We start from the raw sequence: 72,089 nt of genomic DNA on the forward strand, positions 1-72,089 counted from the left end.
GCTCTTGCTTATATAATATTTTTTTCTAATAGAATTAGGGTTACGCGTTTTATTTGATAAAACATAAACCCTAGCAGCTTGAAGAGAGATAGAGAGAGCAAGAAGGCAGCCTCAAGAACGTGCTAGTACACACCCATCCTTCGGGCGATCATTCGTGTGGATACCTTCAAGGCGTAGATCGTTCCAGCGACAGGCTACGTGGTGATCATTCAAGACCTCCATCTTTCCATTAACGTAAAGCTTCTTAAGGTAAACATACTGAACTATGAATTAAATATTGTTTTTCGCATGGATCCTGCGGAGGGTTTCGATGTTTAAGATTTAAATTTATGTTTTCGTTGCGTTTATGTGCATGAAACCCTTCAATGGAATCAGAGCTACTTGCGAAAAGTTTTTAATTCGTTTATGTGTTTAACCGTTTTCGATATATGAGCATGTACGTGATTCACCATGATTTGATGTTGATATAATATGCTTGTATATGTATAGTTTTGAATATATGATATTCATGTGAGTTGTATAATCATAAGATGATTATGTAATCTGTATATATACTGATATATACATGATTTATGTTTATTTTAATTATGAGAATCGTATTAGATATGGATTCTGAATTTGGCAGCTGCAGATTTGCTAAATCTGCAGATTCTGAATATGCCTACAACATATCCTATTTTGTAGGCATTTTTGTTGCCATAATTATATTGTGTCTTTGTCTTCCAATTGCTGTCATTGTTGAACGTCTGTCCCTTATTTTTGAAGAATTTTGGCTTCTTTACTCTAATGTTAGAGAATTTTCTTGCTAAGTAAGACTGATCTAACTCATCCAGTTTATCCAAGGTATAGAATTCATCCTCTTCATGAAGTTCAAGAATAACTTGCTTATGTGGTTCCTTGTTCTTTTGCTCATTGCTTGAGACAACTAGAGTTTGGATTTCTAATTCATCATCAGATGACTGGCTATCATTAACCACTAGAGCACTTGATCCATCAACAATGTGCCATTGACCAGCTCTTAAAGACTTTTTTGAATCAATTCCAGTTCATAGCTTTTCAAGATACCATATAAAACCTCCAGTGTCATTCTGCTCAAGTCTCTCTCTTCTCTTATAGCTGAAATCTTCTGTTCTAAATGGTCAGGAAGGGTGAGCAAAAACTTCAAGTTAACTTCCTCAGCCTCATAGTATCTGTCATGAAGCTGCTAGTCATTAATCAGCTTGTTGAATCTTTCAAAGACATCAGTTATACTTTCTTTAGGTTTAGCCATGAAACCCTCATACCGAGACACCAAAATTCTCCTTTAGTTTGACCTAACTTCCTCTGTTCCTTCAGAAAGAATTTCTATGTTCTCCTAGATCTGTTTGGCTGTGTCATAGTTGATAATGTTTTTATACATTACATTGTCAAGTGACTATATTAAAATCAGTTGCAAGCCACTATCCAGAGAGACTTTCTCCTTTTCAGGTTTAGTATACTGTGAGGGATCTTTAGGGGCATAATAAGCTGGAATGACCATGTCGTTATATGTAGATTTCTCAATTCTTTCCATTGGGGTGAAAGGGCCATTCTTGAGAATCTGAACATATAATGGGTTGGCCATCTTTATAAACAACAATATTTTCTTTTTCCATAATGTATGGTTAGATCTGTCAAAGGCAGGAATTTTGATACTGCTAATTTTCTGTGTATTCATTTTTCCAAGATCTTTAATCTGTTTGCTTTCAGATTTTTCTCTGATCCCACTTGTTAGGTAATGAATACAACACAAGGGGGTGAATGTGTTTTGGTTATTTTTAAGGCTTTTTCAAAGTTAATTGCTTGGTTAACAAAGCAGATTAAAAATGCAGCTATACTATGTTAACTGATCTAAAACAGTGTACACAATATTTCAAAAGTCACTTAATTTTGTATTAAAATTAAACTAGTGTCTTGCTACAAATCTTGGGTTCTTTGTAAGTAAAGAACTTAGCTTCTTTCTTGAGAGAGTTACAAGAAATTCTAAATCTGTTTGATATAATTTAAAAGCAAAGGACCAGTGTTTACTTTATATATTAGTAAACACAGGTTTACACAGCATGTAATATAATGTATTAAACCCTACTTTAAGTTATCTCTAAAGCTTTCCATTTCTGGTTTAGTGTATCGTTGCAAATCATGTGAATCTGTGACTTTCCTTTGTCAGTTAATTTGGTCTTTGTTCTTGCACTCTTCAAGCTGCTTTTGTAGACTTTTTAATCTAACTGATTAGATCCTTTGATGTTTGATAATCTTGAATATTTAACTTGTCTGCATTCTGTATTTGAGCTTCATATCGAGATCTCCATTTTGTTTTATAGAGAACTGACATCTCGATAAGTATAATGGTTTATCGAGATCTCTTAGTTCTACATAAGTGTTTTGACTTGTCGAGGTCTTTGAGTTCTCTATAAGTGAACTTGGCTTGTCGAGGTCTCCAAACTTCTGCATGTAGAAATGACTTGTCGATATCTCTGAGATCTCTATAGGAATTTTAACTTGTCGATATCTCTGAGATCTCTAATGAGAGAATTGACTTGTCGATATCTCTGAGATCTCTATAGGCATTTTAACTTGTCGATATCTCTGAGATCTCTAATGAGAGAATTGACTTGTCGATATCTCCAATCTTCATATCTTCATTTTGACTTATCGATATCTCTGAGTTCTCTAATGCAGAAATAACTTGTCAATATCTCTGAGATCTCTATAGGAAATTTTGACTTGTCGATATCTCTGAGACTTCTCTATAAGCTGTTTTGGACTTCTCGATAAGTCATTCTGGAGTTCTCGAATGACTTCTCTATATGACTTGATCTGTGACTTCTCGATATCTTGACTTAAAATATTTTTCCTAAAATAGATTTATTCAATTCCAAGCTTCTTCATAATTTCTCTGAGGCATGATCTTCATGATCTTCTTCTAGAGTTTATTCTTAGGCTTGAGACTGTTTACAAAAAAAATACTTCAGTCTAATCTTTGAATTTTTACAGACTTAAGTAATACAATACAAAATATAAATTTAGATTATCATACAACTAATTCTTAGGGCTGTCAATTTGACTTAGTCTTGTTATAGTACAAACATGTCTTGCACAACAACTATTAATAATATATGTGACTATATGGTGTATTGGTATTAACATCTATTTGCAAATGTATAGACTTGAGTTCGATTTCAACCAACTATGGCCCTGTTTGGTATTGTTGTTACAGACAACTATAACAGCTTTTTGCTGAAAAGCTGTTAGAAATGTGTTTGGTAAATCTAAAAGATGCTGTCTGGAAAACCGTTTTTGGTCTAAAAGCTGCTGTTAGCAAAAACATGCCCCCCATGCTTTTGGAAAAAGCTGTTCTCAGCTTTTTCAGAAAGTAACTATCAGTTTCACCATCAAAACTTCTCAAAAACATTATTTTTATATATTATATCTCAAAATATGCATAAATTAAAAAAAATTACCAAACTATCATCTAATTTTCCTGACAACACTTTTTTCACCAGCACTTTTTCTCACAGCACAACAGTTTTCAACAACATTCCCAAACGGAATTTACATCATTTTTAACTAAATTTTAGATATAGAGGAAAATTATTCATTTCAACTGAATAAAATATGCAACTAGAGGGTTCATTGAGACGATTTATTCATTTGAAATTACTTCATTACCCCACATAAATATGTACTAATAAATATCAAATTTAATAACATAAATTAATTACATCTAGCTCATTAATTACTAATAATTATATATTTATTACTACTCCATTAGCGTATAATATATATTAATTGTGAGAAATGAGTATTATATAAGTATTAATAGTCAACTAACAAAAATTAATTATGAGAATAAATGAAAATAAATATTATATAGATATTAAATGGGGGCATAATCGTCATATCAATTAATTTTCTCAACAAAGAAATTATTTCGGTATATATACAGGCCCGTGTCTCGCATGGGCTTCTACGCTAGTTAAATTTTTACATCTTGACACATTAGTCGCAACACGTCATTTTATAATAATATTTTATACATTTTTTTGTACGTATGCTATTACTCTTTACAAAAATTAAATTATTATTATATTTTGATAAGAGGGAACCCCATTTATTATTTTACCTAGGGACCTGGAAAGATGAGAATCGGAAAATATTATGTAAATTATTTATACTAAACTAGCTCTATTGCTCGTGCATTGCAATAATTTATACTAAACTAGTTTTCACCATAATTGTTCACAATATATTTATGTTGTTAACTAATGAATGCATACTTTATTTGTTTATACATATGAGCACAAGTGATTGAGATCTGTTTGAAGTGGTGCATTTGTCAGACTGGTAAATTATGTTGTTATATATTTTTTGCCATTACATAATTAAATGATATTTTTAATATGTTAATGCTACAAAAGTAAAATAAATATAAGTGATTATGTGTCTCCTGATATATATCAATCACTCTAGATATAAAATAATTACAATTTGTTTTTTAATTATTTAATGTGTTTATGTGTTATAAATGTGATTAATAAGTCATACTATATAGGCAATTGACGTCAGTATTGTAAGTTTACTCCCTCAATGACATATGATGTTCCTGTTAGTGTTTGTGCCATAGAGACAACACTATTATGTTTATATTATGAAACATTTGGATTATTAATTATGATTATATGGATTATTCTTTAGTAATTTATTATATCTTTATTTTCTGTGATAAGATGTTAGATTAATAAATGTCCTTGGAATATGATATGTAAATCTATACCTCTAAGTACATGACTTAGAAATGAGATTATGAGAATAGTATTGATATTTCTAAAGGTCCCTAGTCAAGTATTATTGTTAAGGGACGATAATAAATACATTGAGACTAGTGTGTTTGTTGGTTGATGATCACATCTCATTGATCATAGGTATGGTGATACTAAAGTCAAAACACAGGCACATGTATTAAATACATGGTGCTGGATTGACCCGTTGTGAGATACTACATGTTTATAGTGTCATAAGTTAATCTCACAGTGATAATGATGTATTGGTCCTTTGACCTGAAATTATTATATTTCTATACGAAAATTAATATAGTTTGATACTCTTGAAAGTTATCCTTGACCGGGTAATAATAAAAGTAGACATTGGGTACATTATGAATCGTATGAGAAATATGAATGATCTAGATGAGATTTAGCCCTCCTTTATTAAAGGAGTGATATTATTGGCCTCTTGATTGAGTAAGACTATAAAATGCATGGTCGTGCTCAAATACTGATTTGTTTAATAGTTTACTCATTGATCAAGGAAAGAAGGATTGAACGTTAACAGAGGATGACACAATGCATGCCTCAAGTTTGATCTATAATATAAGGCTAAATGGATTATAGTACATTGTACATTATACACAAAAGGTTTAATCGATCACCGATTTAATTATTATTACTTGGGTAACAATGATGTATTACTGGATGCCGCTCATTATTTATGATTTTAAAATAGATTTAAAATTGTTGCCAACATAATAATAACCTAAAGTGTTGCACAAAGAATGATTGGAGGATTATTTAATTTAAAGTCGGATTTAAATTAAATGTAAGTAATTCGAATTATTTGTTATTAATTAAGTGTGACTTAATTAATTAAATAAATAGGAAATTCGAATTTAATATTAAATCCGAAATTAAGTTATTGGATGATTAAGTGAGACTTAATAATACAATAATTAGAATTTTAAATTTAATAATAATAATAACTCTAAAATTAAGTTTAGGGTTGGAGGCCCATTAGCTCTTGCCTATATAATATTTTTTTCTAATAGAATTAGGGTTACGCGTTTTATTTGATAAAACATAAACCCTAGCAGCTTGAAGAGAGATAGAGAGAGCAAGAAGGCAGCCTCAAGAACGTGCTAGTACACACCCATCCTTCGGGCGATCATTCGTGTGGATACCTTCAAGGCGTAGATCGTTCCAGCGACAGGCTACGTGGTGATCATTCAAGACCTCCATCTTTCCATTAACGTAAAGCTTCTTAAGGTAAACATACTGAACTATGAATTAAATATTGTTTTTCGCATGGATCCTGCGGAGGGTTTCGATGTTTAAGATTTAAATTTATGTTTTCGTTGCGTTTATGTGCATGAAACCCTTCAATGGAATCAGAGCTACTTGCGAAAAGTTTTTAATTCGTTTATGTGTTTAACCGTTTTCGATATATGAGCATGTACGTGATTCACCATGATTTGATGTTGATATAATATGCTTGTATATGTATAGTTTTGAATATATGATATTCATGTGAGTTGTATAATCATAAGATGATTATGTAATCTGTATATATACTGATATATACATGATTTATGTTTATTTTAATTATGAGAATCGTATTAGATATGGATTCTGAATTTGGCAGCTGCAAATTTGCTAAAATCTGGGTCTGGTATCCGATTTACGCAAACGAATACCCTATTCGATAGGTAAATGAGCGTCTGAACAAAACAGATAGCAAAAGCTATCATTAATTCGTCTGTAAGGCGTTTGACGTCGTTTACTGCCCGTAAACAGTGATTCTTGTTTTTCTGTTTTGATTCTGATTTTTGTCATATTTCTTTTTATGATTAGATCATGGATAATATGATATGTTAAGATCAGATTATGTGTTTTAACATGCTTTTATGTGTTGTATAAGCATGGTGGATGGTTATGGCCTTTCGACCTTAGTGTAATGGTTTTGGTTTTGGTTTTAAATACGACTTGCATGTCGTCAATCTTTGTAATCATAAATCTCGAATGTAACTCGAGTTATTCTTGTAAGTTCATTAGATTAGTTTTACTTTCAATCGTTTAATGTAATTGAAGACTCAAGAAGGCTATCCAATGGAGGTGATTCAAAGAAGAAGACGAGGCATACAAGAAGTCTAAATAAAGAAGAAGACTTATGTAATAAGGAGTTGTATTTATTTCCATCACCACATTAAATTGACCTTGATCTTTATCATGAGCTTGATAAAGATCACATAGGATAGGGCCATAACCAACCACATTTACTTTATTGCACTTTACATATTGGTGTATGAATGTATGTATAGAATAGTTAATGATGCATGCTTTAATTAGATTAATCATGCATGAATGTATGTATTAGCTACGTCACCCATGCCATACCTACACAAGATAAAATCTGTAACGACTCGAGATTTTAAAATGTACAAATGATTATGAGATTCTCGTGCGGAATGAAATACGAATCTTCTTTATTTTCGACATGGGGCGATTTTGTCAACAACGGGTTCATAGAACTTGTAAGACTGTGGGTTTTAAGCGAGACCGATGTGACTCCCTCACTACCTGGAAATCAAACCATTGACGAGTATTGATTTGAAGTATTTTATTCAAGGAAAAATTGGGAATCTCTTTATGATGGGATCATGATCGTTATAATACTAGCAAAACCCTAATGTTTATAATAAGTTATTTAGATGCCTTCCAATATGTCCAACGCATTAACCCCTAGATCGATAAGGAGTGGGTTCGCCAGAGCGAAGTACTCTCATCTATCGTGGGACGGCGTGTTGAAGTATATTGTAATAACCCCAATTTTTGGAATTTTTGAAGCCCTTATGAATAGTGATTTTGCTGATTATGCTGAATAAGAAAACTTTTCATACCACACTATGTAGGGGCTCTTTTATTGATCTTATGGGATATTATTAGTACTCTATATGATAAATAAGTGTATGTAAAGATCATCAGAATCCAAATTTGAACACTTTGATTTTTCCCGAAAATCTACCAGATACAGAAAGAATTGAGTATAAGGTAACATAATAAAAAGGATTTAAATTCAAGGATTATAAGAGAGGATCATGAAAGGAATATGATGTATTGAGAAAGGTTAAAGAAACCTAAGTAATAAGATCCCGGGTATGATCCCTCAAACGATAAACGAAAACGAAAGTTAAGTGAACCGTATAACAGATCAGCGGTCATTAGGCAAACAATTAGGAGTTAATCAAGGAGGTTAGGGATGATGATGTCATCAAACCAACAAGGTGTGGACAAGTGGAAGCATTATGACATGTGCAAGATGACATAAGCATGACAAGGGATTTTGTTTTGTTGGTTGATTTTGGGCCATGTAAAATTTACCATGGTAAAAAGCTAAAACATTTTCCAAGGCAAAAAGGAGAAGCAACCAAGCAAATATCATAAAACACAAAATTTAGAAGTTGACTTTTGCTTCCAAGAGAAAAAGCTCTCGGCCAAAACAAACCCAGCAACTTTAAACTGCCATATCTCCTTCAATACTCACTCAAATGTTGTGTTCTATAGCTCGTTGGAAAGGTATTGAGATGGCCTACAACTCTTGTTCACAAGTCTCATCCAAATAAGCAAGGTAAGACCCTCATTTTTACAGTTCTTTCAATCGGACTTTTAGAAACTTTAAAGCCTAACTTTGTGTTCTTGATTTCTTTGGAAAGATCAAGCTTGTAGGAGGCTCCATAAGTCTTCCTTGTAAATTTCCACCCTCCAAGAAAGGTATAAATCTTTACACCCTTTAGTAATAAGTTTGAATGTTGAAGTTTGGAGATGGTTTGGATGGATGAGTAGTAATTTGAATGATAAGCATGATTCGAGCTTAATTGTTAAATAGTTTAGTTGAATTTGGAGATGTTATAATATATGATTGGATTGAGATCCTTGAGCTTATTATGACTGAAATCAGTAGCATTGATGTGTATCTTGAGTTGTTATTGATTGGTAGTTGGATTGATATGATTCGGAATGGTAAAAATTTGGGAAATCGCGTAAACATAGCCGTCGTAATGTCCGATTTACTTTAGACTGTTTTTGCTCTTAACATAAGGACCCAAGAACTCCCTGTTAGGTTTTGACCATTGCCATGATTAGATAGTTCATGTTACGAGATTCGTTTTGATATGTGGTTCGTTTGAATCCGATATACGGTTTAGGAGAAGCGACCGTTTTAAGTAACGGCGTTTCGCGACCGAACCATTACCCCTCGCCTTACTTTAAAACCTTGGTTAAGGACTTTAAATGACTATTTGGGGTATGAAACATTTATGTAAAGTGGATTAGGCAGTTGGTAAGGTACTCGCAAAAGAATCGCTTTAAAATTCTTAATGGTTAATTTATTAAAAATGGTGGAGCCGAGGGTACTCGAGCGACTTAAGTAAATCGTTAAGCGCGAAAGCGAACGTTAGGACTTTAAATGGTTAAAGTCTAGTTTCTTAAGCGACCGGGGTTTAATTCCGACTTATTTTGTTGTTCATAGGTTATCGGACCCACTCTAAACTTAAGTCTATCCGGGAGCACTCAGGCAAGTTTTCTACCCGTATAACTGTTGTTGTGATGTATATGTGTATATGCATGATCTTGTGATAAATGCATATTTGTTATTAGCAAATTCTTGCGATATATTGGAGCATGTGATATGGTATATATGCATGCCTGTTTCGTATTCTTGATTTATATATCTGTTGGTTCAAATGCTTATTAGTTGCATAATACCTATGCTAGAGATAAGCAGTAGTTGCGTATATCCTGAGTATAGGGGACCCAAAGGTGAACCCTTTTCTAAAACCGGGAGTAGATGTTCCCGAGTATATGATATATATATTTATATATATATATATTGATATGGTTTTTAAAAACTATTAATCGAATAAGGTTTATTCGATAACTTCATATTATTTAATGAATATTACTTGAATATTCATTCGAGGACTTATGACTCCTTTTATTTTATTTAATGAATATTACTTGAATATTCATTCGAGGATTTATGACTCCTTTATATTATTTAATGAATATTACTTGAATATTCATTCGAGGACTTATGACTCCTTTTATTTTATTTAATGAATATTACTTGAATATTCATTCGAGGATTTATGACTCCTTTATATTATTTAATGAATATTACTTGAATATTCATTCGAGGACTTATGACTCCTTTTATTTTATTTAATGAATATTACTTGAATATTCATTCGAGGATTTATGACTCCTTTATATTATTTAATGAATATTACTTGAATATTCATTCGAGGACTTATGACTCACTTCATATTATTTAATGAATATTACTTGAATATTCATTCGAGGACTTATGACTCCTTTTATTTTATTTAATGAATATTACTTGAATATTCATTCGAGGATTTATGACTCCTTTATATTATTTAATGAATATTACTTGAATATTCATTCGAGGACTTATGACTCCTTTTATTTTATTTAATGAATATTACTTGAATATTCATTCGAGGACTTATGACTCACTTCATATTATTTAATGAATATTACTTGAATATTCATTCGAGGACTTATGACTCCTTTTATTTTATTTAATGAATATTACTTGAATATTCATTCGAGGATTTATGACTCCTTTATATTATTTAATGAATATTACTTGAATATTCATTCGAGGACTTATGACTCACTTTATATTATTTAATGAATATTACTTGAATATTCATTCGAGGACTTATGACTCACTTTATATTATTTATTGAATATTATTTGAATATTCATTTGAGGACCTATGACTCCGATTATTTACTGAAATATATTCTTTATTTTATTAAAGAATAAGGTGTCGATAATCAAACTTATTTTTGATTATTCAAATAAAGATAGTACTTTTGTATAAGTATATCTTTGGTTATTTAATACTCATTTCAAGTATAAGTTTTACAACTTCTACTTCAAGTTATTTGTATAGAGATTATCCTTATGGGAATATTATTTAATAATATTCAGATATTTTCTAATATATCGGGACTGATTTACTTTATTAAATCAGCATTACTCCAAACACTCTTTAAAGTGTTTTCGAGTCTTCAAAATGATTTTTAAAGGTTAGAGCGGATCCCAAAACTCGTTTTCAAATTTAAGATCTTCCTTTTTGAAGGGGACTTGAATACTCGCTCAAAAATCTAAGGGATCCGGCTCTGTGGTGTATTTTATATTCGCAACAAGGTTGCTGTTTTGATAAATGAATTGATTACTTACCCAACGTTCGGGAAGTAAGTCCATCTAATTGAGTCGGTATAAGCGACAGGCCGGGGTACGGTCTATCAAAGTGTAAGTGGCTGGGTGGTAGTCCATCAACGCGTAAGAGGCCGGGTGGCGGTCCAGCACAAGGTCTTAATACGACCAGGGTGATGACCGGTGGGGGATTCATCCATCTACTAGTAGAAAAGGTTACTTATTGGTATCTTTGCCTGATAAGCAAGATATCAGGTTTATGCCAAAATTCTTTTCTTTCCAAAATTCATTGGATATTGCAACTCTGTTCATACTTTACATGACAGGAGGTTTTCAGGAAATGTATGAGAGATATATATATGGATATATATATATATATATATCGGGACTTAATGAAGTATCTCGTAACTTCAGTTCATTCAATAATATTTCAAAGATTGAATCTATTCAAGTCTTATCTTGTATTCTCATCTATGTGATGAACTTTTGAAACTAATTATAACTTGAACGGTGGTAGTTCAAGTAGTATTCGGAAAGATATAAGTATATTGGAGTATCTTGTAACTTCATCTTTTAAACTTATATCTAGTAAATGATTATCTTATGCATGTCAAAGATTTTCAGAAAAACGTTGAGACAAGGTTAGACATATGAGATCACCTTGCAAAGATAGTTTTATACAGTTATTAACTGGAACTCTGTGTATATTATGCATGGAAGAGGACTTCCAAGATTTTGAAAAGTATATGTATATATATACTGAATTATTTTGCGACTTGGTCGCGTTAAGATTTCAGCTTGGTTCATTTCTTCTTGACCAAGACTTTCATGAGTACTATGAGAATGCTCATATATTATTAATTATTATACATATTATTTTGGTGGGCTTGTTGCTCACCCTTGCTTTCTTCTTTCATCACACAACATCAGATAGACAAGATGAACAGGATCAAGCTCCCAATTCACGAGCGGATAGGAAATGTTCCGCAGTTTCCTGTAGGTGTTGATGCCATTGTAGCTGAGGTAGGATCTACCAATAGGCTAGGCTTTCAACTTTTGATGTACCAGACTTATATATATTTATGAATTGTAATAATGGCAAAGAAAATGTAAATTTATTCAGAAACCCTTTTAAGGTGTAATGGCAAATAATTGTGGAATAAAATGATTCGTGTTACTTTTGGATATTCATCTCTGAGACTATAACTTGTGGTGTGTGTGTTTATTGTGGGGTCACAGTACAGAGTAGTTGATTGTTTATTAAGATCGAGTGTTATTAAGGGAAATGGAACTCGTGACAACCCGGATCCCTGACCCCGGATTTGGGGGTGTTACATATATGATATTTTTTAGACCTTTGGGTTTTAACTTAACTAAGTTACCAAAATAGGATTGTGAACTTAGAGGTATAGAGTTTGGTGAGATTTATTGGATAAATAAGAATAAATGTTGTTTCACTAAACTATCCAAGAGTTATATAGTTGATATAATTGACAAATATTGTCTACCTTATTGAATCATGTTTTAGCAGTAAAGCCAAAGCTGAACTAAAACGTTGTGAAAATTTGGATCTAGGCTCACTAGAAAGTATACAGAAGATACTCTTTCCAAATTAATAGTTAGGGCTATTAATTTGATAAAATAGTGGGAGATATATATTTTGAATATATATGAATAATCACATGAATATAATTTAATAATAATCTGTAAACTAATTTATCTTATGCATTTTAAACATTGTAGATATCAAATGGTAATCAATTCAAACAACTTCTCTGTGCGATCAGTCCTTGAGAAGGACAAGCTGACAGGAACAAACTTCCTTGACCGACAGAGGAACTTGAGGATTGTCCTCAAACAAGAGCGCAAGCTCTATGTCATAGATATCCCTCGCCCTGTACCTCTCACTGAAGGAGCATCCGTGCTCAACATAATGTTTATCAGAAACATATCGATGATGACACGGATGTTCAATGTCTCATGTTAGCGACCATGAGTGCTGAACTTCAGAAATAACATGAGAATATGGATTCTTATGATATGATTGAGCACTTTAAACGTATGTTTGAAGGACAGGCTCATCAGGAGAGGTTTGATACTTTCAAATCGTTGCATGCATGTAAGCAGGGAGAACGTGATCCGGTTGGACCGCATGTTCTAAGGATGATTGGGTATATTGAGTACCTTGCCAAGTTGGGTGCCCCAATTGCTGTGGAGCACCAGATTGACCTAATTTTGCAATCTTTAAACATCAGCTATGATGAAATACAATATGAATGAGATAGATAAGAACCCCACCGAACTGTTGGCTATGTTGAAAACTGGTGAGACCAATGTTCAAAAGGCATCCCCTACTCCCATGTTGATGGTGAATAAGGGGAAGGCCAAAGGAAATGGTAAATGGAAAGGCAAGAGGAAGATGGGATCTAAATCGGATGCCAATCCGAAACCTGATCCGACCAAGGCTTTGAAGCCTAAAGGTGGTGTTCCAAAGGTTGGTGATTGTCACTATTGCAAGAAACCAGGTCATTGGAAGAGGAACTGTCATGCTTATTTGGAGGATCTGAAGAAGAAGAAGGTTGTTGTTACTGCTTCTGATGCAGGTATTTATGTTGTAGAAGTCAATTTGTCTACTTCTATATCTTGGGTATTAGATACTAGATGTGGTTCTCACATTTGTATAAATGTGCTAGAACTGCAGGGAAGTAGGACATTGGCGAAGGGAGAAGTCGACCTACGAGTTGGCAATGGAGCAAAGGTTGCTGCTTTAGCTGTAGGGACTTATCGTTTATTGTTGCCCACTGGGCTTGTTTTAGAACTAGATAACTATTTTTACGTGCCTGCAATTTGTGGAAACATTATTTCGGTTTCTTGTTTGGACAAGAAAGGTTTTTAGTTTTTGATTCAGAACAATAGTTGTTCCTTATCATTCAATAATGTTACCTACAGGATTGCACGTTTGTTTAATGGTTTATATGTTTTTGATATAGATACTCCTGTCTATAACATAAATAATGATAATAAATGTATTAAGATGAAAGACTCAAATCAAACATACCTTTGGCATTGTCGTTTAGGTCACATAAATGAGAAACGCATTTCCAAATTACATAAAGATGGTTACTTGGATAAGTTTGATTTTGAATCATACGAAGAATGCAAATCTTATCTCATTGGCAAAATAGCTAAAGCTCCTTTTACCGGACAAGGTGAAAGGGACGCCGAACGATTAGGACTTATACATAGTGATGTATGTGGTCCAATGCGTATGATGGCAAAAGGTGGCTTTTACTACTTCATTACTTTTACTGATGATTTCAGTAGATATGGATATGTGTATCTTTTGAAGAACAAATCCGATTTTTCTGAAAAGTTCAAAGAATACAAGGCTGAAGTGGAAAAGCAAACAGGGGAAAGTATAAAAGTTCTACAATCAGATCGTGGAGGAGAATACTTAAGCCTCGAGTTTAAAGGTTTCTTGAAGGAGTATGGTATCGTATCACAACTTACTCCTCCTGGAATGCCTCAATGAAATGGAGTTTCTGAGAGGAGAAATTGTACCTTGTTGGACATGGTGCGATCGATGATGAGTCTAGCAGATCTTCCAATAAGTTTCTAGGGTTATGCTCTAGAAACGACTGCATATACACTAAACCGAGTTCCAACTAAATCGGTTCAAAAGACTTCATATGAGATGTGGACTGAAAAATGTCACAACATGTCTTTTATGAAAGTATGGGGATGCGAAGCATTTGTGAAATGCTTGGTGTCTGACAAGCTGAGACCAAAATCGGATAAATCTTATTTTGTGGGATATCCTGAAGAAACTAAAGGGTATAGTTTCTATAATCCTACCGAGAATAAAGTGTTTGTTGCTCGAACCGCTGTATTTCTTGAAAGAGAGTTACTTTCAAAGAAAATTAGTGGGAGTACTATAGATCTCGATGAAGATCGAGTTATACAAAATAATATAGAACCAGAGTTAGAAAATGGGTAGGAAGTACATCAAGATGTTCCTGCTCCGGAAACACAGGTTGTTCCTAGATCTAGTAGGGCTCGTCATGAGCCCGAGAGATATTATGGATTTCTCTTGACTCAAGATGATGATGTAATGCTCATAGATAATGATGAGCCTCTTACCTACCAAGATGCTATGAACAGTCCAGACTTCGAGAGATGGCTAGAGGCTATGAAATCCGAAATGGAATCCATGTATCAAAATAAACTATGGACTTAAGTTGATCCACCCGAAGGGGTAAAACGTATAGGATGCAAGTGGGTTTTCAAGAAGAAAACTAACATGGATGGTAAAGTACAGACCTATAAAGCGCGACTGGTGGCAAAAGGTTCAAACAAGTTCATGGTATAGACTATGATGAGACCTTTTCACCAGTTGCTATGGTCAAGTCCATCAGGATTTTTCTAGTAATAGCTGCTTACTACGACTATGAGATTTGGCAAATGGATATCAAAACCGCTTTCTTAAATGGGAGCCTTGAAGAGGATGTATACATGATATAACCTGAGGGTTTTATCGATCCCAAGTTTGCTAAGATGGTCTGTAAGTTGCTTCGATCTATTTATGGATTGAAGCAAGCCTCAAGGAGATGGAATCGTCATTTTGATGAAACAGTCAAAGAATTTGGATTTATTCAAAATGAAGATGAACCATGTGTTTACAAGAAGGTTAGTGGGAGCCATGTGGCATTCCTAGTACTATATGTAGATGACATATTACTAATAGGGAATGACATACCTTCTCTACAGGCTGTTAAGACTTGGTTGGGAAATAGTTTCTCGATGAAGGACTTAGGTGATGCTACCTATATATTAGGGATCAAGATCTATAGAGATAGATCAAGGAAATAAATCGGCCTAAGTCAGAGTACATACATTGACAAAGTATTGCATCATTTCGGGATGCAAGAGGCAAAAAGAGGATATGTCCCAATGTCTCATGGGATATTGATCTCAAAAGACAACTACCCTAAATCATTAGATGATAAGGGCCGTATGAGCAAAGTTCCATATGCTTCGGCAATTGGATCTATAATGTATGCAATGATATGTACTCGACCTGATGTTTCGTATGCCTTGAGCATGACAAGCAGATACCAGTCTAATCCTGGTGAGGGTCACTAGACAGCAGTCAAGAATATTCTTAAGTACTTGAAAAGGACTAAAGATTTATTCTTGGTGTATGGAGGAGATGAGAAGCTGGTTGTAAAGGGTTACACTGACGCCAACTTTCAAACAGACAGAGACGATTTAGTATCTCAGTCAGGTTTTGTGTTTTGCCTTAATGGAGGTGCTGTAAGCTGGAAGAGTTCAAAGCAAGAGACAGTAGCTAATTCTACAATGGAAGCTGAGTATATTGCTGCCAGTGAAGCAGCCAAAGAGGCTGTTTGGATACGGAAATTCATAACGGGACTTGGTGTGGTTCTATCGATCACAGATCCAGTTAATCTTTACTGTGATAATAATGGAGCCATCGCGCAGGCTAAAGAACCAAGGTCCCATTCTTGGGCAAAGCATATACTTAGGAGATATCACCTCCTTCGAGAGATTAATTAAAGAGGAGATATACATATATGTAAAGTGCATACTGATGATAATGTTACAGACCCACTGACTAAGGATTTGTCGCAGCAAAAGCACGAAGGTCATACTAGTTCTATGGGTATTAGATACATGGGTGATTGGCTCTAGTGCAAGTGGGAGATTGTTAGTGTTTGTGCCCTAGAGAAAACATTATTATGTTTATATTATGAAACATTTGGATTATTAATTATGATTATATGTGTTAGATATATTTGTGATGTCATGACTAATCTGGTGTGTTTAGTTTCAGATCTTAATATCAGGACTTACTGGAAATCAGAACTTACTGAAGTCAGAACTTATATCAGAACATAAGGCCGTCAGGATTTATATCAGGACTTAAGTGCGGGTACTTCATATAAGGAATGCAGCTGATTTACAGGAGATAATCTGAACTAAAACACTGGAAGATATGCTTTAGAGTTAGAAGACTAGAAGACTTGTAGAAGATAATATCTGATTGATATATTTTAGGAGACATAATTATATTCCATATCAATTAGAAGATATCTTGTAACTGTGTACTATATAAACACAGCTTAGGGTTTACACTATAAGTGTTATCATTCACGAGAAAATTATTTATTGTAACCCTAGCAGCTCTTAGTGATATTGTTCATCACTGAGAGAGAACAACTGTTCTATGGTAACAGAGTTTATTATATTGAATATACTTGATTACTGTTACATACTTTGTGTTCTAAATCGACTTGATTATATAAACACTATATTCAACCCCCTTCTATAGTGTTGTGTGACCTAACAAGTGGTATCAGAGCTAGATTTTGTCAGCTTATAAATAATTTTTGTTGTTCTGATGCACCTCAAAATTTTAGTGAGACAATTAAACCCTTTAAACTTCACAAAAGGGCTTTCACAGACTTATTATCTACTGATAATAAGAAGGATTTACTAAGACCCCTCCAAATTCTTCAATCTGTTAAACAATTCTTAGTAAATACTAATCCTCACACATACAAATCTATATATCCTGATGTTGCATCTACACAACCTTCCACTACTCAAACATCACAATCCTCTCAACCACAACAATCACAGCCTACTATCAGAACCTACTTTCAACCAGCACAATCCTCTCAACCAGAATCTGGTACATCTCAACAAGTGTCAGTTGTAAAATCTGACAAATCCTCTAGGCCCAAAAGAGATATCTTTGTGCCTAAATCTCCACCAAGGAGAAGAAGAAGGATTATTCTGAGGGATGAATCTGATAAGGATGAACAAGTGCAGGTTCATGCATCAGAACCTATGACTATAACAGCTGAAGAATCAATTCTTCAGAAGGAGATAGAAGCTAAAGAGGTAACTCCTCAGAAACAGGTAGAAACTGAGGGTTCTGGTCTTCAGAAAAAAAAGGTCTTCAAACTCTGATACAGATAATGTCTCTTCTCCATCTAAGAAATCAAGATCAAAGAAGAAGAGAGCAGGTGTGAGAATAACACAAGCTCAATATGAGGAAGCTGAGGAAGGGGATCAGGAATCTCTGATCTCAACAGAACCAATTGTCATTGAAGCCCTTCCAGCACCTAAAGACATGGTTCCAGACACAGTGATCACACCTCCTATCTCTCCAGTAAAAGAAACTGCTACAGTTGAAGATTCAGGATTAAGTCTTGAAATTGACATTCACAAGTTGAACATTCCAACTGTGTTGTTTCTGGAAGCACCACAAGGACAAGTGACAGCTCCACCTGTTTCTCCATTAAATGCTGAAATACCAACTACTCCAATTCTGGATGTGGAAATAGATGAAGTTGTACCAGAATCTCCTATAGCCACACACACTCTTGTGTTGTCAGAAGATGCTGAGATTTTTTCAAGTTCTGGAGACAGTGCTCCAGCAAGTGTTCCAGTTAATGCTCCAATTCTTGGAAATGAGGCACTGCTTAAAAAGTTTGTTGAAGAAGAAGCTCTTGTTCCATGGGAAGAAACTCACAGAGGAGTTGAATAAACCAAGAAGTGGAATGAATCTGACTTCATTCCCAGCTCAAAAGTTCTTTCAGATCATATTGCAAAAGCTGATGAGTTGTTGACAAATTCTGACTTCAAAGCTCAACTTAAAGTCACAGCTCTCAGTACTAAAAGTCTTCAAGGTCAACACTCCATTACTCATGCCAAGGTTGATAAACTACAGGAAAATGCTGATAAGCTGGACCTGATGCTCAAGCTAGACAAGAACATGTTTATCAGACCTATTCATAAAAAAGTAGAGTCTATTGAGAAAGTTCAAGAAAAGCAACAGGCCCAACTGACTGAGGTCCTGCAGAATCAAGCCTCTCAATAGACTCAACTGAATGAAATCCAATCTTCAGCGGAACTTCTTCTCTCTCTACTCCTATCAGATGATGCCAAAAGGGGGAGAAGGTAGTTAAGTCCAAATGCTCTACTATTCAAACACTCAAGAAGAAGGATGATAAAGAAGATGACCAGGGAAACCCTAGCAAGGGTCAAGGTCAAGGGAAAAGCAACAAAGTTTTTTAACAGAAACTAATTTCTAATTCTAGGAAATCTTCTACACAGAAGATTTCAAGTTCTGAAGCTGTAAATGCTCAAAATCTGATAGCAAGTTCTGATAATCAAAATCTGATATCAAGTTCTGATATTCTGATTCAAGCTGAAAGTCAAGACTCTCAGAAGTTTTTATAAACTTTGAAGCTTAAGGGAAGGGAAACTACTTTCTACTATAAGGATCCCAAGATTCAGACTCTTGATGAAGAGATTGCTAGAAGATTATTTCTCAAGCATAATCCTGGAATGGATTTAGAGACTCTAAAGGAGGAAGAAGCTAGATTTGCAGCGGAGAAGACAAATCTTAAGTCTAAAGCTTCTAATGCAAAGAAACCTCCAAGGCCTAAGGAAAAAGGCATTGTGATCAAGGAGAAGTCAACTTCTGAGGCATCAAAGCCCAAGACAAGATCACAAGTTGAGATTGATCCCAAAGCAAAAGGGAAAGAAAAGGTTGATGAACCAACAAAGATTCAGAAGAAGAAAATTTCTTCAGTTCTAATAGATCCTTCCTATCAAGTTACAATGCATGATGATGATACTCTGATAGAAGAGGAAGTTGAATCTTTGAAGAGAAGGAAAAAACTGAAAGAAACAGAGTTAACCACTGATGTTGTTCAATCTACTCAAACTGTAGAAGCTCAGGGTTTATCAAATCCTGAGAAGCTATCTGCTCAAGTTGCAAATCCTGAACAAGTCATCAAGACATCAACCTCTGACAGATCTCAAGTTGATTTGAACAAGATGACAGTTGCTGATAAGAAGAAACTCCTGTGGAAAAATGTTAATCCATCAGATCCTAAGAAAAGTCAACTGTTATCTGATTTCATGACTGTTGGATTGAAAGCCAGAGAAGCAAGAGACAGAGCTGGATTAGGTTCTGAAGAAGCCAAGATCAAAACAAGAGTTGAAGTCATTACCAGAGATCCATACTTATTAACTGACAAACCTCTTGAGGAAGTTACACATAAACACCTTGACAAGGTTATTCAAGTGGTACAGGATGCTCATGATAAGAGTAATGTCAAAGAAAATCTGATTCTATTTCTTGAAGATGGAAGAACATATAGAATGTCAGAATCAGATGTGCTGAACAAATCTCTAAAAGAACTACAATTCTTTCATTATCTTTTGGATATAAAGTCTGAGATTACCAGAAGATGGTCAAATTTCATCATGAAAACCATAAGGGATAAAGCCAGAATCTCTGGATCAAGGGTTACATAATTTGTTCCAAATATAGTTGAAAATGATGGAAGTGAAATTCCAATGAAGAAGGATTCTGCTAAACTTGAAGTCATTCTGAAAGAAAAATGTCTGTGCTACAATGAAGACTCTTCTCATCCAAGGGTGATCAGACTGGGTGATGGTTTGGAAAGAAATCACATCTCAGTTCTTAGGACTGAAATCTACCAGATTGGAAGTCAAGATAAAGAAATGAAGCAAGTCAAGGCTACATTAGCTCAAGTCCTGAGAAATGCAGAAGAGAAGCTGATATCAAACTTTGTCAAGAATCATTTTGGATTCAGATTGACTCAGTAAAATTGGTAAAAGTTGTAAGGACTATAAGTTGTAGTTAGTTGTCTAAATAAATTCTCATTACATTTGTACTTAAATATTTTTGACATCATCAAATCTATTAACTTGTATATTTTTCATAATTTACAAGTTGGGGGAGATTGTTATATATATTTGTGATGTCATGACTAATCTGGTGTGTTTAGTTTCAGATCTTAATATCAGGACTTATCAGGACTTACTGGAAATCAGAACTTACTGAAGTTAGAACTTTTTATTAGAACTTAAGACCATCAGGATTTATATCAGGACTTAAGTGCGGGTACTTCAGATAAGGAATGCAGCTGATTTACAGGAGAGGATCTGAACTAAAACACTGGAAGATATGCTTTAGAGTTAGAAGACTAGAAGACTAGAAGACTTGTAGAAGATAATATCTGATTGATATATTTTAGGAGACAAATTTATATTCCATATCAATTAAAGATATCTTATAACTGTGTACTATATAAACACAGCTTAGGATTTACATTATATGTGTTATCATTCACGAGAAGATTATTCATTATAACCCTAGCAGCTCTTAGTGATATTGTTCATCACTGAGAGAGAACAACTGTTCTATTGTAACAGAGTTTATTATATTGAATATACTTGATTACTGTTACATACTTTGTGCTCTAAATAGATTTGATTATATAAACACTATATTCAACCCCCTTCTATAGTGTTGTGTGACCTAACAATATGGATTATTATTTAGTAATTTATTATATCTTTATTTTCTGCGATAAGATGTTAGATTAATAAATGTCCTTGGAATATGATATGTAAATCTATACCTCTAAGTACGTGACTTAGAAATGAGATTATGAGAATAGTATTGATATTCCTAAAGGTCCCTAGTCAAGTATTATTGTTAAGGGACGATAATAAATACATTGAGATTAGTGTGTTTGTTGGCTGATGATCACATCTCATTGATCATAGGTATGGTGATACTAAAGTCAAAACACAGGCACATGTATTAAATACATGGTGCTGGATTGACCCGTTGTGAGATACTACATGTTTATAGTGTCATAAGTTAATCTCACAGTGATAATGATGTATTGGTCCTTTGACCTGAAATCATTATATTTCTATACGAGAATTAATATACTTTGATATGTTGGGGTTAAACCCAATAGGTAGTATGGTCTTGGTGATAGAAAACATAATTGAATTGGGTAATAATTGTATGGGTAGACAATTATTATCATAATTGAGTTGGGTAATAATTGTATGTGTCGACAATTATTATTATAATGGGAATGGGTAATAATTGTATGGGTAGACAATTATTATTGTAATCAGATTATGTATGTCTTGTTGGCTAAGTTTGTGATGGCTCTATATACATAGTCATGTTATTGTTTTGATGTATGCTTGAGTATTGTTTGACTTAAGTATCGCTTCAGTGAATACCGTTTGGTGAGATTGATTGTATTATTGATAATTATTTTGATTAATAATACAAGTTGGGACGTGGGTTTTTCCGCGTCATATATTGAGTGTGTATTTTGCATTGTTTGTTTGGTTCTATACTTGTGTGTGTTCCCCCTAACAATTGGTATCAGAGCCAAGGTTCATGATGGAGAAGGTTGGGGGATTTGAAATTGTTGTTAATGGAAGAAACAATTTTACCTTGTGGCAAAGTACGGTAAAATATCTGTTAATTCAACGAGGGTTATATGCGACTCTCGGAGGGAAGAAGCCTACTGAAGTTGATGATACAAAGTGGGGAGACATGAAGTTACGTGCGGCATCAACGATCCGGTTGGCCCTTGCACCGGAAATCAAGTATGATGTTCTTGAAGAGGACAATCCCAAGAATTTGTGGGAGAAGTTAACGAAGACTTATCACTCAAAGTCTTTGGCCAACAAGCTGTTTCTCAAGAAAGATTTGTTTGGACTCAAGATGGAAGAAGAAGGAGATTTAAGAGATCATCTGAATCGTTTTAATGGCTTAATCAAGCAGCTAAATAATTTGGATGAAAAATTAAAGGATGAGGACAAAGTTATTCTACTACTAGTGTCTCTACCGAAGAAGTATAATACTGTGATGACTTCTTTATTGGTTGGGAAAACGAAGTTAGATTTGGATGAGACTATTGTTGTTCTTCTGGAGGCCGAAAGATTGATGAAACAAGAATCGAGTGACACATCTGATGGAAGTGCATTTGTGGTACGTGCGCGTGACACGGAAAAAAAGTATGCTAAGAAACATAACCCTAATATCAGGTGTTTTTATTGTGAGGAATTGGGTCATATACAATTTATGTGTCCAAAGGCAAGAGAAGACTTGAGAGAGTTGAATAAAAATCAAGGGGGTAGTGTTTCGCTTGTAGAAGCTGATGAAGATGTTCTTTTGGTTCAAGAAGAGAAGGGATCAAAAGAAGAATGGGTGCTTGACTCGGGATGTTCTCATCACATATATGGTAGGAGGGAGTGGTTCTCGTCGTATAAAAAGTGTGAGGGAAAGATTGTAACTTTACCAAATGGTAAAACGGTAAAGGTTGCTGGCATTGGTGAAGTAACAATGAAACGTCACAACGGTCGTGTTCAGAAGTTAACTCAAGTAAGATACATACCGGCGTTAAATCGAAATTTGATTTCGTTGGGTAAATTAGTTGATTTGGGATATACTGTTATGATGAAGAACAGTATGTTGAAAGTCACTAAAGGAGATTTAGAGATACTCAAAGGTCGAAAAGATAAGAGAAATCTTTTTGTACTAGAAGGAGGGGTTATTGTTCGAGGGGAGGTATTGGGCGATTGACGTCGATGGCTTGATGGTGACCGTTAATTCGGTTGTGCATGAAATCATATTGGGTTGAAGGGGAGGATTGTTGGGGTTAAACCCAATAGGTAGTATGGTCTTGGTGATAGAAAACATAATTAAATTGGGTAATAATTGTATGGGTAGACAATTATTATCATAATTGAGTTGGGTAATAATTATATGTGTTGACAATTATTATTATAATGGGAATGGGTAATAATTGTATGGGTAGACAATTATTATTGTAATCAGATTAGGTATGTCTTGTTGGCTAAGTTTGTGATGGCTATATATACATAGTCATGTTATTGTTTTGATGTATGCTTGAGTATTGTTTGACTTAAGTATCGCTTGAGTGAATACCGTTTGGTGATATTGATTATATTATTGATAATTGTTTTGATTAATAATACAAGTTGGGACGTGGGTTTTTCCGCGTCATATATTGAGTGTGTGTTTTGCATTATTTGTTTGGTTCTATACTTGTGTGTGTTCCCCCTAACATGATACTCTTGAAAGTTATCCTTGACCGGGTAATAATAAAAGTAGACATTGGGTACATTATGAATCGTATGAGAAATATGAATGATCTAGATGTGATTTAGCCTTCCTTTATTAAAGGAGTGATATTATTGGCCTCTTGATTGAGTAAGACTATAAAATGCATGGCCGTGCTCAAATACTGATTTGTTTAATAGTTTACTCATTGATCAAGGAAAGAAGGATTGAACGTTAACAAAGGATGACACAATGCATGCCTCGAGTTTGATCTATAATATAAGGCTAAAGGGATTATAGTACATTGTACATTATACACAAAAGGTTTAATCGATCACCGATTTAATTATTATTACTTGGGTAACAATGATGTATTACTAGATGCCGCTCATTGTTTATGATTTTAAATTAGATTTAAAATTGTTGCCAACGTAATAATAACCTAAAGGGTCGCACAAAAAATGATTGGAGGATTATTTAATTTAAATTCGGATTTAAATTAAATGTAAGTAATTCGAATTATTTGTTATTAATTAAGCGTGACTTAATTAATTAAATAAATAGGAAATTCGAATTTAATATTAAATCCGAAATTAAGTTATTGGATGATTAAGTGAGACTTAATAATACAATAATTAGAATTTTGAATTTAATAATAATAATAACTCTAAAATTAAGTTTAGGGTTGGAGGTCTATTAGCTCTTGCCTTTATAATATCTTTTTCTAATAGAATTAGGGTTACACGTTTTATTTGATAAAACATAAACTCTAGCAGCTTGAAGAGAGATAGAGAGAGTAAGAAGGCGGCCTCAAGAACGTGTTAGTACACACCCATCCTCCGGGCGATCATTTGTGTGGATACCTTCAAGGCGTAGATCGTTCCAGCGACGGGCTACGTGGTGATCATTCAATACCTCCATCTTTCCATTAACGTAAAGCTTCTTAAGGTAAACATACTGAACTACGAATTAAATATTGTTTTTCGCATGGATCAGGCGGAGGGTTTCGATGTTTAAGATTTAAATTTACTTTTTCGTTGCGTTTATGTGCATGAAACCCTTCAGTTCCAACAGATTGTTAACATTCCAAATTTACCTCGCTTTTTTAATTTTTCTTCAACATAATTTATTTTTTTAATCTTCGTGTCTAACAACGATGCTAACAACCTATGAGAAGGTGAGAGTATAATGTCATAGAATGATTAATAGTGAACTATAAATCGCACATATATGTATAAATAGTTTCTTCTATTTTAATTTTATTGAATTTAATATAATATTTCGCCATTTTAATATAATATATATGTATACATTTATTATATTTATGTATGTATGTATGCACATATTAATTATACAACAATTGATAATTTTTAATAAATGAATGACGAGGTAAATTAAATATTATATATATTAATGTAGGAGTATAATTGTCATATGAATTAATTCGCTAAACAAACCCCCCTAACAATGTTAACAACCTAGGGGACGGTGGAAGTATATGATATATGTCACATAATTTGATATATATCACATAATTTTTAATAGTGAAGAATAAATCGTACATATGTGTATTAATAGTTTATTTAAATTTTTATTTCATATAATTTAATATAATATTTGGTCATTTCACTGTGTTGGAGGACGATGTTAAATCGATGAAAAATAAGAATATATGAGTATGTATCTATGTATGTACATGTGTGTATGTATGTGTATATATGTGTGTATATATGTGTATGTATATATTAGGATGATGTTAAATTGATGACATATAAGAATATATGAGTATGTATCTATGCATGTATGTGTGTATGTGTGTGTGCGTGTATGTGTATGCATGCATGCATGCATTTATGATTTATGTATTTATGTATGTATGTATGTATGTATGTATATGTATATATTTATTATATGTATGTATGCATGTACGAATGTATTAATGTACGCACATATTAATTATACAATAATAATAATTTTTGATAATTGAATGATGATGCGAAATAAATATTATATAGATATTAATGATGCGTCAATTTATATATATTAATTATGAGCAATTAGTATTATATAGATATTAATAGTCAACTAACAAGTATTAAGTTTAAGAATAAATATAAAATAAATATTATATAAATATTAAATAGGGATATTATCATCATATGAATTAAATTTCTTATCAAACCCCCTGTTGTTGTATTATATATATAATAGCCTATAACCCGTGTCATGCACGGGCTAGGCAGTCAATTCATTGTTCTATAATTTTTTTATTATCAAATATTATGTTCATAAATATAATTTATGTACAATCTACTTTGTTGTCAAAATATATTAATTTTTTATAAAATTTAGTTTATATGTACATGAAACTTATTATACTTCATCTTTAATTTTTATTTAAAATAGTAAAAAAGTAAGTACTAATAAGTTACAAAATCTAATTATGCTATTTTCTAATATACTAATGCTTGTTTATATCACGTGTCTTTGTTTTAAAAATCAAAAATCGCAACTGAATCTTCAATTTCAAAAACCTTGATTCAGTTGTAATTTCAGTTTATATTTTGAAATTGAAAAAATAAAATTCAGTAAATATTTCCTAATAAATATTCTGTAATACATTCCCTAAATCCAAATTTAAGTCCCTGTAAAATCACTGATGATGCAACATTAGAATGATACACAAAAGGATAAATGAGGAGAGACCGTGAATTGCATAGATTAGAATAACATTACCCTGCTTAACAAAAAAAGAATAACATGATTCTATTATGATTGTTATTAGTCGACTAAACAGATAAATAACTTAATATATCTATATTTCATTTCTAATACAGTTAAACCTCTTTAAAGTAAGTAATAGGGTTGATACTTAAAAAATTGTTACTTTAACGAGTTTATTACTTTATTAAAAAACCTTTTTAAAGTAAGTATTAGGGTTGATATCTAAAAAATTGTTACTTTATCGAGTTTATGATTTTACCGAGAATAAAAATATAGTGTGTCCACCATGTTGGGACCAGAAAAAATATAATTAACAAGATTATTATTTTATTGATTATTAATTCATCAAGGTTCGGTTATAGTATAATATAATTTTTAAATCTTTTATAAAAATATTGTACATTTTAAAAAAATATATATAAAATTGGGAATTATATCCAGACTTTTTGAAAAGACCGGACTTTGATATCGGCTGAATCAGACTTTTATCTAAACTTTTTTAAATTCATACCTTTCGGGCTTTGGGTCGGCCAGATTTCTAAAAACAAAAGAGGCATGTATAAGGCCAGCGGATCAGACTTTTTTTGACCGAAACTTTTCGAACTTTTCCGGAGCATATCAAATTTTAGACTTTGGTTTTTTGAATTTCTCTATTGTAATTAAAAGAATATGATATGCGACGTCTTAGTTTTTTAATAATGTAATCGCATTTAGATTAATTGCATTTTTTGGAGAGTGATAATAACTTTGTGAAGGATTTAATCGACTAAGCAAACAAAATCATGTTTAACTTATAATTATAAGATATAGAGTATACATGTTAAAAAAAGATAAATAATTATTAAAAATAGTTAGAGCTATTTAAATTGAATACAGATAAATAGGTATGTAGAATAAACCCGTATATCGTCCCAAGTAAATAAGTCTCATGTAAATATATATTACATATGTGCTTTAATTAGAATTTGTTTAAAATAGTTAGATGTATTTTAAATAAAATAATATTTTTAAAAAATTAGATCATTTAAATAGTTCTAAAGTAAATGAACATTTTACCTGGTCGAGGAACCAATCAAAACTTTTAGTGTTTTCATTTTAAAAATTAAGATTCCTTGGTTTAACATCTCTTCTATATAAGATGTGGTTTGTGGGAATCGAACCCAAGTTATTTTATTCACATATACAACCTCATACCATTACACCATATTGTCACATGTATTTTTTATCATACACATAATATGTAAGTGTGCTAAATGAATATTTTATTTAACTTTAAAGGTAGTTACTTGAATTCCAAAAAAATGGATCGTTAATTGAATATTTGAACAGTTAATTTTAAAGAACTTAATTCCAGATATAAAGTTAGGCATAGTACATAAATACATTATTATCTTAGTTATTAATCATTTTTTTTATTTGAAAATATATCTTATATATTTTTAACATATTTTTTATTATAAAAAATAATTAAAATGCACATATATAATTTTTTTTTAAAAATATTGAAAATAGAATCACTTATATGTAAATAATCTATATTATTATTACATATTTAGATAAGTTTGAATTATAATGAGTCAATGCATTTTAGTTTATTTCGAATTTGAAATAAAAACTTGGCTTATTGTTAAAAAAATACTCAAAATTTGACTACATGACCCGGCCGAAAAACATCGTCACATTCTAAGTTTAGTAAATTTAAATTACAAGCTCGCAGAGAATATCTTATCAATAATGTGAAATATTTTAATAGCTTATCTTAATATAAATTAATGTATTTGAGGTTTTGATAGGATCAAGTCAATTAATTATTTGTATTAAAATTACTAAATTCACCGGTATCGTAATTATTTTTGGGAGTTGTCCCCGTTTTAAAAATATCGAAATTTGATATTAGATCTCACGAGATTTGTTAAAACTACGATGGTATATTAAATATATTTATTTTTCATTTTTCACTTGAAAAAACTAGCCTTTTAAAATGAATTCTTTTAGATAAGCAATATTAATTGATCAAGAAAATATTGTACAAATATTTTAAATTATTTTGATATTTTAAATTATACAAATAAAAGTTATATCTTTACTATATTGTAGCATTTGATTCAAGGGAATTTACCAAAATACTATTTTTTATGAAAATATTTGTAAAAATACGGACAAATGTTGCATATGTGGTTGCATATGAGGTTGAACAGTTGCATATGAGGTTGATCCGTATTTTACAAATATTTTCTGCAACTTGGGTATTTATGCAAAAATTCCTTGATTCAATGCATTTTATACTATTTAAAGGGAAATATATATATATATATATATTGTTCAATAATTTGAAGGAATTAATCAGTTCAACTGATACTTATAAACCTTTATCGAAATGAAAAATATTTAATTTTGGGAGAATAGTATACAATATTTTCAAATTATTATATGTAGAAATGGTAGAGTCGTAATTAAAGAAACTTAAAAACAGTTTAAATAATGATATAATTACATTTTTTCCTTCGAGTTCTTGAAAAAAATAATGAATATCAATAATAAATCTTTACGATTTATAATTTAATTTTATGTTTCAACCATGATTGGTACTCGATTGCGTAAAAAATAGTTATGGATTGTTTGTCGGTGATAATGTGAATACCATATATAAGTTATTGTAATTTATTTATTACATAATTTTAATTTTTGAATAATTATAAATGCATGTTATTTAAGTAATCAATTATCTCAGTAAATGTTAATAATGAATATAAATGTACATAAATCATATATGTAGCATATAAATAATTGAAACCATCAGAATTTACCAAGAAATGCAACATATGATAATTTACATGCTGACACATACATATATAACTTAATCTTACCTTTTTAACAGTAATGTAAATAAAAAAATAACATTTTTTCATACATACATACGTTGAATTTCAAAAAGTAACACTTTTCATTAACATCAACTTTTATATTGGCGATATTGTAAATTTTACATTATTGTATATTATGATTGCAAGTCATTCTGACTTCAGTTATGCATTTTTTATCTTTTTAAATTACGTAAATTAATTGCAAGTTAGTCGTGAATTTAGCAGTACATATAGTTTATTTAAATAAAATTCAAAATTTTTGGTCAACTTTATATTCAACATATATGTTAATTTTTAGTTTTTTTTGTAAACATAGGGACGACATTCTACAGAGTAAGTTAAATCGTTTATTTTAAACGTACATCGACTATCCGTTTATATTCATTCATTACATACAAATTATACAACACAAACAATAATATATATATATATTGCTTAATGAGCTATATTAGGAACATTGTGTAATTTGGTAATGTATTGTATGAAAATAATACATGTTGATAAAGAATCAATTTTTATTTAATATACGTTAGACATTGTACAATATTTATAAATAAGAAAACAACTAAAAATATTATAATTGCATGACGTATAAAAAAATCTAGAAAATGACCCGTGCGAGACGGCACGGGTTATTATGCTAGTTACTTGCTAGTTTGTGTTTTGATAGTTTTGTGGATTTACATGATTTTTATTAGATTGGACGTTAGAGAGAAACTTCACACTTTCTTGAGATGAGTCGGTTATAGAACTTGTATGCAGGTGAAATTCTATCAAAGGAGTTGTGTTTCCGTAAAATACGTATGTAAGGTATTAATAACTGTTTAATTGATTTATATGTGCTTTAATTGATATTTTTCTGGAAAGTATTAAGTTTTTTTTGGAAGGTGTTAATTAATAAACCAATTTTTTTCTAGAAAATATTAAATTTTTTTTGGAAGATGTTAGGTAGATATGCTTTTAAATAATCCAGTAATTGGTAATAAATTGCACGGTACTGGTTATTACATACTTTAAAACATCTCCATCACGTGGAACCCACTACTGCAAACCTGTAAGAAATCTGTAAAAAAAAAAATTAATTATTTATTATTATATTGAAGATATATATATTATTTATAACAAAATAAAATTTTAATAACATACTATTTTTAAAATATAATTAACCAATATAGCCAATACATCGAAGTACAATGTCTTACAAATTCAACAAATTTTATTTATTATTTTACGGGTCCGGTTTAGCCAACCAATTATAAAACACCATTGTAGATGCTGTTATCCTTTGTAGTTTTATTTTTGTTAAGGCTAACTTGATCAATTCCCCTATGAACTATCTAATCCGGCCCAATAAGGGCCAATATAAACAACGAAACCTACTATTACGTATATTATTCATATTCTATCAGGGTTATTCTATCTCTGGGTTTAGGGCAAAAAATGGCGCATCAATCGTTGGAAAAAGTGGCTCCCCCGAATGCTTCTGCAACGGCAACTAATAACAATGAAACGATGGAAGGACCTAAGCTAAGGCGAGTTGATTCACTCGACATCGAAGCCGGGAGAGTTTCATTTACTTCCACCCATACTGATCACTCTCAGGTTAATCACGCTTAACAATAGTTTCTTTGTTTAATCATGTTTATTTCCATATAATGTTCTTACCATGTTCTTACCGGATGTTGAGGGTTCAAATCTTTTCAAGAGATGTGTGCGAGTGTGCTTATTCTCAAAAAGAATAAAATAATTGATAGAATTCGATGTACTGATACCTAAAAAATGAAGCAAAATACCATAATTTGGCAGAAAGACCTAAAAAATGAAGCAAAATACCGGAGAGCTGGCTGCGAATCTCTGAAAACAAACAAACATCTCCATAATATCCGTGAAATTTGCCCAAGATATGCTCAAATAATATTCATTTAGAGTTTTTTTTGGATTTCATGTAGGACAAGGACTAGCTGTTCAAATTCTGGTATCTTAGACAATAAATATTGTAATCACAGTAGCACCCGAACTGAGATCTTTTCTGCAAGAGTTGGCTCTGAAACTGCATATTTAAGATGAAACTAGAAAAATACATGTCTTGCTTAGATTAAAGCTAATCGACATGGTGTGCATCATACATGTTTATACATTTATGTGCAGGCAAGTTGGGGAAGGACACTGAGCTTGGCATTTCAGTGCTTGGGAGTAATATACGGAGACGTAGGGACATCTCCACTCTACGTATATTCCAGTACTTTTACGGATGGTATTAAAGATAAGGAGGATATACTTGGTGTGCTCTCTTTAATTATCTATACTTTACTCCTATCGCCTCTCATCAAGTACGCCTTCATTGTTCTCCGAGCCAACGACAATGGCAATGGTAATTCTTCTAGTTTTTGCAGAAACCTACTACTAATATTAGTTGCTGAATTTTGTACAAATCCCCAATCTCCCTGAGTTTTTTTTTCTTGTTATGTAACTCAACTGGATTCTAAACATGGCCAAAATTACATAAGCTAAACTTTTTGATTAAGCTATTCATGATGGAGCACAAGAGTTCTATTCACACATGCATGAATGTAGACTTAAAACCTATACACAAATGATGCAGGGGGGACATTTGCACTATATTCTTTGATCTCCAGGCATGCTAATATGAGGTTAATTCCTAATAACGAACCGGAGGATAAGGAGTTGTCCAACTTCGGACTTCCCAACCCTACGAGCCAGTTTCGACGGGCTGAGAAGCTTAAAAGCAAGCTTTCGAAGAGTATGCCAGCTAAAATCACGCTTGTGTTGATCACCATCCTCGGATGTTCCATGGTCATTGGTGATGGTATATTAACACCTAGTATTTCAGGTACGTGTACGATGTACCTCCGGTCCGGTTCAGTGTAAATTAACTACCATACAGATATTTGGAGCAAAATCTGTTGATCCTAAAAATAATTCATAGTATCGAATACACCCCGATTAAAATATGAAGTTTTAGTAATTTGGAATCATGTTTTAATCTCTATCCTCTGTAGTCTTATCAGCAGTGGGTGGAATCAAGAACAAGGTGGATTCCCTTGGCCAAAGTACTTACTCAACTCATCCACATATTTACTAAATTTGATCCTACTTTTAAAACATACAACTGTTTATCTAAAATTCTAATATTGGAAATTGCGCAAAGATGCTGTTGTGGGGATTTCAATAGCAATATTGGTGATTCTGTTCTCGGCTCAACAATTCGGGAGTGATAGGGTGGGATACACATTCGCTCCTATCATTGTCGTCTGGTTTACATTCATTGGTGGCATTGGCTTTTACAACTTATTCAAACATGATGTAACTATTTTGCGTGCATTCAATCCAAAATACATCATTGATTACTTCAAAAGAAATGGTTCGAAAGGATGGAAGTCACTTGGTGGAGTTGTTTTGTGCATCACAGGTGACACATTAGTATAGATATTTTAGTAGTTTGCTCGTTACTTTAGCTAGCTAGCTAATTGTCCTAGGTTAAACTTTTCACATATGGAATTGCAGGCACTGAAGCCATGTTTGCTGACATTGGCCATTTCAGCGTATTAGCTGTCCAGGTAATCAAAGTTAATTTATGCGCTATATGTAAAACCCGTCTCTTATGCATATCAGTTTCGCGCGAAGTCGAACCTACACAGTTAAGCTGTATAAATTAAAAAATGTCAGAATCCTAGGTTTTTTCCAAAAAGAGAAAAGAATAGAGAAGACCAGATCAAACATTTGCAAAGATGCGTAATAAATTGTGAAGATCTTAATGACTACAAATATGAGATGAAAATAATTTAAGTAAAATAGACTAAGAAATAAATAAAGAAAATTACCTATGCTGTCTAATCTTCTCCTCTTCTCATCCTGACCCGTGGCCATTATACTATAACAGCTTAGCTTTACTTCGGTTGTACTACCTGCATTACTAGCTACTTATATTGGTCAAGCTGCATATCTCTCAAAAAATCCCGGTGAAGTGGCTGATAGTTTCTATGCCTCTGTTCCAGGCTAGTACTTTAACTGAAACATATAGTGTAAACATAAAAATGCCTTTTTCTTGTACTAATTATGACATGAAAATTGATTGATTAATGCAGAAACGATTTACTGGCCAATGTTTGTGGTTGCGGTTGCTGCTGCAATTATAGCTAGCCAAGCTATGATATCAGGAGCATTTGCAATTATTTCACAGGCTTTAAGTCTAGGTTGTTTTCCTAGGGTGAAAGTAGTTCATACCTCTGTGAAGTACGAAGGTCAGGTTTATATCCCAGAGCTCAACTACATGATTATGATTTGCTCCATTTTTGTGACTTTAACTTTCAAGACCACTGAAAAGATTGGTAATGCCTATGGTGAGTAGTTGAAATTCTGGCACCGCCACTTCCTGTTTTGGTAATTCGATTACAAATATTAAACTGGAATTGATATATGAAATTTACATTCATGCAGGGATCGCTGTGGTAGGTGACATGTTAATCTCCACGTCTCTGGTCAGTCTGATTATGCTTATCATATGGAAGGTGAAATTATGGTGGATGCTGCTATTCTTTACAGTGTTTATTACTATGGAGGGTGTATACCTATCTGCTGTCCTGTCTAAATTCATACAAGGGGGGTATCTTCCTATTGCATTTTCACTTGTCTTGATGACAATAATGGGAATATGGCACTATGTGTACGTTCAAAGGTACAAGTTCGAGCTCGATAACAAGGTTTCTGATAATTACATACAAGACTTGGCAACAAATCCAAACGTAAACAGAATCCCCGGAATTGGACTATTATACTCTGAGCTTGTGCAGGGAGTTCCACCAATATTTCCTCATTTTATTGAAAATGTACCATCTATTCACTCGGTTCTGGTTTTTGTATCCTTGAAATTCATTCCGATCAGTACTGTAATGCTTGAGGAGCGATTTTTGTTCAGACAGGTTGAACCAAGAGAGTACATGATTTTCCGTTGTGTGGTAAGATATGGATACAAAGATAAGATAGAAGAGTCTAAGGAGTTTGAAAATCAGCTTGTGGAAAACTTAAAGGAGTTCATTAGACATGAAAAATGCATTGTTGAAGCCGGTAACGGGATACCTAAGGATGAACTCATGGCACCTGAACCCCTGCATGACACAAATGTGATACATGAATTAACGGACAAAATTGAGAAGGTAGAAGAAAGAACTAGCTCACCTACAATTCAGAGCGAGGAGTCATTGCCACAACTGAATGACTCGCCACGTATTTCTTTTTCAAGGTCCATCAAATCATTCCGAGCAGTACTGTCACACAATACTTCAAGTGAAATTATTACACAACCTATTCTAGGAGTTGAAGAAGAGATGCAGTTTATACAGCACACGAAGGAGAAAGGCGTAGTTTATCTTCTCGGAGAAGCAGAGGTGATAGCCAAACAAGATTCCTCTTTCTTCAAAAAAATTATTGTCAATTATGCATACAGCTTCCTCAGAAAAAATTTCAGGCAAGGGGAAAAGACAATGCAAATTCCTCAGACAAGGCTTTTGCGAGTTGGAATGACATATGAAATATAATATGGCAATGTATGATGACAATATATATAGAGTTCGAATAAGACGGGAGTTTGCGTGCCTTGGTAGGTAAGAGTTGAGCTTTTATATGCTACCATCCGACTGATCCACTTAATGGTATTTAACCATTTGTGGCTGTATGATATAAACACTATAACATTTTGCAGACTAACTAATATCCACTGGAATCTGCATTTTGATAGCATAATCTCTATATATAAGTACATTGATTTGAATTTTGATGTTTTTTGGATAATTAATACGATAAATGTAAAGAGTGAAGTATTAAGTGGTACCTTCCTTTGTTTAAACTTCTCAAATAAATTTGCTCATCCCAAGCTTTATATTCCTTTGTTCTAAATAAAGGAATCCTGCACAGGTTTCAGTCTCTTCTTCTTAAACTTAACCATCTTTTCCATTCTCATGTTCTTCTCTCCCATCCATCCTTACCGCTAATTTTTCTTTGAAATCTCAATTGCACTTCAGCTTAACGCAACTGAATTGTGGGATATATATACCCATATTGTTGTTTCCAGCTTAACACAACTCAATAATCAGGATACTGACGATTTGTCTAAACTTAAAAGACTGGAATTAAAGGTATCAGAGTAACTGAACTTGAAATCTCCATATTACTCCAATCAAAATTATAATATAAAGAGCATCATTTTTTATGCTAGATATAAGAGCAAATTTAATCATCAGAACGCAGTCACTCGTTTAGCTTTTGTCAAGTTCTGTCGACAATACTCTGGCCTCAGATTTGCTGTGCTGGACTTTTTGGTAAGAATCAAGAAAAATTATTGGTTTAGGCTCTATTTGGTATTGCTGTTGCAAACAGGCCAGCAGTTTTTTAGCAAAAAACTGTCAGAAAGGTGTTTGGTAAATTCTAAAAGCTGCAGCGCTTTTGGTCTAAAAGCTGTTGTTAGCAAAAGCATGTCCCCCGTGCTTTTGGAAAATGCTGTTTTCACCTTTTGCAGGAAGTAGCTATCAGTTTTACCATCAAACCTTCTCAAAAATATTGTTTTTATATATTATATCTCATAATATGTATAAATTAAAAATAATTACCAAACAGTCATCTAACCACCAGCACTTTTCTCACAGTACAGCAGTTTTCAACAGCACTCCCAAACCGAGCCTTAGTGACTAAAGAAATTTGGCTGAATGAAGTTGAGAAATAACTGTTATGAAAATACAGTCACTCATTTAGTTTTCATCAAGTTTCGTCCCCAGTACTTGGTCTCAAATATCTTCTCTCAGGATTTATACCATCAACAGATGTTGAAAGGGAAAAGACTCTGGCAAGTATCCGATAGCACTGGGGACAGAAGAGTGGATAGAAATCATCTGCAGTGATGTGAGTGAGGCAAGAGGTTCAGATGATAATGGATAAAATGATTATGACAAGGATATATAGCGTGATGCTGAAGACTTGAGGACAGGATCTAGGATAGAATTCATCAGGTGCATAAATACTAAATGGCTATGACATTATGACAGCGTGTTCTTGCAGTTGCCAGCTAGAGTTTTTGTTTTTGGAGGTTTCCACAGGATTGAGTAGGCATTTAGAAATTTGTAGAGAGACAATTGAAGAGATACGGCTCATCACCGTTCTACAAGTAGGGAACAGGCGAATCATGTTACTGTGACAGCCCGCACTTCCGGACCATTAAATCTAAATCAAAACTAAAACAAAATACAATTTATCAATCCAAAATCTCTATTACAAAGGTGACAATTACAAATGCGCAGCTAACGGAAGTCCAAAAGTCAATCTACTCCAATACTAAGATCCTCGAACTCCAATGCTATCCAACTCGAACTCTTAGGCGAAACCTGAAATTGTAAGAATGAGCTATACAGCCCAGCAAGAGACCAATCGATCCAACTAGTAGGCCAAGTAACACACACACATATAACAAAATACACCGATAATCTATACGATACGATATACGAAACACACACTTTCGATACATATTCTTATTCTTTTTCGATACATACGATACACATAGCACATAAACAACAATAATTCAAAACCCATAATTTATGCCACAACCACTACAACCCGGTGATAACGGTCCTAAATTTTCACAAAACTGTCACTACAATCCGGTGACTGCGGTCCTAAGTTCTTATTCGATATTTTCACAAACCATGGCACAAATCAGAGATCCAAAATTATCGTCTCGACACAACATATATACAACAATACGTATACTATAACACATAACACTTTCAAATATATCATCACTTAGCCCATATTTTGATAATCAAATATACACGCATAATAAATAATTTTGAAAACACTAGTAAGATCGATCGAAAACTTACCTCAAAAAATGACCAGATCTAAAATTACTCGATTTTGACCCTCTAAACGATGTTATCTTGAAAAACACGAAACACGAAAGTTGTAGAGAACGAAAAGACCTTTCCGAAAAGTCTAGGATCACTTAATTCTGACTTATGATGAATTTTCTACGAATTTTACAAGACTGCTGATTTTTTCCTGAGAAGAGCCCTACGAATTTTTATAATAAAAACGAGAAAGACGAATATGATGTATTTATAATGCTACAAAACCCTATATCTTAACCTACAAGTTATCTGTATTAGAATGTGATCCAAATTTTAGGCCCATTAGTCTAACTCAATTCTAAATCCTAATCCTTATCCAATTTTAATACTTTTTATTCTATTATTCAATTATTATTCTTATTCTAAAAATTACGGGATATTACATACTACCCTCCTTAAAAAGAATTTGGTCCCTAAATTCACAAAAATTCTATACGTCTAGTGTTACTAATCTCCTACAGGTCAAACTTAAACTATGGTCCCCAGGAACACATCCTAGGAAATGTACTAGTCTCATAACTAATACACTCCGAAAGACAACCTGGCTCTGATACCAACTGTGACAGCCCGCACTTCCGGACCATTAAATCTAAATCAAAACTAAAACAAAATACAATTTATCAATCCAAAATCTCTATTACAAAGGTGACAATTACAAAGGCGCAGCTAACGGAAGTCCAAAAGTCAATCTACTCCAATACTAAGATCCTCGAACTCCAATGCTATCCAACTCGAACTCTTAGGCGAAACCTGAAATTGTAAGAATGAGCTATACAGCCCAGCAAGAGACCAATCGATCCAACTAGTAGGCCAAGTAACACACACACATATAACAAAATACACCGATAATCTATACGATACGATATACGAAACACACACTTTCGATACATATTCTTATTCTTTTTCGATACATACGATACACATAGCACATAAACAACAATAATTCAAAACCCATAATTTATGCTACAACCACTATAACCCGGTGATAACGGTCCTAAATTTTCACAAAACTGTCACTACAATCCGGTGACTGCGGTCCTAAGTTCTTATTCGATATTTTCACAAACCATGGCACAAATCAGAGATCCAAAATTATCGTCTCGACACAACATATATACAACAATACGTATACTATAACACATAACACTTTCAAATATATCATCACTTAGCCCATATTTTGATAATCAAATATACACGCATAATAAATAATTTTGAAAACACTAGTAAGATCGATCGAAAACTTACCTCAAAAAATGACCAGATCTAAAATTACTCGATTTTGACCCTCTAAACGATGTTATCTTGAAAAACACGAAACACAAAAGTTGTAGAGAACGAAAAGACCTTTCCGAAAAGTCTAGGATCACTTAATTCTGACTTATGATGAATTTTCTACGAATTTTACAAGACTGCTGATTTTTTGCTGAGAAGAGCCCTACGAATTTTTATAATAAAAACGAGAAAGACGAATATGATGTATTTATAATGCTACAAAACCCTATATCTTAACCTACAAGTTATCTGTATTAGAATGTGATCCAAATTTTAGGCCCATTAGTCTAACTCAATTCTAAATCCTAATCCTTATCCAATTTTAATACTTTTTATTCTATTATTCAATTATTATTCTTATTCTAAAAATTACGGGATATTACATACTACCCTCCTTAAAAAGAATTTGGTCCCTAAATTCACAAAAATTCTATACGTCTAGTGTTACTAATCTCCTACAGGTCAAACTTAAACTATGGTCCCCAGGAACACATCCTAGGGAATGTACTAGTCTCATAACTAATACACTCCGAAAGACAACCTGGCTCTGATACCAACTGTGACAGCCCGCACTTCCGGACCATTAAATCTAAATCAAAACTAAAACAAAATACAATTTATCAATCCAAAATCTCTATTACAAAGGTGACAATTACAAAGGCGCAGCTAACGGAAGTCCAAAAGTCAATCTACTCCAATACTAAGATCCTCGAACTCCAATGCTATCCAACTCGAACTCTTAGGCGAAACCTGAAATTGTAAGAATGAGCTATACAGCCCAGCAAGAGACCAATCGATCCAACTATTAGGCCAAGTAACACACACACATATAACAAAATACACCGATAATCTATACGATACGATATACGAAACACACACTTTCGATACATATTCTTATTCTTTTTCGATACATACGATACACATAGCACATAAACAACAATAATTCAAAACCCATAATTTATACCACAACCACTACAACCCGGTGATAACGGTCCTAAATTTTCACAAAACTGTCACTACAATCCGGTGACTGCGGTCCTAAGTTCTTATTCGATATTTTCACAAACCATGGCACAAATCAGAGATCCAAAATTATCGTCTCGACACAACATATATACAACAATACGTATACTATAACACATAACACTTTCAAATATATCATCACTTAGCCCATATTTTGATAATCAAATATACACGCATAATAAATAATTTTGAAAACACTAGTAAGATCGATCGAAAACTTACCTCAAAAAATGACCAGATCTAAAATTACTCGATTTTGACCCTCTAAACGATGTTATCTTGAAAAACACGAAACACAAAAGTTGTAGAGAACGAAAAGACCTTTCCGAAAAGTCTAGGATCACTTAATTCTGACTTATGATGAATTTTCTACGAATTTTACAAGACTGCTGATTTTTTGCTGAGAAGAGCCCTACGAATTTTTATAATAAAAACGAGAAAGACGAATATGATGTATTTATAATGCTACAAAACCCTATATCTTAACCTACAAGTTATCTGTATTAGAATGTGATCCAAATTTTAGGCCCATTAGTCTAACTCAATTCTAAATCCTAATCCTTATCCAATTTTAATACTTTTTATTCTATTATTCAATTATTATTCTTATTCTAAAAATTACGGGATATTACATACTACCCTCCTTAAAAAGAATTTGGTCCCTAAATTCACAAAAATTCTATACGTCTAGTGTTACTAATCTCCTACAGGTCAAACTTAAACTATGGTCCCCAGAAACACATCCTAGGGAATGTACTAGTCTCATAACTAATACACTCCGAAAGACAACCTGGCTCTGATACCAACTGTGACAGCCCGCACTTCCGGACCATTAAATCTAAATCAAAACTAAAACAAAATACAATTTATCAATCCAAAATCTCTATTACAAAGGTGACAATTACAAAGGCACAGCTAACGGAAGTCCAAAAGTCAATCTACTCCAATACTAAGATCCTCGAACTCCAATGCTATCCAACTCGAACTCTTAGGCGAAACCTGAAATTGTAAGAATGAGCTATACAGCCCAGCAAGAGACCAATCGATCCAACTAGTAGGCCAAGTAACACACACACATATAACAAAATACACCGATAATCTATACGATACGATATACGAAACACACACTTTCGATACATATTCTTATTCTTTTTCGATACATACGATACACATAGCACATAAACAACAATAATTCAAAACCCATAATTTATGCCACAACCACTACAACCCGGTGATAACGGTCCTAAATTTTCACAAAACTGTCACTACAATCCGGTGACTGCGGTCCTAAGTTCTTATTCGATATTTTCACAAACCATGGCACAAATCAGAGATCCAAAATTATCGTCTCGACACAACATATATACAACAATACGTATACTATAACACATAACACTTTCAAATATATCATCACTTAGCCCATATTTTGATAATCAAATATACACGCATAATAAATAATTTTGAAAACACTAGTAAGATCGATCGAAAACTTACCTCAAAAAATGACCAGATCTAAAATTACTCGATTTTGACCCTCTAAACGATGTTATCTTGAAAAACACGAAACACGAAAGTTGTAGAGAACGAAAAGACCTTTCCGAAAAGTCTAGGATCAATTAATTCTGACTTATGATGAATTTTCTACGAATTTTACAAGACTGCTGATTTTTTGCTGAGAAGAGCCCTACGAATTTTTATAATAAAAACGAGAAAGACGAATATGATGTATTTATAATGCTACAAAACCCTATATCTTAACCTACAAGTTATCTGTATTAGAATGTGATCCAAATTTTAGGCCCATTAGTCTAACTCAATTCTAAATCCTAATCCTTATCCAATTTTAATACTTTTTATTCTATTATTCAATTATTATTCTTATTCTAAAAATTACGGGATATTACATACTACCCTCCTTAAAAAGAATTTGGTCCCTATATTCACAAAAATTCTATACGTCTAGTGTTACTAATCTCCTACAGGTCAAACTTAAACTATGGTCCCCAGGAACACATCCTAGGGAATGTACTAGTCTCATAACTAATACACTCCGAAAGACAACCTGGCTCTGATACCAACTGTGACAGCCCGCACTTCCGGACCATTAAATCTAAATCAAAACTAAAACAAAATACAATTTATCAATCCAAAATCTCTATTACAAAGGTGACAATTACAAAGGCGCAGCTAACGGAAGTCCAAAAGTCAATCTACTCCAATACTAAGATCCTCGAACTCCAATGCTATCCAACTCGAACTCTTAGGCGAAACCTGAAATTGTAAGAATGAGCTATACAGCCCAGCAAGAGACCAATCGATCCAACTAGTAGGCCAAGTAACACACACACATATAACAAAATACACCGATAATCTATACGATACGATATACGAAACACACACTTTCGATACATATTCTTATTCTTTTTCGATACATACGATACACATAGCACATAAACAACAATAATTCAAAACCCATAATTTATGCCACAACCACTACAACCCGGTGATAACGGTCCTAAATTTTCACAAAACTGTCACTACAATCCGGTGACTGCGGTCCTAAGTTCTTATTCGATATTTTCACAAACCATGGCACAAATCAGAGATCCAAAATTATCGTCTCGACACAACATATATACAACAATACGTATACTATAACACATAACACTTTCAAATATATCATCACTTAGCCCATATTTTGATAATCAAATATACACGCATAATAAATAATTTTGAAAACACTAGTAAGATCGATCGAAAACTTACCTCAAAAAATGACCAGATCTAAAATTACTCGATTTTGACCCTCTAAACGATGTTATCTTGAAAAACACGAAACACGAAAGTTGTAGAGAACGAAAAGACCTTTCCGAAAAGTCTAGGATCACTTAATTCTGACTTATGATGAATTTTCTACGAATTTTACAAGACTGCTGATTTTTTGCTGAGAAGAGCCCTACGAATTTTTATAATAAAAACGAGAAAGACGAATATGATGTATTTATAATGCTACAAAACCCTATATCTTAACCTACAAGTTATCTGTATTAGAATGTGATCCAAATTTTAGGCCCATTAGTCTAACTCAATTCTAAATCCTAATCCTTATCCAATTTTAATACTTTTTATTCTATTATTCAATTATTATTCTTATTCTAAAAATTACGGGATATTACATACTACCCTCCTTAAAAAGAATTTGGTCCCTATATTCACAAAAATTCTATACGTCTAGTGTTACTAATCTCCTACAGGTCAAACTTAAACTATGGTCCCCAGGAACACATCCTAGGGAATGTACTAGTCTCATAACTAATACACTCCGAAAGACAACCTGGCTCTGATACCAACTGTGACAGCCCGCACTTCCGGACCATTAAATCTAAATCAAAACTAAAACAAAATACAATTTATCAATCCAAAATCTCTATTACAAAGGTGACAATTACAAAGGCGCAGCTAACGGAAGTCCAAAAGTCAATCTACTCCAATACTAAGATCCTCGAACTCCAATGCTATCCAACTCGAACTCTTAGGCGAAACCTGAAATTGTAAGAATGAGCTATACAGCCCAGCAAGAGACCAATCGATCCAACTAGTAGGCCAAGTAACACACACACATATAACAAAATACACCGATAATCTATACGATACGATATACGAAACACACACTTTCGATACATATTCTTATTCTTTTTCGATACATACGATACACATAGCACATAAACAACAATAATTCAAAACCCATAATTTATGCCACAACCACTACAACCCGGTGATAACGGTCCTAAATTTTCACAAAACTGTCACTACAATCCGGTGACTGCGGTCCTAAGTTCTTATTCGATATTTTCACAAACCATGGCACAAATCAGAGATCCAAAATTATCGTCTCGACACAACATATATACAACAATACGTATACTATAACACATAACACTTTCAAATATATCATCACTTAGCCCATATTTTGATAATCAAATATACACGCATAATAAATAATTTTGAAAACACTAGTAAGATCGATCGAAAACTTACCTCAAAAAATGACCAGATCTAAAATTACTCGATTTTGACCCTCTAAACGATGTTATCTTGAAAAACACGAAACACGAAAGTTGTAGAGAACGAAAAGACCTTTCCGAAAAGTCTAGGATCACTTAATTCTGACTTATGATGAATTTTCTACGAATTTTACAAGACTGCTGATTTTTTGCTGAGAAGAGCCCTACGAATTTTTATAATAAAAACGAGAAAGACGAATATGATGTATTTATAATGCTACAAAACCCTATATCTTAACCTACAAGTTATCTGTATTAGAATGTGATCCAAATTTTAGGCCCATTAGTCTAACTCAATTCTAAATCCTAATCCTTATCCAATTTTAATACTTTTTATTCTATTATTCAATTATTATTCTTATTCTAAAAATTACGGGATATTACATACTACCCTCCTTAAAAAGAATTTGGTCCCTAAATTCACAAAAATTCTATACGTCTAGTGTTACTAATCTCCTACAGGTCAAACTTAAACTATGGTCCCCAGGAACACATCCTAGGGAATGTACTAGTCTCATAACTAATACACTCCGAAAGACAACCTGGCTCTGATACCAACTGTGACAGCCCGCACTTCCGGACCATTAAATCTAAATCAAAACTAAAACAAAATACAATTTATCAATCCAAAATCTCTATTACAAAGGTGACAATTACAAAGGCGCAGCTAACGGAAGTCCAAAAGTCAATCTACTCCAATACTAAGATCCTCGAACTCCAATGCTATCCAACTCGAACTCTTAGGCGAAACCTGAAATTGTAAGAATGAGCTATACAGCCCAGCAAGAGACCAATCGATCCAACTAGTAGGCCAAGTAACACACACACATATAACAAAATACACCGATAATCTATACGATACGATATACGAAACACACACTTTCGATACATATTCTTATTCTTTTTCGATACATACGATACACATAGCACATAAACAACAATAATTCAAAACCCATAATTTATGCCACAACCACTACAACCCGGTGATAACGGTCCTAAATTTTCACAAAACTGTCACTACAATCCGGTGACTGCGGTCCTAAGTTCTTATTCGATATTTTCACAAACCATGGCACAAATCAGAGATCCAAAATTATCGTCTCGACACAACATATATACAACAATACGTATACTATAACACATAACACTTTCAAATATATCATCACTTAGCCCATATTTTGATAATCAAATATACACGCATAATAAATAATTTTGAAAACACTAGTAAGATCGATCGAAAACTTACCTCAAAAAATGACCAGATCTAAAATTACTCGATTTTGACCCTCTAAACGATGTTATCTTGAAAAACACGAAACACGAAAGTTGTAGAGAACGAAAAGACCTTTCCGAAAAGTCTAGGATCACTTAATTCTGACTTATGATGAATTTTCTACGAATTTTACAAGACTGCTGATTTTTTGCTGAGAAGAGCCCTACGAATTTTTATAATAAAAACGAGAAAGACGAATATGATGTATTTATAATGCTACAAAACCCTATATCTTAACCTACAAGTTATCTGTATTAGAATGTGATCCAAATTTTAGGCCCATTAGTCTAACTCAATTCTAAATCCTAATCCTTATCCAATTTTAATACTTTTTATTCTATTATTCAATTATTATTCTTATTCTAAAAATTACGGGATATTACATACTACCCTCCTTAAAAAGAATTTGGTCCCTAAATTCACAAAAATTCTATACGTCTAGTGTTACTAATCTCCTACAGGTCAAACTTAAACTATGGTCCTCAGGAACACATCCTAGGGAATGTACTAGTCTCATAACTAATACACTCCGAAAGACAACCTGGCTCTGATACCAACTGTGACAGCCCGCACTTCCGGACCATTAAATCTAAATCAAAACTAAAACAAAATACAATTTATCAATCCAAAATCTCTATTACAAAGGTGACAATTACAAAGGCGCAGCTAACGGAAGTCCAAAAGTCAATCTACTCCAATACTAAGATCCTCGAACTCCAATGCTATCCAACTCGAACTCTTAGGCGAAACCTGAAATTGTAAGAATGAGCTATACAGCCCAGCAAGAGACCAATCGATCCAACTAGTAGGCCAAGTAACACACACACATATAACAAAATACACCGATAATCTATACGATACGATATACGAAACACACACTTTCGATACATATTCTTATTCTTTTTCGATACATACGATACACATAGCACATAAACAACAATAATTCAAAACCCATAATTTATGCTACAACCACTATAACCCGGTGATAACGGTCCTAAATTTTCACAAAACTGTCACTACAATCCGGTGACTGCGGTCCTAAGTTCTTATTCGATATTTTCACAAACCATGGCACAAATCAGAGATCCAAAATTATCGTCTCGACACAACATATATACAACAATACGTATACTATAACACATAACACTTTCAAATATATCATCACTTAGCCCATATTTTGATAATCAAATATACACGCATAATAAACAATTTTGAAAACACTAGTAAGATCGATCGAAAACTTACCTCAAAAAATGACCAGATCTAAAATTACTCGATTTTGACCCTCTAAACGACGTTATCTTGAAAAACACGAAACACGAAAGTTGTAGAGAACGAAAAGACTTTTCCGAAAAGTCTAGGATCACTGAATTCTGACTTATGATGAATTTTCTACAAATTTTACAAGACTGCTGATTTTTTGCTGAGAAGAGCCCTACGAATTTTTATAATAAAAACGAGAAAGGCGAATATGATGTATTTATAATGCTACAAAACCCTATATCTTAACCTACAAGTTATCTATATTAGAATCTGATCCAAATTTTAGGCTCATTAGTCTAACTCAATTCTAAATCCTAATCCTTATACAATTTTAATCCTTTTTATTCTATTATTCAATTATTATTCTTATTCTAAAAATTACGGGATATTACAGTTACGATATGTGGCTGTTGCTTAATCAGTTTTCTAGTGGCTATTTAATTTCTTATGATACTCGACTCAGAACTTTTCTCAAGCATATTATCGAACCAGAGATGAAAGACAATCATCCAACTACCTTTACTAAAAAGGTAGTTGGATTTATTCAATGTTAAGATATATTCTCATTAATCAACTTCAATATAATCTACCATTTTCAGGAAAAATATGCTATTGAAACGACAACTTTACATAGATTAGCATGACATCGAGTTCTGCAACTGTGATCTAGATTAGTGAAATAAATTAGAGAAAATGACCATTGATTTGAGCTAGTTCCCTGATATTGAAAGGGTAACCTTCATTTGTGGAATTTGAACCAAAAGCCTTTGTAGCTATATTAGGTTATCAACTGTCAGTTGGAGAAGAAACCATTTGGTATTGAATTTGGGAGAACTGTCAGTTGGAGAAGAAACCATTTGGTATTGAATTTGGGAGACTGGTACACTCGATGGCAATGTAACAACATTGTACCAGAAGCCTAAAGAATCACAGTTGAGTATTTGAGATAGTGTTCTGAAAAAATCCGAAAATAATAAAAACCACAAATGCACAGATGTACATGAGCAAGTACGGGTCGAATCATAGACAACGGAAATCAAGTTTTTAATTTACAAAACTAAGAAGAACAATTAACCAACACTTAAAAATATAACTTTTAATAGATCTAAGGAACGGATTTCATCGGCTAAACACGAATATCATAACATAAACATGTATTTTTAATATGTATTTTTAATAGCAAATAAGCTCACAAGTATTTAGAAGTATTTAGAGTCAAGATATACAATGACTCCAAATCAAATTTCATTCAAAACCATAAAAATATTTCGCATTCATTTTACCAACTAAATCAACTCTAAATCATAAGAATCCTAACTATACGAACCCCAACTTTACTTGTGTGTAATGTACGATACCCTATAATCAATAAACAAACATATAGCAATTAAGGCTCTGTTTATGATTGCTTTTAAAAATTGTTGTGCGATTAGAAAAAGTGCTGCTGAAAAAAAGTGATGTTGTAAAAATCAGATGACTGTTTGGTAATTTTTTTGATACGTATATGTGTTGATGCAAAAAATTAAAAATAATGATGCCTTTGATAAGATTTGATGATGAAATCAACATATGCTTCCCACAATAATTGAAAAGCAGCTTTTTCTAAAAGCATGGGGGACTTACTTTCTCTAACAGCAGCTTTTAGGCCAAAAACATTTTTCCGAAAAGCAGCTTTTAAATTTTACCAAACAGTTTTTTAACTGCTTTTCAGTGAAAAGCTGCTGTTCCTGTCTGCAACAGCAATACCAAACACACCCTAAAGCGCATATATTATGATATCGATTCACCATGATCTTTTTGATTCCTGATGACATATCGCAATATGTTGTCTTATGACCTAATTCATTCCATTTAACGGCAAATACCGAAAAATCTTCTTAATAACCTGCACAATTAGAAATATCACAAAATCAAACGTAAAAAGGAAAAATAACGTACTAACTAATTAATATATTACATTAATATTATACAATAAAAATATGTTATCGATAGATTATTGCATATGAAAATGTCCCTGCCTCGGTAATTTATCGTTTTTAGGAATGGATGATGTAATCACGAGGTATTTGAGCGACTTTCAAGTAAATTTGATAACTTTGTATACAAAATTGATACAACATGAAAACTTATTAAAAGCTATGAAAATTCTGAAATGCTAATCTATATATTTCATAATCAAAACTAACAAATTTCCGAACATACCTTGAGGGTCTCTCAAGAAAATTTTACTAAGCCCTTGTATGGTTGGAAGAAAATAGAGGGAGGGGAGGGTTCTTACAATAAAAAATGTGTTTGGTTCATATTTTTAGAAGGGAGGGGAGGGAAATGAAGGGGCCCAAAATCCCTTATGGTTCTTATTTTGTTTCCTCCCAATTTGGGTTTTTTTGGAGGGGAGAAATTTTATTGACAAAAATGACCTTACACCTTCTTAACACTTACATATATTCTAAAGGGCTTATATGTAATTTTAATTATAAACCCCTCCCTTCCCCTCGTGTACCAAACATAAAAATGAGTTAATTCCCCTCTCCTCCCTTCCTTCAACCAAATAGAATTAATATTATATCCTTCCCCTCCCCTCCCTTCCCCTCCCCTCTATAAAAATTCCTCCCCTTCCCTCCCCTCCGTGCCTAAAGGATCGCAAGTAATGAACTGCGCCTTTGTACAATTCTTTGCTCGTAGTAAATTGACAAATATGTTCTTAGTTGTTGGGAGATTTTCATGTCAATCGTCGCCTGGTGTCAATGCAAAACAATCCCAGATTTTTTTTATCAATAATTCTTCTCATCCAGCATTCTGAAATTACCATATAAATTGAGTTAAAGATTAGTCTGGCAGATTGTTTATCGTAATTAGATGTGAATTTTTGCAGATTGTTTATCGTATTTAGATGTGATTTTTTGGAAGCTGAAGTAAATGTGACTTTTGGGAAAAAAAATTTATATAAGTTTTGGTTGTACAGGGTTAGAGACATAAACTCATTTCATATCTACAAAGTACAAACAACAGCAACAGTAACAACAACAGCAGCAAAATAGCTCTTGAAATTGTATTGAAGTTCTCTCTAGACAGAACATAAACCCATCTGTTCCAACACCCGAACACCTCAAAAAATACACCATTTTGGTTCTTGATCAAGTCTCACCTAAAGTTTTTGTACCACTTATCTTCTAGCACAATGCAGGTGATCAAGCCAAACATGACCTCAAATCTGACCATCTCAAAAAAATCTCTTTTGTAGGCATTGACAAAATTTTGTTTATTAGCTAGGCGATTTGTTGAAAATGGTTATGTTGACTGCAATGACTAAGGTGCACAATATGTCGAAGCCCAAGTGAACCGCGACTTGAAAGATATTATTCGTGATCCGACACCTAATGAACTCACCAAGTTGCTTCCACTTGAACTGGATAATGCTACTGTGGACCTCAACTTTGCAGTTCAAGTGAAATTCTTCAAATTTGGAGGAATTGCTATTGGTGCTAGGATCTTCCACAAGCTTGCTGATGTCATTCGCACACTTCATGAATAGTTGGGCTGCTATTGCTCTTGGGGAGTAGGGGTCACAATCTCGGATAGGACATGAAACCCGACCCAAAACCGACTCGATTCGTAACCAGATTTACTGAGAGAAAACTCAAAAGTAAACCGAACACGATCTGCACAGCCCGAAAGTGACTCGAAATGACCCGTTATTTTGAATTTCATTTCTCTCCATTTAATTATTTGTTTCCATCTAATTTTAGGTAATTGTAACTCACCCGAAATTGGCTCGTTTACAAATACAAGCACGACCTGAAACCCGAAATTGCCACTCCTCACTAGCCACCCCTAGTGGGGAGCAGAACGTACCATCCCCAATTTTGGACTTGGCAAAAATATTTCCCGCACAAGATATTTCTAGATTTGACAATCAGAAACATTTAACGGCAAATCCCGAAAAATCTTATTAATAACCTACACGATCAAAAACATCGCAAAACCAAGCTTAAAAAGGGAAAATAATGTACTAACTAATTAACATATTACACTAATATTATACAATAAATATATGTTATCAAATTCCCCCATATCAAAACCAAGCTCGTCCTCAAGATTAAAGAAAAACCTAACTCACTATCGTAGGAATCACGTGTACTTTGAGGTTTACCAACCCGTTAAACTCGTAGATGATCTCCACAAGAGGAGTGTTATCTCCTAAGGGTTTAAAGAAGATATACCCATTAAATCTTTACTACATTAACTTAGTTGTAACTCCATCTTTCAGCATTCATTGGTGTTAACTCAACTATTTTTAGAAAAATATGTGCCAAAGACTCTCATCATAATACAAGCCCAGTTGCCTCACTTAAACGTTGCCAAGACTTTCAAGGTGTGTTTGAGATCGGTCAATGTTGTTTAGAATGTATAAATCATTTTCTCTTTTTCAATCAGTATTGAACTGACCCAATCTCTATCAAACAAGTGTCTAGCCAAATTTGCCTTGTGCTATTTTTTTCCTTTTTTTAATTGACCGTGCAATGTCCGCTTTCTTAGGATTTATATGTTATCCATGTAACGAGTTTTGGGTCAATGACTCCCAAACCAGATGGTCACATGGCATTAGGTGTTGAGACACCCTTAAGGACTTAATTACTCGAGTAACAAAGGCCACAAAACAAGACTAGTCAATTTACTACTTACAACCATTTTTTTCTTTTTTCTTTTTTTTTATATTTCTTTTGACAAAGGCATGATTTAACATTGTTCTAACATGTGAGTTCTCTCTCAGGTATTGAAAACTATCTCACATCTTCCCAACAAAGACATTGTAAATAGTGTGTGGCGTCTTGGAATTCAAGGCAAAACCTAAGTGTGACGCAAGTTTGTGAAGATCGGTATGCTTAATAAAATTCAAATCGTCTATAAGCACTATACATATAAGATTTTTGAAAAACAGTCAACACCAACTAGTAACTAAGGTCAAGAGAAGGCAACCTAGCTAACTTCCTAATTTTTTTGTATTTTTGCTTTTCATCATTTTTTTCATTTTCATATTTTTTTGTCTTTTGTTTTTTTAATGAACAAAATAACAGGATCAAAACTAATCACAACTAACTCCCCCCATAATAACAAAATAACATTTGGGGATATTTTTTTGTCCTCAATGTAAAAGAAAAGGATACATAAAATAGATAGAGGTGTACCATTTTTTCACCATGGTGAAGGACGAGAAAACTTGGAGGTCACTAATAATCCAGTTAACGAAAAGGTGATTATACAAGGAAAACCATACATAGTATACATGTCTCCCCCATATCAGGACTTAACATATCATTAAGTCGGGAAGACTCATTAGCAAACCAATCCTACTCATAACTGGATGGATCAACAAGATCCACCCATTCCACATCCTCCAATGATGGATACTCAAGAAAGGGTTTGAGCCTATGACCATTGACTTTAAACACACGGTCATCTTTTGGATCTTGGATATCCACAGCTTCCTGGGGATATACTTTGCGAACAAGGTAAGGACCATCCCATCTAGATCTTAGTTTTCCAGGAAAAAGGTGAAAACGAGAGTTATAGAGGAGGACCTTTTCACCTTCGATGAAAGTTTTGCGTCTCAATTTCTTGTCATGAAACTTTTTGGTACGATCCTTAAAAATACGTGAACTTCCGTAAGTGTCATTTCTAAGTTCCTCTAACTCACTCAAATATAGCATCATTTGGGCCTTGACTTTATCTAATTCAAAATTCAGTTCTTTAATAGCCCAAAGTGCCTTATGCTCTAACTCAAATGGCAAATGACATCCCTTCCCATATACTATGCGATAAGGTGACATACCTAAATTATTCTTAAAGGCAATCTGGTATGTCCACAAGGCGTCGGGTAACCGTTTGGATCAATCCTTCCTATTAACATTTTTCCCAAGAATAAGCTTAATTTGACGATTAGACACTTCGACTTGGCCACTAGTTTGAGGATGATAAGAGGTGGCCAAACGATGCTTTACTCCATATTTGAGAAGGATAGAAGCAAAATGTCTCTTATCAAAATGGGTAACCGTATCACTAATGATTGCACGAGGGGTCCCAAAGCGACCAAAGATTTTATCTTTGAGAAAATTGACCACGACTTTATGGTCATTAGTGCGTGAAAGGATTGCCTCAATCCACTTCGAAACATAGTCAACTGCTAGGAGGATATAAACGTTACCAAAAGACAATGGAAAGGGGCCTATAAAATCTATACCCCAAATGTCAAATAAGTCCACTACAAGAATGCTATTGAGTGGTATCTCATCCCTCTCAGAAATCTTGTCAACATGTTGGCATCTCTCACAACTCTTACAAAAGCTGTTGGCATCTTTGTGAAGCGTTGGCCAATAAAAACCGCTTGTAAGAATTTTGGAAGCAGTCTTTTGAGAACTAAAATGGCCACCACAAGTCATGGCATGACAAAGAGAGAGAATACTCCTATGTTCATGTTCGGGGACACAATAACGAATGATTTGATCCGTAAAATACTTAAAAAGATAAGGATCATCCCAAAAGTAATGATGGACACGAGAGAAGAACACGTCTTTCTCTGCCTTGGTCCAATAATTAGGGATCTCTTTGGTGACAAGGTAATTTACTATGTCGGCAAACCAAGGTTCGTGGGACGAAATGGCTAGGAGTTTTTCATCTGGAAAGGACTAATTTATAAGGTTGTCATCAAATGGAGCATTAGATAATCGTGATAGATGATCAGCTACAACATTCTCGAACCCCTTTTTGTCCTTAATCTCTAACATCAAATTCTTGGAGTAAGAGAATCCAACGAATAAGACGCGCTTTGGCGCAAGGCAACATGGTCAGTATAAACAGTCACATGGGAAGCAACCAAGTATGAGCGAAACTTTTCTAGTGCATAGGCCACAACTAAAAACTCTTTCTCAGTGACTGTATAGTTTTGGTGGGCATCGTTAAGGGTGCGACTAGAATAGTAAATCACTCTTGGAAACTTATCTATTCGTTATCTTAAAACAACTCATATGGACGTATCAGAAGCGTCACACATGATTTCGAATGGGAGAGACCAATAGGGAGGGTGCATGATGGGAGCAGAAGTAAGAAGACTCTTAAGCTTTTCAAAAGAAAGGATGCAATACGAGTCAAAATCAAATGAGGCATCCATTTCAAGTAGTTTCATGAGAGGCCTAGAGATGACACTAAGGTTTTGGATGAATAGCCAGTAGAAACCAGCGTGTCCTAAGAAGGAGTGCACCTCTTTCACAGATTTAGGGATGGGAAGATTGACGATGATATCAATCTTCGCTCTATCAACTTGAATGCCATTTTTTTGGAAATGACATGCCCTAACACAATCCCTTATTTCACCATAAAATGACATTTCTCTCAATTGAGGACAAGACATTTTTCCTCACATCTCACAAGGACTTTTGCTAGGTCCTAAGACAACACTCAAAGGAGAATCCATGGATGAAAAAATCATCAATAAAGACTTCAAGGAATTCTTCAACCATGTCAGAAAATATACTTAACATACACCTTTGGAAAAAACTAGGTGCATTACACAACCCAAAAGACAAACGACGAAGGGCAAAGGTTCCAAAAGGGCATGTGAATGTGGTTTTCTCTTGATCCTCGGGGGAAATGTAGATTTAGTTATACTCTGTGTACCCATCTAGGAAATAATAATACATGTGCCCAGCCAATCGTTCTAGCATTTGATTTATGAAAGAAAGTGAAAAATGATCCTTTCTAGTGATCTCATTGAGTTTATAGTAGTCAATACAAACGCGTCATCCCGTTTGGATACGCGAAGGTATCAACTCATTGCTCTCATTTTTCACTACAGTGATACAAGATTTCTTAGGCACCACGTGGATAGGACTAACCCAATGACTATAGAAAATGGGATAAATAATGCCATGATCTAACCACTTAATGATTTCTTTACGGACGGCCTCTTTCGTTATGGGATTGAGGCGTCGCTGAAAATCTCTCTTAGGTGTAGCATTTTTCTCAAGGAGTGTAAGTCATATGTCATAGCCTATTTGTATATTCGAGGATTCAACTCAACTCAAATAAGAATGTAATAAGTAAATAGTAGATCTACCGTCAGAGAGATCTCGCAAAGTAATATCTGTCAAAGGATTAAGAGACAAGGTTCATCTACAGACTTGAGGAATTAATTCACTGGAAGAAGTTCAAGAAATTGATCATGCCTCAGTGATATAAGTCAAGATCATGGATTTAATCAAGTGACAGAGATCTCGTCAGGGTATCAATAAATTACAAGGATTTAATCTGAAGAAAATCAAAGTGTCAAAGTCAAGACATGAAGAAACGTCACGGAAGTTAGTCACTCATGAACCAGACAGTACATCGAGTGTCAACGTTGAAGTGATGGAATTGATTCATAATTTTCAGTGATTTTCAGAAGATTTGCAGAAGAATGGTTGCTGCTCAAGACTAGAATTAATTCTCTATTAATTAATTAAGTCATCTAATTTAATTAAGAAAATAAATTATATCTGCGAAGAATAATTTATTTATTAATTGAATTAATTGATTAATTAATTCTGAATTAATTCTAGGAATTTTAGGAATTTTCAGAAGTTTAATTGGATTAAATTCAAGCATTAAATCAGCAAGACAATTGAAAATGAACTAGCATGACAATCAGGATTGTCATACCGATTGTCATGCTAGGCCATTTTCCATTGTCATACCGAAAGTTACTCTAGGAGGATAATTGTCTTGCTAGTTCATTCTGATTGTCTTGCTAGTTCATTCAGATTGTCTTGCTAGTTCATTCAATTGTCTCACCGAAAGTCTTGCCAGCTATAGGATTGTCATGCCAAGTCAATTCTATTCGTTTGCTGATTTAAAAAGAAGCAGAGAAGCAGCAACTAATCATTCATTCAAACAGAAGAAAAAAGAACAAAAAAAGCAGCCGCCTTAGAAATATTTCATTTTCTCTGCTGCATTTCAAAGATCAAATTTCTAGCTTGTAAAGTTAAATCCAATCAACTAGAAATCTTTATCTTGTTCTTGTGTAACAATCTAGCGGATCAAAATCCCTAGAACTTAATCTCAAATTGCGTTTAGCATTTGAATCTTTTTTATTACAAAAATAGAAAAAGTTCATGTCGAATTTATTCTAGATTTGTGATAATTAATTTGAGATTAATTCCTTGTAATCGATACAGTTGTTGTAACACCTTTCAAGTTTAATAATATTTTTATTTAACTTGAATTTTGTTTCACATTTTTTATTCCGCATTTAATTCGATTATTCGGTACTGTTTGTATTCAACCCCCCCTTCTACAAACACATTGGGACCCAACAATTGGTATCAGAGCCTTCTGATTAACGAACAAATCAAGATCCTAGACTTTTGTGATTTTTCAACTCCTTGAATTTTTATTTATTCAAAAATTCATAATGACTTCACATAAAGTTGGAACCGTTAAAATTCCACAATTTGATAAAGAGAATTATATCATGTGGAAGAAGAAGATGCTATTATTTTTACAAGTTGCAAATCCCAAATATTCAAACTTGTTAAAGAAGGGTATAAAAACTCCGATGGTTATTGAACCGGAGGTAATAATAGATGGTGTGGTGACTACTGAAGCTAGAACCTATCCAAAAGAGCCTGAAGATTTTACTCCTGCTGAGAAGGAAGAAGCCTCCTTGGATGCCAGCCTTCAATTAATATTAATTGATTCCCTTGATCCCTTGATGAACAGACATGTGATGAACTGTAAAAATTCCAAACACATGTGGGAAACTATTGAGGTGATTAATGAAGGCACAGAGGAAGTTAGGGAGAACAAGTTGGAAATCCTAACCTCTGAATATGAACATTTCAAATCAAATCCAGGAGAAGGAATTACTGAAGTGTTTGAGAGGTACAATGCGTTGATCAACAACCTGAACATCAATGGAAAGTATTATTCAATTAGGGAGGTCAACAAAAAGTTCCTTTTAACACTGCCAGCTCATCTTGAACATAGAATCACTGCCATTAGAGAAGCTAGAGATCTGAGTGAGATTTCTTTGGACAGGCTCTATGGAGTGTTAAAAACCTATGAGTTGGAGCAGATTCAACAGAAGGAAGTCTACGGGAAGGATAGAATGGTCAGCACATCTACTGCACTTGTAGCTGAAGGTCAACAACAACAACAATCTCAACAGTTAGAAAGAATGGTACAGTTTTCCAAGGGTGAGGAAAATGAGTTAGTAGCAGAATATGATCCTCCTACTACAAATCAATCAAGTGATGATTTTTATTCCTTGGAAGAGCTGGAGCAATTGGAAGATGAATCAATGGCCCAAATTGTCAAGAGATTCTCCCATGTCAGATTCAGGAGGAATCCCAAGCTTAAGTACAAGTCCAACTACAACAAATTCCAGAAAGGTGGATCTTCATCCTCTAACACCAGCAGTGGTGGGTACAAAACAGGGATGGTTGATCGAAGCACCATTAGATGCTATAACTGCAATGAGTTGGGACACTTTGCCACAGAATGTAGGAAGCCAAAGCAAGTAAGAAAGAACTCTGAAAGGGCTTATCTGGCAAAGGGAAGAAGCTGGAATGATACTGACAGTGAAGATGAAGATGAAGGAAATCTTGCTCTTATGGCTATTGATGGAAAAGCTTCATCGTCAAGAATAGAGGTAAAACTTTCTGATGCTGAAATGGTTTATCATCTAAGAGGTAACTTAGATTGTGCACGTCGTGATAATGAACTGTTAAGTTTACAGATCACAGACCTTGAGAAAGAGGTCAATGAATTAAGACTTGTGCACATTAATCAAGACAAATTAAAAGAACAGGTATCTTTTCTAGAGAATAGAGTTGACTGTTATAGAAAACTCAAAACTATTCTCAAAGACAAGATCACCGGTCTTGAGACTAAGGTTAGAGCCTACTTCAATTCTTGTTCGAAGGCTAAAGAGTTCTACAGTAAGCAAGCTGTTAATCAAACATCTGGAATAGGTTATGATTATAATGCTGCTATTGGAGAATTAGGCATAAACTCCCCTCCTCATGTATGTGCTAAAGGGAGGGAAGTACCACATGTGCTTAAGGGTGTTGATGAACCCCTCTATAAAGCATCAATTGCTGAACCATTTGATGCGACCTCTTCTGTTATTCAAGAAGAAATACGTGCTGAGGATCATGCTTATGAGAAGATTGTTTCCAAGTCATGTGAGTCGAAAGTTCCAGTCAAAGTTGTGAAAGCAACTGAGATTAACTCAGACACACATGAGTTGGATAACAATAATGCCATGTCTACCATGCATAAATTGCCTGCTGTTAATCACTCTCATAGAGCATGTAGTATTGCTAATTGTATGTCTTGTGCTTTTAATATGATGTATGCTTATTTTAATGGTAAGCATCTGTCTAATGATAAGACTACTCCTCGTCAGCATGTGAATAACAAGAAGCATGATAGGTCTAAGACTGCTAGTCCTTCTAAGGCTAGAAAGGAGACATTTGTGCCTAAGCCTAACCAGAAATCTGTTAAGGCTATTTACAAGGTCAAATGTTCAGTCATTGAGAATGTTGAGACCATTAAAATTAAAAATGTTGTTTTGTCTGACAAAGGACAGTTCTACAAGTATGCCGGGCCCAACCAAGTTTGGGTTCCGAAGAAGGTCTAATCCATTTGAAGTGCAGGGCAGTATACAGGTGTAACCGGTAGTGTGGACTCTTGACAAGTGGATCATCAAGACATATGACCGGAGATAGAGCCCTGCTATCAAATGTGGTTGAGAAAGCTGGCCCCCTGGTTACCTTTGGAGATAACAACAAAGGTTTATCTGAGGGATATGGCTGTTTGCAAGCTGGGAATGTTATCATTGTAATTTTGTATTTTGTGCTAGGTTATTATCAGGAAGCAGTATCTAACATATAGCACCAGTGACGAGACTTGAGAATATTACGACATATCAGACACCTGCTGCACATTACACTTGGAATTGTACTCTAGTAATATGTGTACAAGTGTACTCCTGGTTGGTAAGTCAAAAGAGGAAGTCAATGCACCACAGTTCATGGACTTTGCAGCTGCAGATCTATTGGACTATGCAATTTCTTCTTCACAATCTCACTTCAGGTTGGTATGAACTAGTATACTGCTCAAGCAATCATCAAGAACATGGTATGGCACTCTAACAGAAGTTATAATGTTATATGAATAAGTAGAGTCGTCATATTAATAACTATCTTATCACTAGGCACAATCATATTGTTTTATATGTGCAGTGGTATATTGATTATGCAACATAAAAATTAGTATCTAAAGTACTTGACAAGTATCGGTCAATGATATCTTGTTAACATTATGTTGCAGATATTTGTAAGCTTTTGACATGAATGAGAATTACTTAGACTTTACCCTAAGTGATCAATGTTTTATCAAAAACTCATTCATATTGAAAAACAAAATCAAACTTCTTTCTACATTAGTGATTTCTTATGTCATGTCAAATCTTTTAAAATCACTATTGTAAATCATTTTCTCTCTATCACCATATGTTCTGTGTTACAGGTTCAGTCTCCAATGACTTTCTTTCATTGACAGTCATGAGGTTGAAAACCCACAACGTCTATCCCAGACTGTAAAGACAAACACAAAAACAGAACCAACCAACACTCTCTTACCACTAAATATAGTATGAATGAGCGTGAAGGAGATAGTGCCTAGTGCACCACATAAGGAAGGTTCTGTAGTCAACCCAGTAGCTCTGTCTCATACATAGATGAGTAGTATTTAAACCGAGACAACTGCTAGCCCCCATACATCTTCTCAAAAAGATGTAATGGCTGAAAAGGCTCAAAAACAGTTACTAGATTCATTCTCTCAACAGGGTGAGTCTATTGAATTTTGCCTGTCGGCCAAGGTATCCGATGTAGTGTCACCACTTCAAACATAAACAATTCTTGATGCACAAGGAGAGGTTACACACACAAAGGATGAGTTGACGGAAACAAGAGTTTCGACCATTTTAAGGTCAGATTCGATTGTTCAAGGTTCGTTAGTGGACCAATTGCCTTTACAGGTGTTAGGAGAGGATACTGATCCAAAAGCCATATGTCAGTGGTCAGTGTCTACCTCCCCAGGCTTAAATCCCCTGGATGCATCTGCGGATAGTGGATCTGACATAGGTGCAGATCGGCAACTTGTTGACAATGATTCAGATATTACCTGATGAGTCACAAGGAAGTGTCTTCACAGACATTAGAAGGGAACCTTGATCTTTATGCTAAATTCGTTGGATCATTGTTTACCTTCCCAGAATTTAAATCTGGAACCCTAAAAGGGAAACTAGCAACTTGTAGATTATGACTCAGATTCATCTGACGAGTTTAACAAGGATGGGGATTTGTGAACTCCCATTGCACCACCTGTGACCTCCTTAAGGATGGCTAAGGTGATTTTCCTTGCAGGTACAGCTGATTTTTGGAGCTATGAGAGGAGTGATACACTTGTGAGAATGAGTGTAAACACGAGTGGAGAGAAGAGTGAAACTCATGTGAGGTACACTAAACACAATCACACACTCACAGTGAGGAAGAAACAGAAACTACTTGTTATTTCTTTTCCAACCAAGTGAAATATGAGAACTCCTTCAGACGACGGCATACATTCCTTCTTTAAGGGGGAGATAAAAGCTTAAGTAATAGTTTGGAGGATTCCTCAACTAAGGGGGAGAAATAGCAGGGAGGAAGAAAAAGATCCTATATGTACACTACACCACACCATTGTTGTTTCTAACTACGGATCCTATTGTACGGGAGAGGTGGTAAACACAAGGTGATTTCCTAGTAAGGGAAGAAGCTGTTAGGGGAGTACCATTGGTTTGTATCTGCGGATCCTATTGTACGGGAGAGGTGGTAAAACAAAGGTGATCTTCTTTAATCAGTTGATTCTCATAGGGGGAGAAGCAAGAGATATGGGCTTCTCAACAGGAAATGTGGTTGTACAAATAAAGATGGAACTACTTGAAGATATGTTCAGTCTAGAGGAACATCTACTTGGAATCTGGAAAATGTTAAATCTCATCCAGAACTTTTCTGCTATTTACTTTGCATGTATGTTTATATCTTTTTCTTATTTGTTAGTTGAGTTATCCTCTAGGTATTTGTGTGTTATTGTCTAACAAACAAATAGGGGGAGATTGTAAGTCATATGTCATAGCCTATTTGTATATTCGAGGATTCAACTCAACTCAAATAAGAATGTAATAAGTAAATAGTAGATCTACCGTCAGAGAGATCTCGCAAAGTAATATCTGTCAAAGGATTAAGAGACAAGGTTCATCTACAGACTTGAGGAATTAATTCACTGGAAGAAGTTCAAGAAATTGATCATGCCTCAGTGATATAAGTCAAGATCATGGATTTAATCAAGTGACAGAGATCTCGTCAGGGTATCAATAAATTACAAGGATTTAATCTGAAGAAAATCAAAGTGTCAAAGTCAAGACATGAAGAAACGTCACGGAAGTTAGTCACTCATGAACCAGACAGTACATCGAGTGTCAACGTTGAAGTGATGGAATTGATTCATAATTTTCAGTGATTTTCAGAAGATTTGCAGAAGAATGGTTGCTGCTCAAGACTAGAATTAATTCTCTATTAATTAATTAAGTCATCTAATTTAATTAAGAAAATAAATTATATCTGCGAAGAATAATTTATTTATTAATTGAATTAATTGATTAATTAATTCTGAATTAATTCTAGGAATTTTAGGAATTTTCAGAAGTTTAATTGGATTAAATTCAAGCATTAAATCAGCAAGACAATTGAAAATGAACTAGCATGACAATCAGGATTGTCATACCGATTGTCATGCTAGGCCATTTTCCATTGTCATACCGAAAGTTACTCTAGGAGGATAATTGTCTTGCTAGTTCATTCTGATTGTCTTGCTAGTTCATTCAGATTGTCTTGCTAGTTCATTCAATTGTCTCACCGAAAGTCTTGCCAGCTATAGGATTGTCATGCCAAGTCAATTCTATTCGTTTGCTGATTTAAAAAGAAGCAGAGAAGCAGCAACTAATCATTCATTCAAACAGAAGAAAAAAGAACAAGAAAAGCAGCCGCCTTAGAAATATTTCATTTTCTCTGCTGCATTTCAAAGATCAAATTTCTAGCTTGTAAAGTTAAATCCAATCAACTAGAAATCTTTATCTTGTTCTTGTGTAACAATCTAGCGGATCAAAATCCCTAGAACTTAATCTCAAATTGCGTTTAGCATTTGAATCTTTTTTATTACAAAAATAGAAAAAGTTCATGTCGAATTTATTCTAGATTTGTGATAATTAATTTGAGATTAATTCCTTGTAATCGATACAGTTGTTGTAACACCTTTCAAGTTTAATAATATTTTTATTTAACTTGAATTTTGTTTCACATTTTTTATTCCGCATTTAATTCGATTATTCGGTACTGTTTGTATTCAACCCCCCCTTCTACAAACACATTGGGACCCAACAAGGAGAATATAGTGTTAAACTACAGTAGGACTTATACCCTTAATATCAACCATTGACCAACCCATATCTTCTATATGTTGTGTAAGCAGATCGACTAATTGAGATTCCTGGTCAAGGGTTAGTCGCTAACAACAATAACAGGTAGAGTGTCATTTTCACCTAAGAAAATATAATTAAGAGTGGATGAATGTGGTTTCAAATCAAGTTTAGGATCCTCAATGATGGACGGTTTTGCAACAGTCCGAGGCTCGAGATAGATTTCCTCATGTTTTGTTTCCCATTTTGCACTAATTGCATTGAGTTCTACAAGCATGTCCCCAGAAGACATGTCTTTAAACAACTCTTCAAGTTCCTCATCGGCTTCATATTCCTCTAAAATATCTTCTACGAGAGACCCAATGCCACACACCTCACGAGTATCTTCCTCTAATGACTCTAGTTACTGCTTAGTGAAATTAAAGATATTTAAATCATCAGTCATATTCCCAAAAGACATTTTCATGGACCCATTATGACAATTAATGATGGCATTAGAAGTAGTAAGGAATGGGAGACCAAGGATGACAGGAATTTATCCCTTCGTGCTAGAGACAGATTGTATCTCAAACACAATGAAATCCACGGGGAAGTAGAATTTTCCAACTTTGATGATCATATCCTCAATGATACCTTACAGTACTTTGACAGAACGGCTTCCAGTTGAAGAGTGAAACGAGTAGGTTTAAGATCACCTAATCCTAGTTGACGATAGACAGCGAGAGGTAGAAGGTTAACACTAGAACTTAGATCGAGAAGACGTTTCTCAACAAGAGTGCTACCAATTGTGCAAGAGATGGTGGGACAATCAGGATCTTGGTACTTGATCACTATTTATACTTAACAGAATCACTAAACCGGAATTACTATAATTTCAGAACTTTTTAATTTCAGTGATTATCGTAAGCATAATTAGTGATTCAAGATCTAGAAATTACAATCTAAAATTTATATTGGAACTTAATTTAGTAGTTGTTAAGTTTTTAGGGTTCACCAATTCCTTAAATAGGTTTTAAAAATATTTAGCCCTTTCTAATAATAAGAAATTAGTTGATAAATATTCCATTTATTTAGGGTTTAGGGTGTAGGGTTTAGGGCCAGAGCCTAAACCCTAACTTAGTCTAGGGTTTAGGGCCTTTAGGCCCTAAACCCTAGAAACCAGACCATGTAAATAGTGATTTATATGTATAATATATTGATTATTATGTATAATTGGTGATTATTATGTGCAGTTTAGTGATTGTCGTCATACGATTTAGTGATTGAAGAGTATATCAATATGAATATCATACTCACAACAACGCTTTGTCTCCCCCTTTTTAATTTCTTTTTCTGCTCTCGGACCTTCTCCTGTGTTTTTTTTTTCATTTATTTATTCGGGCTTAATAAAACCATAACCCAAATAAGTGGACCAGACCCAAAAAAGTTCAATATCTCTCTGTTCCTTTTATATTAATATTTAAATTAGCTAAATTTTAGTGATTCTCGTAAGTATAATTAGTGATTTATCGCCGAAATATAGCACATATGGTATTTATACTGATCATTAAACACAATCATTATAACACCACCACCTATCTCACCTTCATCACCATGACTGTAACAACCATAATATCAAATAGAAATCACTACCTTTAACTATTAATACAGTGATTATCATGTGTAGAGAGGTGAGAAAAAGAAAAAGCTCATAAAAAAGAAGAAGAAAAGTTTAGAAAATATGAATGGAGGAATATATGGGGTAAACCACTTATCTCACCATCATCACCGTGACCGTAACATCCATAATATCAAACAGAAATCACTAATTTTAATTATTAATACAGTGATTATCATATGCAGAGAGGTGAGAAAAAGAAAAAGCTCATAAAAAAGAAGAAGAAAAGTTTAGAAAATATGAATGAAGGAATAAATGGGGTAAAGGGAGAGGAATGAAAATGGATGACGGTGGTAACGGGGGCTGATGATGGTGGTAGAGGTGATGACCTTGATAGGGTGGGGTAATGAGGTAAGTTGAATTGTGGGGTTTTGGGGGAAGAGTCGGGGCTGGTTACAGTGAATTATGAATGAGGTGGGTGGATAGTACTAAAGTGAGGTAGGTTAGGTCTTAGTTTCCAGTTTTTATTTTAGGCAGTTTCTATTTGAACAGCCCCTCTATATCTATACTATACTATTATAAGCAAAACATAGGATAATTTGGTTGGTTGGTTCACACCTTCCAAAATAAAGTTTAAATAATTATAATAAAGCAGAGGCCGTAGTAGAAGGACTTATTAAGATTTTAACTATTTAAAATTTAAGCAAACTAGGGGATAATTTAGTTAGTTGGTTCACACCTTCCTCAAAAGTCAGTTAACAACTTCCAAAACAAAGTTTAAACAATTATAATTTAATTAAAAAAATAAACCATGTATGTAATATAAATATATACTTTTATTAATTATTATCCAACTTAATTTCTAATCAAACTCGACTTCTATTTTAACTCTTTTATAGAAACCAAACACTTTCAAGATTAATTTTAGTAATTCAAATTATAATATAACAAAATAATTAATAAATAAAGAAAAAAATAAAAAATCAATATTAAGAAAAACAATACCAAATCATTTAAATACACCACTGCTATTCAAGAATACCACTTTCACATAGGCACCGCATCCGCACAGTAAAGCGGAGGCCGTAGTAGAAAGACTTATTAAGATTTTAACTATTTAAATTTTGAATCCTTCAATAATATAATACATACAAAATAATATGTAAATATCTTAACTTTATTAATCTCAATAATATATACTTATTATTTTTCTTAAATTATTTTGATATATAAGATAATAAAATTACAAATGTTATAATCAGTCCGTGCATCGCACATGTTATAAGCTAGTATATATATATATATATATATCTGATCCACAATATTAACCAGACCCATAATATATACAATTCTAGTTTCACAATTTATATAATCATGATGGTTAGATCAATCAGTTCTTTTGTGGCTTTATTTTAGCTTATTAATTTGATACTAGATGATCATGTCTTCTTCATCCAATAATATTTCAGGGGACCGAAAACTAGTTAAAGGATAAAAGCACTAGCACAGAATACCGTATGTGGTTGAGACTCACATACGATAAAATGGAGTGACAATGAAATATGTTTTCGTATTCAAAGCTTGGAGTCCACCAAGTAGGCTTGGCTATAATCAGCGTCGTAAAAATCGGGAATCGGAAAAGATCGGTCGAGCTACCGATTTAGGATTAATTGAAAATCGGGGATTAATCGGGGTAAAAATCGGATTATCAATAATCAATAATCAATTATCAGCTTTTGTTTCTTAAAACTGTTAGGTTCAAATGTGAATTATAGAGGGGTGAATGTAATTTAACTGTTTAATCAAAAATAAAGCCAACCGGGTTTTTATCTTTTATCGGTTGAATTTACAATTTGGTGGGAAATTACCCGTCTAAAAGAAGATTGTTTTTTTCAACATTTTCAACCAGAAGTGGTTGAATTTCAATCTGATTAAATTTAATCAGCTGAATTTTTTTATGGAGGCAAATTTTTCGTGTGCTAAAATATTTGCTTGCACAAAATCAACCAGATGCGGTTGAATTTCAATCTGGTTGAATTTAATCTGTTTAAGTTAATTATTTCGAGTGAAGTTTCCCGTGTGGGGAAATATTTTCTTGCACGAATTCAACCGGATACATTTGAATATATCAGTCTAGTTGATTTTATTCCATTGAATTTTAAATTTAAATCCGTTGATTTATACGGTTGAATTTAAGTTCAGTTAAATTTATTCTATTAAAATTAGGTTTCAATCAAAATATATACTCCCTCCGTCCCTCCCAAATGTTTACATTTGGGTGGGGCGCGGAGTTTAAGGAAAATGATAAAGTAGTGGAGAAAAGTTGAAAAAATGAGTAAAGTAGTGGGACCGATTAATATTATATGTATAAAGTGGGTATAGTGGAGGAAAGTAGTGGATGTAGTTAATTTAAAAATTATAAAAACTTTACTATTTTTGGAAAATTTTGAAATGTAATTGGAAGGGACATCCCAAAAAGGAAAGTGTAAACAAATGGGAGGGCAGAGGGAGTACAACCCAATCACATTAAGTCTATTGAATTTAGCCGTTTTTTCTACTAGTACGAATAATACCAGCTCCAGAAATCCTATGTTATTGTTACATCAATGCAAACAAAAAACATGTCCACATCAGAATTCTTTTCCGGTACGTATGGACACCGCAAATTAATGGGTGAAAGGAGCATCTATGGAACTATAGAAACACTTTTGCCCAAAGTTACTTCCAATTTTTCAATAGCATAAACAAAAGTAACACAATTACACAAACTTATATGGAAATTAAAATTAATCTTTTCAAGAATTATTGAAAGTAAAAAATTTATTATTTCAAATTAAAGTGTTTACATGATATTTTTTAAAACGGGAAAAATAATAATTTTACCAATTATTTTCAAAAATAAACGTCACATTATTTATATGTGTTTCACTAACCCAGTTAGTTTTATGTATTTTGGAGGATATCCAAATAAGAAAAGCTTAAAAAGAATTACTGCAAGTGGTGGTTGAAATGGGTCCAATCTAAACAGCACAAATAAAAATATCTAGCTTTTGACATTTAACTAATTTTGTGCATGGAGTACTAATGTAGTACTACCTAATATGTAAAAGGGAAAAAGGAGTTGTTCATATTAATCATTTAAAATTTAGAAATAAATTTGAAGCAGAGTTGTAATCCTTAAAATTTGAAAGTTTACTTTAATAGAAAATTGGTTTTGACATCAATTTTAAGAATATATTACCCAATTTATTAAAGGTCTCTGTTATCCTTTATGAAAATTAGTACTTTTTTTTCGAAAATTGAAAATAATGCAATAATGAAAAGTATACGGCATCTACATATATGATCGAAATTGAACAAACACATGATTATATCGATGTTGAATCCTTACTTCTTAGATAGGCAATCAAGCGATTTTTTGAAATAATATCTACATGATGTAATTCTTCCATTGTTATTTTGAGTAATCGACCACAAATGCATCACCATAAAAACCTTTATCATCGAATCGACACCATAAAAATTCCGCAGATCTGTAATCTCGGGCATAATGAATTGCAAACAAATCAAATAAAATCAAACTCTCACAAGATAGACAAACAAAACCCAAATAAATTGGGAAATTATTAAAGATTAACAAGAGATGAACTAACGGATGAACTAACAATAATAAAAAAGAAGAGATCGGGGCTTTCCACCGGTGAAAGCCGATGGAAGCCCCTCATAGATGATAGGCTTAAAAAAGGAAGTTTTGATATTTTAATTTTGAATACATATTTCAATTTTTATTAGGTTTCCATTTTGCTCAGTAATATAAAGATGGAAATTTTCATGAGCTAAACATAATTCAAGCGAAGAAAAAACCTTACTCAGGGGTCTTCTAATCCCACACTTCCACAGCAGCCTCTGGCAGCTCGTTCATCAGAAATCCGAATAGTATTTAATGGGTAACACTCTGATGAGTTATGCTACTCCCAAGGTGGAATATCAAAAGAGCATTAACGAATTACCTGAAGAAATCGTATCAGAAATTTTGAAAAGACTGCAGGTAAAATATATTTTACGTTGCATGTGCGTCCAGAAGTCATGGTATTATCTCGTAAAAAGTCCGGGGTTCATCACTCTCCACTTGAATCATCACAAAATTACTCCCTATAATCCCAACCCCAAATATCTTTGTTTTGTTGATTATTTGAAAAGGGAAGTTACGATATGTTTTGATAATGTGCAATGTGAAAAATACGGCAAATGTCAATATCCTCCCCATTCCGGACACTGGTGTGCACAATCGTATGGTTTGATTTGCATGTCTTCCGTGTTTGAGCCCGCCATAATTCTCTGGAATCCTCTTGTTCGGAAATACAAACCATTCGCACTACAGATAGTCCTGGCTATAGTACTCCTAGCTGGGAGGCTTTTGCTTTTGGGTTTGTACCTGAAATTAATGATTATGTTGTGGTAAGCATTGCCAAACCTCGTAATATTACTGATCGACACTCGGTCATCATTGGTGTTTATAGTCTAAATACTGAATCTTGGCGGAAAATAATCCGAGACGATGTTTTGTTCATCCCCAATATTGATCGTGACACTGTTTTCATTAATCGTGTTGCATTTTGGGTAGGGGCTGATGATCTGGAAAAATTGAAACATTTAATAATTATGTGCTTTGATACAAAGACTGATGTATTGCGACAAATCTCCTTTTCTGACGAGGCCACACCTGAAGCTGCGCTTATTGGTCCGATTCTGCATGTATTTGGCCAGTCTATTGCTTACTAATGCTGAAAAGGGCCAGGAAAGCCATCCATGGTTAATGCCATTTCTTTTTATCTTTTTTATTTATATCCAGTCTTTGTTGGTTATCTCCAATTGTAAGGTTATGCTTGGTTGTTAGTGGCAATTGTTACAAAGTTTAGCACACCAACAGTGAAAACAGCATGTTAAGTTGCATCAGTAATGGATGTGAGGGTCTCTTTTTTGTATTGATTGACAATTTATCCAAATGTATTAGCAGTACCTCCATAGCTTCGCTGGGGGAGAACCTTGTTTTCTAGGTGTCTGCAGCTCCATTAAAACAAGAACCTTGCTTAAAAACTTCTACGGACTCTTTGAATGATAATTGTTTCTAAATATAAGCCAAAGTAGTAATTTTAGGGAATCACGGGATTTCAGTGGCTACATGATCAACAGTTTTGCTGTGTCTGTGTTTCTGGGAATATATCCGACTAATAATTGTACGACATTGATTTTTGAGAGAATTGCATTTTACACCCCTTATATTTGGCCAAAACTCAATTTTATATATCTATTTTAAGGAATTGCAGTTCACACCCTCCTATTTTGAAATCCGATTCAATATACACCCTTTTTGCCTAAATTTTTGGCCCTAATTAGTGTCTCCGACAATATTTTTCACCTTTTCACTTTACGAATAGATTATATATGTTGTTAAAAACAAGAATTTGGGTTAAAAATTGACAAAATTTGGCAAAAAAAGGTGCCAAAAGGATCAAATTTCAAAGAAAATAAATGCAAACAATAAAAATTTAAACATTTCTGGAAAACAATAAAAACATTGAAAGGGAATGGAGGGTAGGCAGTGGTTAGTTTGAGCTCTACAGAGAAAAATGAAATGCAGAAAAATGAAATGCACAGTTGACCCATGCCAAACTTTAATGTAGTACTCCTATTTTAATGGGGTACTATGGAAATGGAAAAATGGACGGGGACACAGGCTGCAGCTTGCTTTTATGTAAACACAGTATATTGCTACAACAAACTACTTATATTTAGTATTGTCTTTTGGTAGGTGAGGATAGGAGTGAGCATTGCCCGGCTAAGAACCTAGCCGAACCGAAACTCCGATTTCGATTCGCGATTCGCGTCTTTACTATCATAGGTCTGGTTCGATTTTTTGTTTTTCAAAAATTTTGGGTTTTTATTCGTTTGGGCTCTTCAAATCCTAAAAACGTAAAAATCGCATCGTATATAATATATATAATATTATGTACTACAATATTTTCTATGTATAATATTATAATAAACTTCAAGAAAATATTATTTTATACTATATTATTCATTAGATTAAATATATACGATGTTTCGATAAAATATATTTTTTATATAAAATCTTAAAAAGTATTCGGTTCTCGGTTCTTATAATTTCGGTTCGATTCTGACGTGTTGTTGACCCTAGCTGATGACGGTCACTGTCGATCCAAAGTTCGAGGATGACGACAATATATATATATATATATAATATTACTATCAATTTTGAGTTTGAGAACACAATATAAACATTTCTATGTGTGTTACGCCCAGATTTCTACGGATATAAGAACGTCTTTCGATCGTCCAAGAACATCCTTCGGCCTGGACCTGAAAGGGAAGAGAATGCGAGGGATTATCCCCTGATTCAACTCCGGTGTGAGAATCGATAATCTGGATGTAAAAGTAGGTTTGAGAATACAAGAAATTAGAGAGAGTTTGAGTGGGGAGAGAATTGTTCCCTGTTTTTTATTTTCACTATATTCATATAGGCCAAACCTGTGTAATTAATGTTTTTCCGTTATGCTGAAAGCATGGACGAACATTGGAGGCGGAAATCCTAGGGGCGTTTTGATTCTAGTCGTCTTCCAACTACAGGATGAAATCTTTGGGCCTTCGAGCTTTTCGCTTGGTGGGCTTTCGGCCTAAAGAATATCTCCGCCTGATGGGTCTTCGTTCATTGCGCCTTACTGGGCCTATAGCCAACATGTCCCTGCTTCGGTCGGTCCATCGATCAAGTGATAGACACTTATCTTGGCCCATTTTGGGGTAAAAATCCTAGGGTGTTCTTTCGGTTTCTGTGTTAGTTCGACCGTATACGTGGCAGTGTTATGGGGAACTGGGGACCCATTAAAGTGACAGTTGTTCCATCACGTTTATCCACGATCTCATCATTGCCACTGAAGCTAAACGGTCTTTCATCTCAGCCCTCCACTTCAAAACTGGTGGATGTTCAGTTTTGGGAGCCCAACCGTCTAGCTTTGAGAGGTCTGTAAATACTGCTTTTATCATTTTTACTCATCATCTTAAAGCATCAAAACTCTCCAGCTTTCTTGCCTTTTATTTTCACCGAGATTTCTCCCGGGTCCAAGAACCAGTAACAAAAAGGGTAGTGCACATTCCATTTTTCCAGGCCAACCAATCTCCGTCGAGCATTATCTCATCTTAAAGCAGGGTTTCTAAATATATCTCGCATAATCCTATATGCACTGACCATAAGAACGTAGGACCATCCTTTTTTTGTCTAATGCGATTTATCATGGCCCTTAAGTGGGCACTGAATAACACAGCAGCGTCATTGTGAGATCTATTGCAGATGTTCCACTTACTGAATAACATAGAAGCGTCATTGTGGGATTTATTGCAGATGTTCCACTTCTGTTGTGCAACAATGCTTAGGGGCTGCCCCGAGGATATGAAGACATCAGTACAAACTTCTGTGCCCCCAACTTGTACAATTTCTGCAATTTTGTTCCAAAATCTTGATCCAAAAATTGGAAAAAAAAATTACAAATCATAAAAAAACTAATGTCATCTTCCTGATCAAGGTTCATTCGGTCAAGTTGTTCTGTAGTCAAAATTCAGTACCATAATCAGTTCTAAGCAACTTTTTCTGACTCGTATATCAGAAGGTGATAAAACTTGCCAAACAGCCCCAAACTCAAGATATAGGAACTCTGACAATGTACCGAGAATTAAATTTCACATAAACTGATTCATTCACAAGTAGAAGCATGCATGTAAACTGATCATATAGCAACCAAAAAACAATTGCAAATGGGAGATCCAACTATATATCATAGAGCGCCTTGAGCGGGCGAAAGTGCTTCTATCCTCTGATGAAGTACAAATTCGATACTCACCTCACCAAAAAAAGCAAGCAAAGTAAAAAATTTACCTTCATCTGAGAAGAGAGGTTACTTGTAAGATTGGCAGTGAATTATCGAACACAGACATTAGACTGCAATTAATTCAAAAATAGTTCAGAATGTAGTCATTTGCTCCACTTCCAATCACAAAGAAATACTTGGATAATGACTCTCTGTTCTCCCCCTGAGTTTGCAACTCTGGAAATGTTACTTTCTCGAAGTTCTTAATTTGCTCATCCAAACTCAGGACTCCTCCCTACAAACCATGTACACTACGAGTACTATTCCATATCAATTGAAAACAGTTTTTTTTAGAGAAAAGAGAGATGCAAATGGAAAAGGCAACTTCACAAATAGCTAGAAAAGTGACATAATAAAGCAAAATACATAAACATAGATAATTTTGCTTCTTAATTTTTTTAATACATTTTTTAATCAGCTCAATCAACTCTACAACTTCTATATGATCTTCTTTCGTGGGCACAGGGGCAGCTCATTTGTAGTTTCCATGGCCAACGGCATGCCAGCATTGAATTTATATGATCTAGTCTAGCCAGTGTTCTTAGTATGTATTGTTTCGTAGTTCCTATTCATGCACAACCTTTCCCGGGTCTCTTTCTT

The 72,089-nt window shown here is 33.8% G+C and overlaps 2 protein-coding genes across 2 annotated transcripts; one reads left to right on the top strand and one right to left on the bottom strand.

The window, feature by feature from the left end:
- Positions 1 to 31,031: 31,031 nt before the first annotated feature.
- On the top strand, positions 31,032 to 35,458 carry LOC141672844 (potassium transporter 5-like). The gene is made up of 9 exons (XM_074479526.1): positions 31,032 to 31,193; positions 31,740 to 31,962; positions 32,194 to 32,442; positions 32,612 to 32,662; positions 32,761 to 33,021; positions 33,117 to 33,169; positions 33,493 to 33,607; positions 33,698 to 33,952; positions 34,050 to 35,458. The coding sequence occupies exons 1-9, from the start codon at positions 31,032 to 31,034 to the stop codon at positions 35,144 to 35,146; spliced, it is 2,466 nt and encodes an 821-aa protein (XP_074335627.1). The 3' UTR covers positions 35,147 to 35,458.
- A 16,289-nt stretch (positions 35,459 to 51,747) lies between these two features.
- On the bottom strand, positions 51,748 to 52,227 carry LOC141674903 (uncharacterized). Its single transcript, XM_074481602.1, has one exon. The coding sequence runs from the start codon at positions 52,225 to 52,227 to the stop codon at positions 51,748 to 51,750; it is 480 nt and encodes a 159-aa protein (XP_074337703.1).
- Between the last annotated feature and the right edge of the window lie 19,862 nt (positions 52,228 to 72,089).

The sequence above is a fragment of the Apium graveolens genome, chromosome 7 (genome assembly GCF_009905375.1).
Source record: "Apium graveolens cultivar Ventura chromosome 7, ASM990537v1, whole genome shotgun sequence".
NCBI lineage: Eukaryota > Viridiplantae > Streptophyta > Magnoliopsida > Apiales > Apiaceae > Apium > Apium graveolens.

What these genes read in the sequence shown, in the direction of transcription:
- LOC141672844 (XM_074479526.1), top strand. Translation starts at nt 31,032, where the DNA reads ATGGCGCATCAATCGTTGGAAAAAGTGGCTCCCCCGAATGCTTCTGCA. An exon ending in TCAGCGTATTAGCTGTCCAG is followed by an intron (nt 33,170 to 33,492) that starts GTAATCAAAGTT and finishes ATACTATAACAG; the next exon opens with CTTAGCTTTACTTCGGTTGT. An exon ending in TTTCTATGCCTCTGTTCCAG is followed by an intron (nt 33,608 to 33,697) that starts GCTAGTACTTTA and finishes TGATTAATGCAG; the next exon opens with AAACGATTTACTGGCCAATG.
- LOC141674903 (XM_074481602.1), bottom strand. Translation starts at nt 52,227, where the DNA reads ATGTCACCTTATCGCATAGTATATGGGAAGGGATGTCATTTGCCATTT.